This window comes from Mytilus californianus, unplaced genomic scaffold (genome assembly GCF_021869535.1).
Source record: "Mytilus californianus isolate M0D057914Y unplaced genomic scaffold, xbMytCali1.0.p SCAF_5, whole genome shotgun sequence".
Lineage (NCBI taxonomy): Eukaryota > Metazoa > Mollusca > Bivalvia > Mytilida > Mytilidae > Mytilus > Mytilus californianus.
The window spans coordinates 46,524,230-46,581,621 of NW_026262701.1; the positions used below are offsets into that span (position 1 = coordinate 46,524,230).

Below are 57,392 nucleotides of genomic sequence, written 5' to 3' on the forward strand. Positions count from 1 at the left end.
AGCTTTTGTTAATCGAGAAATGCGTTTCCTCGTCGGCTTTATAGATGAATGATATATGGTAGCATGTATATGGAACACCATTTCAATCGTAAAGGTTGATAAATTCATTGTTCTAAAATTTCGTTAAGTTCCAATCAAGAAATAACATGGTAAAAACATAAAATTATTATATATAATATAAAACTTAAAATACATACAAAGTGCATGATATTTTCTAAAGTGTTTTACTATATATATGCATTTAAAATCTTTTTATACTGACACTGCATTATTAAATATTTGATATTGAGTTATCTTCCTTTAACCAAACAAAACCTGTATATCATGATACAAAAGGAATCTATTCCACATAATGATCAAATGGTCGTTTTGAGCGAAATGTAAAAAAAAGTTTTATTTTGCATCTTTTTTTACTTTTATGGCAATTATATAAAATTTATCGCGCAAATACGCGTATAAACTGGAAACATTTTTCATAGTTTGATGCTATTTTAAAATTGTATTTCTAAATCAAATCTTAGTTCTTTCGCTAAATATGTAAATTGTGAAATTTATTGACGACCTGTTCCTACAGTGACCACAAATAAAAAGAAGTATGACCACCTCTCTTGTACTTACTTCCCTCTCTAGGTAAAAAAAATAAGCAATATCCCGAAAAAAAATTGAATTTGAATTTGAATAACATTCAAATGTTATTCAGAGCTAAAAACGGCTTGCTGTAGACAAGTTTACTACAATTGATTGGCAAATCTTTCCATTTTTGTAAACCCAGTTTGTTTTTGAAGCCTACTATTGTTAATCAGCATTAATATTTTGTTTGTCTAAAAGACTATGCATTACTTTTTTCCCGGTAGAATTTCAGTTTTGGTAAAGAATATTCTCATTCACTTTTCGTAGGAAAAAAACTCAAAATCGACCATCTTTAGACATATATGTAATTCGGTTATTAACATTCGACCATATTTAGACATATGTAATTAGGTTATAGTGCAGAAATACGCAATGATTTTATATGAAATTCAAAGTACATACCTGAAACTGTGATACTGTGAATATCAGTATAGAATTCGGAAAGAAAGTACTAAGGACCAAAAGTCAACGAAAAACACACAACACACTGCCACACCTCCACAAAACAGCAGAAAGAACAAGTTCACAACAACACAGAAACTTAAGCGGCACATTTTACAGCTGTCAGAATTAATTTCTTACAATCAAGATGACTAATTATTAACGTATAACTTGAAAAGAATAAACGAATTTCAAGTTCAAGTTAAATACACCAAATAAACTAACTAAAAATAATAAAGAAATAATCAAATTATTATGGGCCTTGGACAAACACCACAAATCGCGACATTTTAGCAAAGGATCACTATATATAATGAGGTACGGTAACACTTTGATTTATTACATATATTTTTTAAGAAATGTTTTTAATTACAATAACCTTGCATGCATCAGCTTTGAGAACTGATCATTCCTAGTTATTCAGAAATTTGCGTCGAACGAAACAAAGTATGTCAATTTTACTATAAATGAAAATATTATTTTTATAAATTTCGTGCGTGCGAGACACTTTTCTGGATTAACCTTCATTAGGAACGCTAGCACTCAAACCTAAATATTTGAAAGCAACGGAATAAAATAAAAATGTATTCTTGGTGGCCAAAAGGATCATAAAGAGAATAGACAAATTCATCAATGGTCAATTTTGCCTAATGGAGTTGGAATCTTAGTTTTTCAATCATTAAAGCATCGACTTCTGGGTTGATGATACTCTCGGGGACTAACAGTCCACCAGCAGTGGTAACTACCCGGAGCTGGTAAATGTTAGTTCTTTCGCTAAATATGTAAATTGTGGAATTTATTGATGACCGGCTCCTACGGTGACCACACATTAAAAATAATTCGTGCTTCAGAAGCGTTTTTCTGGATTTGGATTACTTTCACCAGGAACTCTCAAATCTAAAAAAATGAAAGCCAGGGATAATGAATACATAAAACCGTCATGACAAAAGGGGCCCGAAGCGAATAGTCAAATTTCTCTAAGGGCAATATTGCTTTAAGGAGCTTCATTTTTTAATCATTTCCTTACTTATCAATGAATTCATGTAAAGTATGTTTTAAATCATGTCGTTACCAAAGCCGCGACTTCTGACTGATGATACTCTCCGGAGCTATAAACAATCCATCAGCAGTGGTTTCAATATATACATGTTGTCGTCACCACTTCTAAGGATGAAACAGGTAAAGTTTATTTTTAATATTCTAAGTTATACCGTTTTCTTGTGGTTTCCGATTTATTCATACACGGTAACCTCAATATGTAACCTCTGGTGATATTGTTCAAGGTAAATCAGACGCGGTTTACTTAGATTAAATTATGTAATATGGTTATTTGCTATTTTTACAATATAAATGGTATATTTATTTATTTTTAGAGGGAACAATACAAATCGCAACTAGAAAAACACAACTGTTAATTGTGATTATGAAAACTATTTAGAAATTAAAACAACCCCGCCATATTCTGCATGTGCCTGTCCAAAATCACGAGCTTGTAATTGAGTAGTTATTGTTTATTGCTGTATATCAAATTTGTTTTCGTTTAATGTTTTGTACATTAGTTTTCTCGTTTGAATTGTTTTTGTCATTTCGAGGCCTTTTATAGCTACTATGCATTATGGGTTTTGCTCATTGTTGAAGGCCGTGTGATGTCCTATATGTTAACTACTATGTCATTGGTCTTTGGTGCAGAATTGTCTCATTGATAATTATACCACATATTCTTATCTTTATAAGATCTGTTTTGCAGTGCATGACGTTCGATTACTAATTCAAAACGACGATCCTCCCACAGTGTGGACTGTCTATTTCTTGTATTTGTAAATTTTCGGACGTTCAATCTCATATACATCTGTTTTATTGATTTGTAAACAAATGAGAGGATACTAAGGATGCAATGAAAACATAAGGCTGAAAGTACAGACATCACCATGGCCAAAAAGATTAACGACGAGGAAAAGACAAAGAACAATCCACAAAATACTACAGAGTATAATGATTGAGTAAAATAAATTCCAACTATTTTTCTGGCCCAGACTGGTTCAAATTTAAAACAAATGAATAAAAGGAGACGTGGGTTGATAAATGTCGCGAATTGACAAGATGGATTTTGCAATAAAAAAAATTATCATTTGTAAATTCCTTAGAAGGATATAATACTTGAAGACTACTTGAAATGTTTATGGTGATACACAGCTTGGGTTCGTGTTTCTCAAACTGTTTTTATGCACTGATGCATTATGTTGATAGTTTTTATTAGTTTGTCAGTTCTTCTTCCATAGGAGTTTGAATATCCAAATAGCTTCTGTCTCTGTGTTACACAGGTGCTCCTAGAAAGGAGGAAATAACTCATAGAAGAAAAAGACAATCTAGAACTCTCTGATGATTTAAAACATTTCTTCAGTTGTGCGAGTTTGTAGTATTTTTTTTTCGAGTGTTGCGAGTTCTTTCTCTGTGTGACACGAGACTCCGAGAAAGGATGAATTTACTAAGAGAAGAAGAAAACAACCTAATGATTAAACACATTTCTTCGAGTTTGTTGTAATTTTTTTTTGAGTGGTGCGAGTTTGATATATAAGTGATGCAAGTTGTAAAAGTGGAGTTTTATTTGGTCATTTGGTGCGAGTTGGCCGTGGACCGTGTTGTCGGGCAGTACGTCGACTGAGCATGCGCGAAAGCGTATACGACACGGATCGATAACCGGGTCTCCGAATTAGGATATTTTTTCAAAAATTGGCGTTTTCTGTGGAAAAAAGATTGTTTCAAAGACAAATTTAGGAAGTACAAAACACTACATTTATACGTCATATCACAAATATTTCCGACTTTGTATGGTTTCATAGGAGTTGCGGCTCAATGAAATCGGTCTCTTCCTTTAGAAGTATAGAAGTTTAGGATATCTACGGTTAGTCGACAATAAAAAAAATATGCTCCAGCGGCCTGTCTATCGGAGCTGACCTGGGATCTATCCTAAGACCGATCTAAGAAATAAGCCAGGATAATGTTAGGACCGACTTACAACATGTCCCAGCATGCACATCGAAAAGGAAAATGGAATATTAAAAAAAAAATAAAAAATATCAAAATGCATCGAATTTAACCGTAGTAATAATCATGAGGTTACAAATTATAATTATTATTAGTAGTATTATAAACATGATAATGATATTTATCTAAAAATAGTGCATTCAAACTTTTTGAAACGAAAATATAAAGATGATCTAAGGACATGAACTAATCCTAAGAGCGCTTCGATAAACAGCCCCTGGTATACTGAAGATGGACATTCTATCCGAGATACAATAATTGTATTATTTTTTTTCGTTTATTATCATATCTTATTTACATGTACATTTGTGCTTATATAAATTAGAATATAAATAAGAAGATGTGTATGAGTGACAATGAGACAACTATCCATCTAAGTTATACTTACATACATGTATATTTCATTTTTTATGGATGCTATATAGCCTTTAATCATAAAATATTTGCCACTGGGCGGTAAGCAAACCATTTTCATGATTGGTATCAGATCTTTTCGTTAGATATAATGTTGGTTATTACCAAATATACATAGACGTTTTGTATATCATTTTGTTTATTTTACTTTATTTTATCGAAACAAGAAGGTAACGGCATAATTTTAAGGTTCTATATTACATAAAAATAAGAAGATGTGGTATAATTGCCAATGAGACAACTCTGCACCAGAGACCAAATTACATAGACTAAATATTTAACAACTATAGGACTCCGTACGGCTATGTATAAATGAGAAAATGAAATAAAAGTGTGTTGAAAAAATAAATGAAATGTTTCGACTTAGACGTGTATTAAGGGTTCAGGCAAGACACGATTCTATTTTGGATCTATAATTATTTCTGAAGTCAAAAAACCTAATTTCTTTCCATTCTTTGCCCGAGTTAATTTGTGTCAAATCAGATGGCATTAAATATTTAATTGTCTGATTTAAATATAAACTTTTAGTCATTTTGTATACAACTGAGTTAATCAATTGATCCTAAATTAGTACATATCTTGGAGGCGTTAATTCTAAACATTTATCTATTGATATCTATATCCTATAGAAAATATCTCAGTAGGTATGTATACACTAAGTATAAAAGTGATCCCTATATAAATATCAATGGCTCTTATGAACTAATGGCGTCTTATTTGCTATGAATGATCTTTTATTTCCTGATCCATGAGAGAGGCCTGGCATTTTAGGACGAATGATCGCGTTCATTCATGAGTATCGTTGTATATATGTGTCAGACAGGTAGCCATTTACCTATGTATAAACATATATTTTATTTGTAAGGTGAGAAATAACTTTCTAAGGTTGTCATCAATTGAGGAAACATGCGCTCAAAATATATGTAAGTAATTTTTATGTATGTTCAATGATATGTAGCTATTTGTCATATTTCAGAGTGTTATTATAGCAAAGGTTGACACATTATTTTTTCTTACTATTAGATGTTTTAATTTTTTTCGAGTAGATCTATTATAATTGATAGTGTATAGTTTCTATTTAATAGATAAAACGGTAAATTTTGAACAAAAGTTCATGATTTGTATCACCGAGATTTTGACATGGGGAGAGGGTACCAAATGTAACAGCAATTATGTTCTACATATATTATATCTTACAAAAAGAGTATGCAAGATATTCCATTTTCTTTCAAACTGGGATGGGAATATGACAGTTATTTTCCATTAGTTTGACGTGTTTGAGCTTTTGATTTTGCCATTTGTTGAGGGACTTTCGTTTTGAATTTTCCGTGGGGTTCGGTATTTTTGTTATTTTACGTTTTTGCACCCCTCTGATTACGGCTCTTTTCACATAATTGGGCATTTTTACATGTACATTTTGCATGTTTGATATATTCTTCGTTCTATTAAAAATTGAAGAATATACCAACAGTACATTTAAGGACGATGAAGGGAAGACAAACCGAAAGAAAAAAGAAACTTCAGTCTACATGTACTACAAACAACTAGAGATTGAGCAAATCGAACCCCCACCAAAAACTTGGATAACCTCTGTTATTCACCTATGGTAAGCAGTTCAAAATGCAGATCCAGTCATTCTGTAGCTGCTGACCTTTGTACTTTTGCATTATCTAATAATGATGGAATTAATAAGAATATAAATTTAAAAGTGTTAATCCCTGTTTTGAACGGGCTATGAACGCTGCACAGATAAAAACTGTAAATCAATTCTGTCATAAATATGACAAAAGTTGTTTGCAAACTTTTTAATGCTCATTTGCAACAGGCTTTTATAAATCTTTTGTAGACTCGTTTTCAGTTTAGATGATCGTGATCTGAAAAAAAATTATAAGTAAAAAATCCGTTTATAATGTATTCAAATTTTTCAAAGAATTCAGAGGATTTATACATGTACATGTATGGAAATGCCTTTCATGCAAAATAAATCATAAATAATATTAATTCAATTAAATGCATGTATACGCTTAATATTTATGTATGTGCATATAAAGCAATTAAATTCCTGTTTACTAACGGTCTGAATGCAATATTTTAGTTTATATATTTTCTTTCTTCATAAATCATTATATTATTTCTTTAAATGGCATATATACCGTGTAGGATCAGTGATTTATGAAGTGCCATTTTCCAAATATATGGAAATAAAATAATTTATCGCAGTCAAAATATAAGAAGGAATATCTTAGCGGTGTTTTCTATGAATAATTGAAATAAGTTGTAAATTGAAATAAGGATAAACCAATTCGAAAACATTTCACCGCGGTGTGAGAACGGCACAATACGCGACTGTAGACTATTGTAAAGTTTGATCTTTTCTAATCCCCTAATTCCTCTTTATACCTTTCTTTCCCATTAATCACGCCTCCGTGTTTTGGGGTAATCGAACAGACGTTTTAATCCCATTGATCGGCAAATTGTGGGAATGTATTTATGTATTAAATCGCTTACATAGCGTTTACCAATATGTAATTGTCTACAATTTCGGCTATTAAGTTTGTTTTATGAATGAAAAAGAATGTCCCGTCTTATTGCATGTGACATATGAATGTAAGTAATAACGAATATTGTATCTTTGGTATTTTGTACTTGTACATAAGCCGCCATACGAAGATAATTAATGCAAAGACTGTTTGATCATTTATCAACCAATCCTTAAAGGATATTTACTGTTCTGTCTGGCCTATTTGGTTTGTATGATCCGTATGATGGTTTGACCTTGCACTTATCGTACTAAGAAACAAAAAAAGCAACAAAATTAACAGCTTAAGCTTTGGAATGTATATTATAAGCTTTCACGAAGAAAAGCATATTAAATAGTGGAGGTCTACTTTGATTTGATTTTTAGGGGGGGGGGGGGGGGGGGGGCTAGGAAGAAATTTGGAAAAGGAAGGGCAGGTTTTGAGTAAAAATAGGGCAGGATGAGCAACTTTGCAAAAAAAAAAAGGAAGAATGACAATTTATGTAAAAAAGTCAGGATAAACTAATAAAAAAAAAGGCATGACCGAATGGAGTGAAAAATAAAAAGGCAGGACAGAGATTAGTGCTAAAATGCAGGACAAAATCTTTCATCCTAGACCCCTCCCCCCCATAAAAATCAAATGGTAGCTCCCTTAGATATAATGACAAATGCAGAATGATACATATGTAGTATGCAAATGCAAACTATAACCCATGTCACACTCACTATCAAACATATAAACAATCTAACAGGATAGGGCAGTGAAGTTGTTCATAGTATATAAAGTCCTGCTAACACTACGATTGTGAGTTCGAACCCCGCTTCGGCAAGGTGCGTTGAAATCCGATCTTAAACGTCTTTGATTGCCACTTTTCTTGCTGATGGTCGGTAGTTCGTTCCGGAAACTCCGGCTTCCTCCATCTATAATAACTGTTCGCTATGAAAAAGTCAAGTGTGCTGACAAGTGTTCAAGGCAAAATTCTCTTTAATAGTGGTTACCGAATGCTTTTAAAACCACAGGTCTGGGACTTTTCTTCGTGAATCAATGCAACTGTTTACAAAACATACTATTTATTACTCTACTACCAGGGAGTAAGCATCCTTTAATGTCTAAATTATTGAAGTCTAGTTTTCTTGTGAATAGCAACCTAACAATCGCCTGGTATCCGAATGTAATAGACAGTTTTATGGAAACTCAGTGCACAGAAATTAAAGAAAGATCTACATCAGACTTCTGTTTCTTTAATATTAAAGAAAAAGCACGGATGTTTTTCATCCTTTTTGATTGAGTAATATATGTGGAACAAATATAAGCTATTTATTCAACGGCAACAATGTAATATAAAAACAGTCCCTTTGCTTTTGAAGTTGTTTGAACGTAGAAATCTTAATGTAGCTTAAGGGTTTTCCGTTATTTCCCGAGAAGTCGAAGTTTATCAGCTGACATAACAAATCAAAAACCAAGCTTTTCGATCACCCAAATAATTCAGTCTGTGCCGTAATAAATCTATCCTACTTGTGACATGTGGCCATCGATGATCAGCGGTATATAAAGACTGAATTATTTGGTTTAAATTTTCGAAGTCTTTTTTAATTCATTGTTCATCATTTTTGAAACGTTGTATCCTACAAAGTAGACATTATTTAAGAGACTTATTAATTCACTGTTGAAATAAACACATTAAAACTGAAATATGACAATCTTTATTTCCCTGAAGTATGTTCCTTCCCCGAATAAATTCTGACCGCTCCATTTATCAAACATAAAAGTGAAAAATATGACCGTTAGCATGAATATAAAGTTAAGTGACAATTCATGATATTTCTGTCACATTTACAAAATTCATTTCATAAACAAAACAGAACTTGCTTTAATGAATTGATGTTTACAGCTACTTTCCAAGGACCCGAATCATTGCTATATCTGAAAAATAGACATTTGTTATATATGAGCATCATCAAAATAGGCATAACACAGCATTAATTTATACGAAAAGTAAAAAGTTAAGTGAATGAAGAAAGAATGAAAACAAATTAGTAGGATGAAAGTCAGTTACAAACTTTTAGTTGACATATTTTTTACCTCATTATTTCCCAAACATACACCTTCTACTTTTCAAAATCTCCATGACGGATTTTCAGTGCAAGAGTACCTAATGCATTTCTTATAGATGACATTAAAGTGTGTTTAATCGGATGTTCTATGGATTCTAATGGGTATATAAACATATATGCATAACTTTCATATTAAGTCGGTTGAATGCCTGTTTTGGGGTATTTGGGTTATAAAATTGAGGTTTTCGAGAGTTATTTCGATACCTCTTAATGTGAATTTGTCAATGGGTAGGTTTTGCAGGTAAGTTAAGTAACAAGAGTAAATAACAATTGCTTTTGATTGTTTTTTTGACATTTTCACAAAATATGTTTTCTTCGCAAGTTTTTTTCTCTATTCAATGGATCTTTGCCTTCAGGAGACTTCGCATTATTCAAACCTCCGTGACATGATCGTTTCAAAAATATTTTCACACTTGTCAACAAGCCATCTTCTTGTTTCACGAAGCGTATTTAAATACTGATGAACCAAGTTTACCTCGCGGGTAAACTGCCGGACGGACTACATTAGGCCTAAAAAATTTATAATTGCCTTATCAGATGTAATGAAATAAAACCATCACTTCGGAGATGGTCTTAACGGTTCAATGAAAGCTTTGTCATTCGAGCTTCAACGAGATCTGTTAGTTTAAATCTTTTAATTTCAGTATTTGATTTTGTATTTTTGACCAGATCAGTCTACAAATCGACAACGTTATGATGAAGGAATAAACCAGGAGAAACTAAGTTAATCCTGCACAATATTTGGACGAACGGATTATCTGTCATGATTAAAAGAAAGGATAATTAACATTTGGTAAGACTATTTTCTTTTATCCTTTATTTTTCAAACAAAACCTTTAACCAAATCCATGCAATGCGTTAATTCAGTCATTCATTCATTTCAAATTAAATGCCCTAATTAGATATATGTGTATGTGTAAGACTTCATTGGAAGTCTGTTTATTTCTTCTGCTTCTTTTTTTCAATCCTTATCCTTGACCTACGATATCGTTTAATGCATTAAGAACAAATAATTGCATTATCTGCATTTTTTCGTCTTATTATCTGCCTTTTTCAAGTCAAATCACAAGCAAACCTGTGTGAAGTAAGATGTCGTGGAAATTACACATTTATTTCGTTAATTGACTCTTGCATTCAGGATTATAGCTATCTGGTGTCACATGCTAGAGTTTATTTGGTGCAAAGTTATCGCCAAATGGCATGATGATGAATGAAAATTTACAAAATCTGATTAAAACATGTAAAATATCGTATCAAAATCAAACTTCGTGCCAGTATATATCTATAATTGTATTTTTTGATTTGCACATAATATTTTTTCATTTCTTAAAATACTAATTGCAAGCCATGATTTATTTGCATCATATATATATATGTTGTATATATATATATATATATATATCTAAAACGTGACTTCGAATTATGTTTTACAAACATAAAACGTGATTCTCACATTTCGTAGTGGACGGATGAGGGGAAAATTTGCTGGAATAGTTCCATATGTATTACATTTAAAATCTGCATATAACACAACTGGCATTAAAAGATAAGATATCCTATTATTGTATTATATAATCTGCCAACAGAGGAATGAGCATCAGTATGCATTTTTCGTATTTAGGTTTTGTTTACACACTCAAATTCCAAGTGAAATATTTGTTAAAAGTTGACAGGTAGTTTAAGATGTCTACCTGTGGCGTTAATTTGTCGTATTATGATTGAAAGGAATGTAAGATACAGGTGATATATCAATATACAAAGTACATTAACTTAGGGTGGTCTTTCATTTTCATTTAAATATTCACACAAAATTAATTTTAACTGAGGAATTTTTATTGTCCTTGGGGACGTTTAGCAACAAAAACCTCTTTATAATTGAGATATCTTTTATTAAGAGACACGTCTTTCAGAAAAATGTGGTCACTGCATTATTTTTATTTTTCTCCTCTCTTGTTCGATTGTACATGTTTTCCCGCGAAGGCAACATAAGCGCCGACAGTCTGAAGCCAATGCATTTCAACATGGAGAATGTACCATATAATTAGGTTCAGCATGCGCTCTTTAAAAATACAATTGTTGCATTCTACCTCCATAAATAACAGTTCCTCCAGCCCAAGAAATGCTCAGTTATATGGTACTGTTGGAATATTGAATATTTTTGGAAGAAAAAGAGTATATTATCACTTATGTTTCGAAAAAGGTTACGTTTTGACATCGAAATGTCTTTTTTGTTTTGTCATGTTGTCGCGTTGCTGCCTCGTTGACTTTTCAACACACATTTCATTTCTTCATATACTTCCAGTTAGCACTCAAACCATATTCCCGATGCTTTGCTTAGCTGTAACTGCTATTTAAAAAGCCATTTCTCTCTTTTAAAAACTAAAACCTAATAAATGGCCTACTTCTTTTGTTAAAAAAGCAGACCATTTCCATACAAGTGCTCGTCTTGATTTGGGGTAATTTAGAAGATTGAATTACAGTTTGGTTGTTTCTTTAACATCTTTAATAACAGATCTTAGTGAATGGGCGGGACAAAATGAGTATTAAAGTAATAAACAGTCATTTCAAACTGCAATTTCATCAAAGATTGATTTAAGTTAATTGGACATTTAAATGCCAAATCAAAATGTGCTGATTGAACGGAAATTGTCCTGAAGAAGAAAATAGAAGCCATGCATACAAATAGTAATTCCTGTATAATAAAACGCCTTTTTTCTCTCGAATAATTGAAAATACTTTACTCAATCTCAGCACAGTAGAGTGATATGAAAAATTATCGCTAGAAACTAAGGGCGCATGCACGTGCCGTTGTCAATGAAATTAACAACGTCGTCATAGGTAAAATAGCGATAAACAGATTATCATTGGTCATCTCAACTCGATTGCTTTTCTCACTTTCGCCGTACCGGCTCAAGCGAGAAAATCAATCTCGTTGAGATGACCAACGATAATCTATAATTATATATCTTTCTCCAAATTTTGTAAACATTTTCATTTTGCACTTTACAAATAAAATTATATAATAAATACGTAATGTTTTCCCATATTAATGTCAGGATTATCAAGGTCAACAATGTACGGCCTTCGAGTTTAATTATAAATTAAATTGTAAAAGTTACATTTTTTAACAATCTAATAACACATATCTTTTCGCAAAATTCGCAAAATTCCTCAAAATCAACTTAAGTTAATTTAAATTAAATCAACAGGTGCGAGTACGTGTCCTAATTTAGTGGCATGACGGGTTTTTTTTTCGCAGAAAATTCCAGGACAAACATGCGATCAATAGATAAAAAATCGCTGATGGTCATTACTTGTCAATATAAACATGTTCAGGTAATAATCATCTAATTTGCTGACAGATTATGACGTATTTATCTTTGATCTAAACAGGTGTAAATCTTTTGATTTTAGTGATTATCAACATTTCACCTAATAGGATTTTAAGATTAGGAATATTATTGCAATTCAGTATTTTATAAAGCTTTTGTCACGTCATACTAAGTTATTAAAATATTATTATATAATATATAATACTGTATTACTTTGATCATTCGTGATTTTACTTCCCGTTTTAAATCAATTATTTCGATTGATTTTTTGATGCCGAGCTTTTAATTCAATGACTCTTAACCATAATTTGAAACATATGCTACTCAGTAAATATATACGATAAAATCCCTGTACTTCATTGACTCGCTCTGTGAAAATCCGAAAGTTAATAAAACCTGATAGGATTTGAAAATAAAATTGTCTAAATGATAAACCTCAAGTATTTTACAATTATTTCAAACGTTTCTATATATTTATTAAAGTGTTATTCTACGCTGAATATAATTATTCAAAATTTGACATGTTTTCGAAAAATTTTCATCGGAGGATATATTTGGCCAACATGTATTTATTTGTACAAAATGTATAAGATTGCCAAAACAAAGTTGTACATCCACGAGAATTTGTTTCCACTAGGGCTGTTATTTTGCGAGAATTACTCCAAATTTGTCACAATCCACCCACATTGATGTTTTTTGCCATCTTTAGACATTTAAGAATTTGTGACATCTTCAGAAATATAACATAATGTTGAAATAATCTAAAGTTCGTACATAATACTGTGAATCATTGTTTGGAAGACCGTTTGAAAATTGCCATGTTGTGCAATTATAGATAATTGATCGTTCTTCTTTAATTTGTTTTCAAACTTGAGAGAAACACTCTTTGTTGAAACAGATTGTTTAATAGTTTCGAGTTTTATATACAAAAAAAATTTGGACATGTAGTAAAGTTTGATTATTTGCTGTTCCCAATTCAATTCCGGATCTCCCTAGAACGCTTACAAAATAATGGATGACCTATGCAGGTGACCATGCACGACATGTGCCAGATTCACTTAGGTTTCAGTAATGCTCAGTGGAAATGTTGATATGAGCATTTCTGAATAGACTAATTTATAAATTCCACAAAATCAACTGAAGTTAATTTAAATTGAATCGACAGGTGCGAGTACGTGTCCTATGTTAGTGGCCAGTATAGTATTCATAAATAACAAAGAAGTAATCATTTGGATACACGCCATTAAAAAGATTTTTTATTATTATATTAAGGTGGCTTTGGCATAGCCTTATCGAGAAAAAAAAACAACGTTTAGATATGCAATGGGTGTTTTGTTTTGTCTGCAACCAATATGTACTAGCAAAAAGGTGGATTGGTTCAATTACTTAATTTTATAGCTGAAAGTGCGTCCATGTAACATTGATGCTGCAACTTGTTTCTGAGATAAAATAATATTGGTATCTGTCTTGGCGGCCGATCAGTAAAGGTTAATTCGAAAACCGATCATGAATTTAAAAATGAAAATAATTCACTTTTTGCTGTCATCTATATATATATAATTATCTGTAAATATTGGGATATCTCTTTAAAAACAAGCTACCATATTACGCCTTTATCTAATTTAACATTTGTAAGAATTCTGGTATATCCTTGGAGCCCAACTGATCTCAGATTTGTCTAAATGTTTGTGTATCTAATAGTGGACTTACATTCCACGACACCAAGGTCATCCAGGACTTACCATTTATTACTCTCACTTTGGCAGACATAATCTGGACACCTCAAGCGTTATAAACTGATAAACAACTTAACAATTTTATAACAACTTGGAGTCCGATCAGTTATCAAATGCAAACACGTTGAAATGTAATCGTAACGTAGATATGATTGTTCCCGTGTGTCATTAGAATTTTGTCCCTGGGGTTACACTCAAATGTAAATAGTTGAATGAGCGACATTTTGACAATTTTGATAATAACGACGACTTAGTGCTAATCTATTTCATGTCCACGATGTTTTATGTCCGTATAACGTTTCGCCCACTCACATGTCCAATTGCTATTGGATAGTGGCAACAAGAGCGGAAATGTTCTTTTTTATTGTTCGTATGCCCTTTATAGACAAAGGCGGGTAAATTCTTAATCAAGGCATATATTCAGTTCATCCATGTACTCATCGTTTCAGCTAATTGTTAATTCGTAATTGTATACATGTGGGTTGAAATAATTCTTAATTGCTTTAATATTCACTGCATCTGAAGCACGAGGACAACATTTCTATTGTACCATTGCACAGTGTAGATAAATCTACTTGTGTTGACTTAAACACATAAAATGCATTTTCTCATTTCATCAAGGTTCTCCAAAGTTTGTAATTGGAGAGCTGCCATATATTTTGTATTGAATTCAAAATTAAGTATTCATCTGTCAAATAAAAGATGATCTGAATTAAGATCTTATGCAATCCGGCATCTCTGTTGACATAATATGCAAAACATTGTATTTACCTTGTCTCTTATGTCATTCATTCATTAACAAAATAACTTCTAAAGAACGATAATGAGTATTTTATTCAATTTTGCTTTAAAAAAAAAGCTTTTATTACAAGTGGTTTCGATCCATCATACATAATTTCGAGTTTAAAAATATTTGTGCTACAATTTTAATTTACATTCACAAATTTAAAACATCTGCCCATAAATTTATTTTACTTAAGTGGCCAAATGCTAGTGTATTTATTTTCATTTACACCGTTTCGATGGGAATGAATTGGCATCAACTTGTTTAAACTGAAATTAAATTTCTTGTGTACACTCTCTCGACATTGACTAGAAGTTCAAGGAGTTTGGTGTATTTGACTAGTGGTAATATTCATCTTCTATCTTCAATGGTATCTGTTTCTGAAAATGAAATATAAACAAGCTTATCATATGTATTGCATGATAAACATTTTATTCGTTCATGACAAAATCGCATGTAAAGAAAATTAATTTACTCGCCATACATCTTGCTAAATATCATATTTAATTGAGAATCGTGATATTAATCGTTTTCAGTATACGTGTATTTTGTCAAAATAAGTTTCTTATGGTATATGCATTCGTGTAGACTGTGGTTTAGGAAAATAATCTATTTTGGGTAGCAGTACCAACATAAAGTATACATGTACAATTCACCACGTTGCTTTTTTATTGTTTGAACGTTTCCTAATCTCAGATTACTAATTTTACTAATCGGTTCCGCTTAATTAGTTACACTACATTTGATTCCAACGTCGTTGGATATTTTTGGTCCTCCACGTTTCTCTTGCCCTTTATAGATTTCTTCTAACGACTTTTGTAGTTAGAATTTATGCAACGGTTCATTTCTTCTGTCAGTTACTTTTTCTGACACGTCACTTCTTTCTCATATAGATGAAAAGAAAAATGGTATAGACTGGTAAACTATGAAACATTCATATGTTTTTATTTTTTGCTGAACTAATTAATATATAGTTATCCTTAAACGTAGAACTGTCTGTCTTTTTGTATTTCTACAAAATAAAATTATATCCTGCATGTTGAATAATTTCTGCTTTATTACAACATTGATACTATAATATTGTTGTCACCGATGTTGTCCTTGAATTACCATGTTAAGTTTCTTCCTTAATATCCAACTTATATTCATTTGAGTGTTGTGACACGTCGTATACGTACCAATTGATGTTTTATTTATGGTTACGACAGCTATAATTTGTCAATAGTAATGTCAATACAATCCAATACACAACAGCTGGTAGCAACAATACCGTATACATAAAGTTATAATGCATGTCATCAGGTGCTATATTTAGATTTCTAAAATTCCCCAAAGTTTTCCTATACGATCTTGATACATTTCTTATAATCTATTTTAGGTCAAGTAAGGATTAAGTGTAATTCTAATCCTTCGTAGTCTTACTATGCATGTATAAATATTTTCATTCTTCTTCTTCCTTATAACATGTCATGTATTAATTAATATGAATGAAATAACATGTGGGATATACGTCTGTGGCGCAGCAACCCAACAACACAAACTGGAGGTCAACAAACGGTCTTCAAAATATACAGGTGTCTCTTTACAATGTAAAATGTGAAGCTCTTAATCGCCTCTATTTTGGAAAAGAACAGCGAAAACATTTAAAGAAGATTACCATAAACTTTTTTGCACTAAGTATGCATTACTAAAGACGAAGATTAATCTGTAGAAAATTTCCCCTCCGTCTAAGCGTAGAGGGATACCGAGTCATTCTCTTAATTTACGGCATCATCGTGTAAACCTTGATAGACGGGGCTAACTTAAATAATTTGATATTATTTCAAATGCTCCGCAAGTAATTTTGATAGGTACATAGTGCTTCGATATTTGTGTCATGTCTGTCTGTATCCCGGTTGCATGAGTATTTGTTTGAAATTTACTTTTACGGCATGCAGTTATGAGCAAAGTAGTATGAAATTTCGTCCAAGAATACACTAAAAATATTCTTTTATCAACTATTTTTTTTATAGAATTGGCGATTCAATTTCAAATGTTAAAAAAGCCTGATTTTGATAAGTGGATAGGCTAGCAACGCAGAACTTAAAATATACAAAAATGTTTCAAGACATACATGTCAAAAGACATGACCTACATTCTGTTGTTCAATTTAACACATCAAATTGTGGGCCTACGAATGATGTGTTAAAGAATAATGTGACCTACATTTCACGGTTAAGTGGTCTTTTTAACATTAATTTGTTTAAGGATGTACTTAGGTGAAATTAAAAAAATCTAGAATATAAAATTGATACTATAAGTCAGAAGAGCATTATTTAAGGAACAAAATAAGCTAGAAATATTGATAGGTTATGGAGCTCCTTTTCGAGATATTTAGTTTTTTTTAAAATGGCGGAAATAGGCTGACTCGGACTTACATTATATTTGCATTGGTATTATTTGGGTCTCAAATCAAAAGAAAAGAATCTAGAATCTGCTTGAATTTTGGTAATTGACCTTTATGAGCTTTTGAAGTCTTATATGAAAAGAAAAATTGGTGTTATGGGGCAAAATGTTTTACCCTGTATCGTAGGAAAAAAACCAAGGAGTCCGAACATCTGACAAAAATTCCTGAACCTAACCTAAGTACATCTTTAAAGTTAAGGTAAAAGGTACTCCTATAGCTTTATGTGCGTAGGATATTAATATGCAATTTTTTCCAGGAATATATCAGTATCAGTATGGCATGAAATAACTTGAATTTCATGATTTAGTCATCACTTTTGAATAACTGGTTCAAGTTAAAGTTAAAAATACAAAACATGTTATAGTCCATAAAGGCACGCATATGAAAAATACACATGAATATGTACACCATGATGTTATGAATGTATTTGGATATCATACATTTATTATGCTTTATCCTAATAAAAAAAATTATAAATTCGTGAACGACATCCCTTTTGACTTATCTGAAAACTATCATTTTACAGTTTCCATAATATCATAGTGTAAATTAGATACATTTATACACCATCAAGCTAACGCCCTCGGGGGTATATATAATACGTGTAAAAATAAAACGACTTACTTTCGTGTTTCAATGGTTATGATTTAACTTTTAGTAACAGTTTATGTTAAGGTGTTCTAGCGTGAAGTTCAAGTATGAGTTGTTGACTTGAGACCTTAAAAAATAATCACTGAGTAAACTATAGGTCAAAAGGATGGTGTGAATAATATTCCGTTGTTCATCAGATTTCAGGCTTAAAGTGGTTTCTTGTGATGTCATATGCCATCAAATCGAAATGTATTCATCATTGTATGAATACTTCTTGATGTGAATTAATAAGAGTCATGGACGTCCGGTCAGAATGGGGACGTTAAATCCGATGCCCCGTGTGGAGAGAGTGCCACGCTCTCTGCACGTTAAGAACCCTTGTAACAACTCTTTGAGGGGTCCGTAGTTGGCCTGTTGCAAGGCAAAATTTCTTACCCTATCCAATTTACCCTCATTTTCCAGTGGCAGTCTAAATTTCCCCTACCTTCATCCCGGACGGCCTCTATTAAAGGACCTACCTATTGTATTTTTTGTTAATTTGTTCTTGTCCTGAACATGTATGAAATATTTGCTACTAGACGTTAAGCAACCAACAATCAATCAATCAATATGATTTCTGACAATACTCAGAAAGCTGCCACAAAAAGTCTTATTCACAACCTTGGTACCTTCGCTTCAAATTTATACCAAACTGATAAAGAGGTTAAACTTCTAGGTCATTTCTATAATTGGTAATTGGTTATGCTACTTTTTGATATCTGTTTCGGATTTATAAAATACTTTATAAAGTAGTAATACTATACAGATTTAACTTCCCATCGCTTCTAAGAAACCTTGGTTCACGGATTCGATACCAAACCGGGGCTACCTGTGACTAAATTTGTTTTTGCTTCCTTCTACTTCTCCGCTTATAGTGCAAAGAGGATGTTAACAACTGTTCATATACGTTTTTATTTCAGGGTTTTTCTAATTCGATATTTCATATACAGTATCAATTTCTTTTTAAGTGTTTCAAACTTTATGTCATTTTTTAAAGTTTTATATGAAATTATTTTTTAAGAAGTCTTTCAGTATAAAATCATTAGATATGACACATTGCATTAACAATTTTCTGATTGAATTACACCATGTGCGTTGTTTGATATCTTTGTAACAAATTGAAAAAAACAAATACTCTGTTCGCAATTAAACCTTTATCAAGATTTTTTCTCAATATTTTATCTGCACGTGATCACAAATATATGTTCACCTAAATTTTGAGGTAAACTATTGACAAAACTATTAGCCGTGTAACACAAGTATTTGATTTCTAAAAAAAACTCAGGTAAAAGTACTTGAAATGTAAATAAAGTACACGTTTCTCTTACAATGTCTTTCCGGTATTACCTTTAAAATGGAACTTATCTTCAGATAAGAGTTGCGTCGCTCAATTTCGTTCAAGGTTGGAATATTCCGAAGTCCATAATTCTCTGGATTGGTTCTTTGAACGTACCATCATGGACAAGGATGATAATATCATCAACGAAGTTATTAAATGATTTTATGCCTAAGAGGGTTAATCGTTTTCATCAATCTGTTGCAAATGGGACTGATCATGTGACTGATATCGTCTGCTTTATGCACGCGAGCTTATTGTCATATTTCAATAGAAAATGATATTAAAGTAGCTGGAACGTAGTGACACTGACCGTTTGTTGTCAGCTTCATCAATAATTTCAAAATGAGGAGGGATATCTGCTTTGGGGCTAAGACAAAAACAGAAAATAAATCAACCAAGGTTTGTGCTTATTTTAATTCTTTAGTCAAGAATTTCTCAAAATTGTTGCTTTTTCAAGCATTCATTGAATATAGCAACGTTGTTTTATTTGTAAAACCACGATAATAATCGTCAATAAATACGAGAAGAAAATTACAAATGTTGTTCATATACCTTTCGACAGCTGTTTAGTTTTCATTTAGAATTATATATAATAAAGCATTACTTGGAAACGATTTTCTGTCATATATTATTCGCTTATGAAGCTGGTAAGATACTTCAACTTTCGTTTTCATTTTCAAAGTTGGTCAGTTATTCGACTTTCGGTATGCAATTACGCGAAAACAACGTTTTTGTCTGTCTCGTCGATCATATCAGTTAAAAAGATTTTCGTGATCCTTTAAATTCTCATCTTTTGTATTTGAAACCTCGGTTATCTACAGTCAAAATCATCCTTGAATGAGACGACTCTTTCAAGTGCAACTGTCTGCGTATGGTAACTTTGTTATGCTTGACCTTCGTTCATCTTTCTATATCTAAAGTTGTACTTAGTTATCAGGTGATAGTTTAAAATTTGACCTATAATAATCTGTGTTTAATAAGCACGACTGGACCATTCATTATATTGGTTTTTTTTTGTGAGAATTTTTTAGCAAAATAATTATTTCTTTAAACAGTTTCTGTCTAATGGTTGTGGATTTTCCGTTGCATTTTCACTTTATATTTTTTGTAGAAAATCATTTCGAAGAGTCTATATATAATTCCATTTCATAGAATTACTACAAATTCCTTCCTTTATTTCATTTTCCTTCCTTTGTTAAATACAACTGTCGATCATTTCTAAAAATAACAAACTATTAATACAAATACTTATATATATCTGGGACTATTATACTGAATAAATATTATGTGCCAGTATATATCTAGTATCTAGTTAACCTCTTGAAACAGTACATGTACTAGCTACCGGTAATGCTGAATTGCAATGATAAAAATGTCCGTTCGATGTAAGCGTTTACTTATGAGATATTTGATCATTTTCACAAAAGTAACTTAAGTTAATAAAATGAGAAATTATAGAGTTGAGGCAAAGTTGTATAATTGTACTATAATTTCTCAGACTGACATCCAAACCACGACACACAGGCCTTGAAAATGATTCACGATGTTACTAATAAAACTTTAACTTGGGACTTCCGTTCGACATTCATCATCCAACAACGGACGCAATTACAAAAACTTGATACCTAAACTTTTAACATTGTAAGACGAGCCAGATATAATCACGTCGTTACTCAACCTAAAAATGTTTCTAAATTTGAATTAAATAATACTAAAAATCTTTGTTGTGGTTTTCTGCACTATTTAGTTATTTCAATGAAGATTTGGTTGATTTAGTGCATGGAAAGAATTTGTATAAAGAAGTACACGACATAGTATAAATATTACTGAGGTTTGCATATTATTTACCATGACACTATATTGAAGAAGTTAATAATTTGATCTTTAAAAAGTAAAAAAAAAAAAAAAAAAAAAAAGTCCAAGGAAAATTCAAATCGGAAAATCTCTTATCAAATGGCAAAATCAAAAACCCAAACACATCAAACGAATGGAAAACAACTGTCCTATTCCTGACTTGGTACAGGCATTTCCTTATGTAGAAAATGGTGGATTAAACCTGGTTTTATAGCTAGCGAAACCTCTCACTTGTATGACAGTCGCATAAAATTCCATTATATTGACAACAATGTGTGAAGAAAATAATTTAGTTTCACTGTTACTAGCCTTACTATATCAGTTATACATTCGTATGTGTAACTTTTTTGACGTTTTAACATTTTCCTTATAGTTTTGAAATTTCTTTAAGACGTTATCTTGCTTTTAAATAGTAAAGAGTAATCTAGTACCCACCTTTGTATTCTATTTTTTAAGGGAGCGGGGGTAAACCTCAATGAAACAAAGTCCCAACAGTACAAAAAAGACACTTTCAGCTTTATTATGTAATGGTTGAAAACAATATTGATCATTTGTTGTTCATTATTACTGTTATATTTTCTCTTCATCCGATTCACAGGGCTGCATGTCTTTTTAATATAGTTTATTTTTACCCTTCGTTCCAGCTAATTTCATATAGAAAATTCAATTTGGTGTCTGATGCTGTAATAAATGTTTGTCTCGAAGTTGTTATATCCATAGCTTTAATATAAAGCATTGGAAATAATGGGAAATTATCACGATCTTCATATTAATTCAGTTCGTTGTTTTCTCTTTGATGTTCTTTCAGTAACGGATTAGCGACGTATCTGTCTGCGAGTGATCGTCCTCGGTTGAGGTAGATCAGTGTATTGTGTCTGTTTATTGCTCTTTCAGCTGTAAACTAAGACACAAAATTCAATCATCTGTTATGGCTTATTTCTATTTTTCATTCTTGTTCTTTATTCCCTTTCAGTTTCTACTTAAACATGATATTTAATCTATCCTTGTTCAGCTTTTAGCGAAGTCAGTATTTAATAAAGACATCAGAATTAGTTCACTGGTGCGTTCCGAACATCATTATTCTGCTGTAAACCTTTGATCTGTTTTTAATCATTATGCCTCAGATATTCAGGTCAATTAATTAAAGAATATAACAATGAAAGATGTTTTTGATGACTGCTGGGTTGGTTTTTATAGCAAACGGAGTACGATGATAAAATAGATGTGTCAACTGTCATCACTTATTGATATATTTAGTATAGGCATGCGATGTAATTGCTGATAGGACTGAAGTCTATATAGTCGGTGACAGTGTTGAAATGAAGTACTAAGCCTCTAGCTTTCAGACAACTCGGGATTTTACTCATTAAAACTAGGCACGAAGTATTAATTATATCACATATGAAATTCATCTCTAATAAATCCCATATTTGCTGCCGATCGATTTGTATGTCATTTATAAACGTACAAGATGTGCTTTTTCATTATTCTTTACATACTAGATATGCAATTTTGTTGCATAAAAGAGTCAAAACTGAATACACGTTTGAAATAAATTTCTAAACCGACAGTTAGTCAATCAAATGATTGTTCCCATAAACCGGAAAGATGTTCCCATAAATAAGAAAGTATTATTTCAAGTAAAAATTTGCATATCGTTCCTTTCTTTTTGTTTTATTTGAAAACATTTAATTAGGCCTATATGTGCAGAAGAAATGCTGTTTTCAGTAACTACTTTTGTTACATACATTTCTTCGTTGGTATCTATAATCCAATTAGTTTCCCGCTTTGTGAAGAAAATGCTGTTACTTAAAAAAATTGTCGGTTTAAGACCACAGAACGCAACATTTTCTTTATAATATAATATTGAGTAATAGTTTAGATAATTTGAAGCATTACTTGATATCTTGATCGTATAAAAAGCCTGAAAATACTACAATTCAATGCAACAGTTAATTGTTCATATTATATTCTATATTGAAAAGTGTCACTGCATTTCAAATTTGAAATTGTATTGTACAAGATTGCAGATTGATAGTGATATCGTTTTGCTTATAATGTAAGTGTTAAAATACATTAAGATTTTAGCTATGATAACAGTTTTAAATGTTTATGTTGCCCAATCTTTGGTTTTTCGTGACGTGTCTTATGTCTGATTTTATTTAAAGTTGTATAGTTATTTGGAGGATTTGACGTTGATTGCAGTTCGTTGATAGTTTTTTATTAAATTTCTTGACAACCTTTAAAGCTCGGGATGATTTAGAGCTTCCCATATTATAGCCACCTGTCTTTTGTTGAAGATTGTATGTTGACCTCAAGATGTCTGTATGTCATTTGTATCGCTTAGTTGCTGTCTCAATGACGTATACAACCGCACATATCCAAGGATCTGGATGGGGGGTCCTCCCTTTTTGTATTCTTTAATCTTTTTGGCCATTTTCTCTATTCTTTATACATTTTGCCAATTATTCTATATTCTTTATATTATAGCACCTCATTATTCTCTTTTCTTTATTTTTTCCCCATTTTTCTCTATTCTTTAAATGTTTCCCTCGTTATTCTCTATTCTGTAAACCCCCATCCACACCCTCATATCCTTTTATTCGTGGTAATGGAGAGTTGGTAGATTTGATTTGACCTCTGATGGATAGTTGTCGCGCGCATTTGCAATCATACCACATCTCCTCACTTTTATCAAATAAAAGAGTATGACTGTCTTGTCATGTTTTTCCATGGAATTTTTAAACGCTTATAATTTAACACTACAATTTTAATCAAGTTCCCAATGAAAGTTGTTCTTTGCTTCCGTATATCTGTGTGTTGCTTTCAGACCAACAAGCTTGATTGGTCATAAAGAATATCATCGATTTAATAAACAAGTCTGTCAACATGATTATTTTGATGTATTCTTTGATTAAAAAAGATCAAATACGAGACATTTCAAACTAAATCTTAATACAAATATGGAAAATTGATCACTGAATAGAGTATTCCAAGCCTAATGACCCATCGCAAATCGTCTTAAATATTTTTTAAAAGGCGTACAATCCGGAAGATTTATTTAACCATTTTAAAACGCTATCCACATATTATTGTTATGTGATGGACTGTGTATAGATGTTTTTTTGTTTTATCTGAACTGTTCTTGATGGACCTATCCTGAAATGCTGTGTTGCATTCTGGATACGTCCCTGTTTCAAATGTCATTTCTGCCCTTCAACTTTGTTGTTTGATTTGGCTTTGCAATAGTTTTGATTCGAGCGCCACTGATGAGTCTTATGTAGACGAAACGCGAATATGGCGTAATATCTATACGAAGACGGCAGGTGAATTTCAAAATTGGTTCATTCAACTGAATTATAAATGTACCCTGAGTCCGTATGTTTCTCTGTTTGCACTTCCCATGCAGTTATGTTTTATGTTGTGCTGATAAAATAATTGCGGTTTGACACAGAAATTGTCCTCTTATAAGTAGTACTATCAAAATGTATAGATTGTAAATGAAAAGGTAACACAGTATGTATAAATGCAAAGTGATTGATCGGTGTTTGTTTAACGTCCAATGGCAAGTAGTTCATACATGTTCCGGATGATATGTAGAGAGTGATGCTTATATATTATATATACAGTGCCCCGTTTATGCAACCTATGGAATGATGTGTACATGAGCTGTGTACATGAGCTGTTTCGTAATTATATATAATGACTTGCAACAATTTAATATATATACATAGGTACAATGTTTGTGATCATTTTTTGTTTACAAAGAAAATAAATATTTTTATCTGTAAAATAATTTAGCAATGAAACAAACCGGATCTTGATAAATGTTTAAGAACATACAACGTGTAAGTAAATGTCCGAAAGTGTAATATAGGTCCGTAACAAAACGCCGCCCTACGAATTTCTCTCAGCTGTTTCTTAGTGAAAGAAATAGTCTGGTTTTTTTCATACAAGATAGAAATATGCCTTCTTATAAGATACCACGAGATGTACGTTTAGGGGTTCAGGATTAAAGGGTACTAAACAAATCTAACTTTAAAAAGAAACAATACACAGACATGTTAATATTGAATATATCTGATATTTTGAACACCTTTTGTTGTTTTGAATAATGTTCCATAATATTATATTTAAAACAGATTTGAGTAATAAAACATCATGAGTAGATTAAGAAAAAAGTTTGGTGGAAGTGTACAGTTATTAGAACATAAAGCGATATAATACGATAATTCACTTATGTTATGAATTTATATGGAGAACACTTCATATACCAGCTTTGCCGAAGTACCCTTTAATGCAGTAATCCTATGTCCTAGGGAAAAACGCTTGAAAGTCTAAGACCCATTTCATTAATTATGTTAAGCATTTCGGGTAAGTTTTTTTTCTTTTTCTTTATTTGTCAATTTTACATAATTTTTAGCATAGACTTCTTCAAACAGTACAAATGTTATTTATTATACTTGCAGTCTTGTATTTTTGAAATTGTTTTCATTTTTAATTAAATGGATAGTTCTTAACGTCTATCAGACAATCTTTAAGCCATGTTCAGGACCGAAATATGTCAGTAAAAAGGATATGAATATGCACTCTGATGTGTGCTAGACCGGAAAGCAGAGGAGGATGTAAAACATGCAACAAAGCTCATAATTTAACAGAACGCAGATTACATTTCACGCGACCCGCACGCATTCTAATTTAAACCGACTAGTCTTTGTAAATGCTGTATATGATTGACGAAGAAGCGAAAGTTATTGAATCATTTTTAACCCGGTCGCGATAAATGTTTTCGCATTAGAATTGAAACTTACTGGTCGTTTTTGTTCATGTAAAGGTTCACATCCCGAAAAATGTAAAATACGTTTCAGCATGCAGTTTATTTAATAACTTACAATATTGGAGTAAAGAAATCTTCGTCTGGGATTAAAATCTTTTCTTTTGATCTCTTAAATAGACAAGAGAAAAAACCGGGATCTGTTTGAAAATTGCCTTGAAATGAAATTAATAAGTACGAAAAACAAATTAAATTTGATAAAATGAAAATAAGAAAGATTAAATACAAATATACAACAAATTATCAAAATCACCGGTCCGTCCAGAACTATACAAAATGTAAATTAAAAACACTTGACAATATTTGATATATCTGACAAAAGTTTTCTTATCAAATTGTGCGAAAGTAAACAAAGTTTTTTTAAAAGCACCTGTCTGTGATCGAGCAGATAAGTATGGCACCTAAAGAGGTACTATAAAATAGAATTCATAGGTCGACCGTTCAGAAGATTATCTAAATTACTAAATTACTTATATAAAGCGGTTTAATGCAACTTAATTTTGTCATAAAGGGACATTATGAGAAAACACAAATTGATGTGTTTTAAAAGTGTCGTTGAATCAGACCTTTTTCGTCTGCATTTGATCTGAAACAGTTGTTTTTATCATGCTTGTACATGTTTGCTCTTTGTATGGTATATTTGAGTTTGCATGTTTTAAGTATTCTACATAGAATTTTTCTTTAAACAAGTCCAATAATTTATTCGACGTGTAAACTCAACTTTATCATATTACAGTAGCGTTGTTTTTTCTTTCTTTTGACCTTGCGTTTTATGTAAATTTACCTACTTGTCGCTCTGAAGATTAGCATTTCTTCCGAAGTAGAGCAGTAAAGGAAATGTAAAGAAAATGTCTTTAAATTGTTTGGTAAATATAAATATAATATGTACATTACTTATAAACTATAAATCATCTATACGCGTTTATTCAGGTGTTTAAATATATCACTAAGGTTTTTTAAATTAGATTTAGATCTCCGACTCCTTCCTATTGTGTAGCAAAAACTTTTCTTAAATAAACAATTTTATTGACCAAATTTTATCTTGAAGCGTCGCTCTTTAATTTTTCATGATATCAATATATAATGTTTTAAAGTTTAAAAAACTAAAATACTACCGTATACATATATGAATGTACATAACTTGGTCTTGTATTGAGTTACTTAACCAGCTATAGGAGAGACATGAACCCATTGATATATTCTATTTCAGGACAGAGGTATTGAATTTTAAAACAAATATTGTATTCTTTACAACTGCGAAACAAACTCTAACCATATAGAAAATTGTATCCCTGAGATGGATAACAAAAGAGTTTAAATTATTAACAGTGTACAATTATTGTGGATTAGACTGATGTTCAAACTAGCAGAGCAGAAATAATCGCTCAATCATCTAGAATTAGACAGATTTGTTATGGCGAAATTTCGTGGGTGAAATTGAATACCATTTACAAAGGGTGGCTACATCATTGTTTTGTTGTGAGGCAAGATTGTATCGGATACTGTATGAAGTTGAACATTTAAGTTATGTGTTAGATTTCATTTGAGTTTTCTATCAGATCGGTTTGACTGGTTTGATAGACAGGTATATAATTGGTGAAGCAGATTGGATATTGTTTTACAACTGGAATCGATACGTTCGCAAGTAAAATGGTCTATTACACAGATCTAGCATTAAAATGTGATAATCATCTCGTCAGCTGGAAATTTTCAATTTTGCAATAATTTTACAATCTCATTTTACGTTGTGACATGCGGAACAATTGATACACTTTCTCATGTTTAGTGTGTAGATTCCTGTAGTTACTGAACAAGGAAAGTTTTTTCATGACTGAATTCATAATTTGAATGTTTCTTTTCTTTTTTATGCAAATGCCCGTGACTTTTTTACGAAGCCATTAAAATTTGCCAGATGATGAAATATGTTTGGTAAGCAGGATGCACTATTATGAGCAGCATACTATATTTTCGATTTATGGCTTCTGAAATAAATATTATGTAAGGATTTCTTCTTAAAACAGACAAAGCAAACCTTATTGAGACAGTTTTTATGTTACTGGACTACTGCTATTACGATCGACATTGCCATAAACATGCACCTGCGAACATTCCGTGGTAGCAATAAATTCTTTTGTGTTGTCGTCTGCTGAATTGTATGATCATTATTGTTTTCGAATACAGACACAAAGTCGGATTATGTTTGCTCATCAGGTTTGTATTTCTTAAAGAACTTGCAATGCGCCGTGTTTCCTATAATCATTTGTCATTGTCTTGCAAATACAAGAAGTGCATACGTTGTAATGCTTTAAATTGTTTCCGCGTTTAAATAAACAAACTTTTTTAAATTGAAAACTTAATGTAGAATGTCATCTGACACAATAATGATTTCTTCAAATGTGTATATTTATATTTTACTGATTGTTAAACTTATCTGTTTAAAGTTCAGTTGCAAATATTTCATACATATTCCTTTGGAGATCAAATTAATAATACATTCTAGTAATAGGTTGTACAGTAGGTTGATCGGGGTAAAGTGCAACTGGAAGATGTGTATAGGTTTGATAGGGGTTGACATTTTGCTTCGGTACAGGTAACCTACGAACCCCTCAAGGAGTTGTCGGAACTGTTCGTTAACGTGCATTATTTAATTGAATGATGAATGGTGTGTGCATTAACTTTAGGTAAAGCATTCGGTTTCGTATTCCTTTGTGGATAGCATGAAGACTATTTATGATATTTAAATTGTTCAAATACTTTATCTGCCTTCCAACCTTTCTTTTAACGGAGGAAATGATTTACTCTGGTTTAATCGTTTTTTGAATTCTTTTTCTTTCATGTATCTAGAGATTTAAATATTTTCCTGTCTGGTTGCAAAAACAAAGTCATGCTTTGTTTACTTTTTCAATGTTTGTTTGGTAAAACTTGATGACTTTGCACATACATATCTCCTATAGCATACACACTTAGTTAACTTGATATTCTATACAAACTGATTAATTTAAGTTTTACAGGCATTCGACCCTGAAACCTCGTCAGTAGTTGCCTTATGTCATATCTTATAATGTTTTATTATTTGGAGAATTTGAAGTCGATGGGAGATGTTTGATTGTTTCTGTTCAATTTATTCACAAATTTTATGACTTGGGGGACGATTTAAAGCTTGACATTTTTTATCTATAGACACTTGTTTATTTTTAAAGACTGCATGTTGCATTATATGTGTCGTTTGGTTGCCGTATCATTGACGTATATCTTATATCTTCTATATTTTTTTTCAATTATTTGCAGTCTAAAGATTCCAATCGTAAGCTATTTTTAAATGACAATATTTAAAGATATTTACCATATACATACTCAGTTTTATCAAGCGGATATAAAAGACCTATGGTGCATGTCTTGTTCTATCTACCTTCATGGATAAAGTTTTTGTTATTTTTGCGTTTTGCATTCGCTTGTTTGCTGATTTTTTTTTATAGTATGAGGGAAAAACAAACACAAAATACCTCGTAAATATTTATTTTTTTAAATATAAAAAAAGAGTTTTTTTTTAAGAAATTATTTGAACTTTGTGCTAAATCTTTATCTTATTCAAAATAAAAAAAAAAATACATGCCAATGTTTAAATTGCTAGATACAGTTTTTGACCAAGCATTATATTGATGGTTGAAATTGTATTCATGTTTAGTTAATGATGGATGTGATTTTATAATTGTGTTTATTTCTTGTGTGCAACTTTCATTCTCTTTCCTGTTCGTTTCAAAATATTTGTCCTTATGTACTTTTTCTGCTCTCTCTCTCTCTCTCTCTTTGATTTCAATATTTAAGCATGCACTCCGAAGCGCATGTCAGGATTTACCTTCATCAGGAACACTCAAAGCCGAATATTAGAAAGCCAAAGATGTATAAGAATAGTTGAAGAGCTGGGACTTTTATATTATTAGTATATACTAATCCCAATGAAAAGTTATTATATATGACCAAAAATACTGCGACACATTAATTGTCGAAATGCACAACTGATGTCAAGTTTAAAGCTAAACATGTTTTTTTTTTGTCCTACATAACTCAAAATATTCTGTGCCACCAATCTGTATGTAACCAAATTAAAGTTAACGTTGTTGGTATTAGTTAAAAATTTGCAGCTTGAGGAAATTGAATTGACAAATATGCCTGTGTTTTCACCACAAAATCTACTCAGACAAATACAGACAAACCCGTGCACCTTGAACCGTTTTAAGACATGGCAAGACAGATAAAAAAAATTTAAATGCATTTTATGTTTTAGAAAATTATAAACTTTCAAGGATTTGTATGTGCTCCTTGAGGATGTCTTCCTATCAGAAAAAAGAGCTAATATTGTTTTTCGTCAGAAATTGTTTTTCTCGATTGCAATCTATAAATATTTCAACTGAATGTTCGGATTTTAATCATCTGGGATACGTCTCGATTCGATGCTTTTACTTTACACCTATATTTTATATAGACTTTGGTAATAAAGATATGTACTTTCTCTCCTTTTTCCTTGTATCTTTTTATCGCTGTATATTTTCATACCGATTTCTGCCTATATTACTTTTAAGGCTGATCTCTGAGTTCACAGGTAATTACATTTACACATGAAATAACGAGTTATTTCACATGGTTAGATTTTCCGATCCATTTCTTTGACAAAAAAAGAGTTCAACTGAAGCTTAAAACGTAAAAATCCTCCTATTTATTGATACTTTTTTATGGATACGTATACTTATGCAAAACAGCAAGCGAAAATTTTCTTCCTACATTAAAATGTCTATTAATATATCAATTTATAAAGTATTGTAATGATTGATGTCTAATTTCAATTCTTTTTAGATGAGAGATGGATGGCATGATTCATCAACAAAAGAGAAATTTCAAGGGAATGTGTTAGTTAATACTCTTCTGAAAAAATATCCAGGTCGATTTCAAAGTCGTTGGGCTGCAGTAAAGTTTGCCAGAGGCCTATTTCGTGACGGCATAATAAACAGTGTCGTCAATCTCAAATCTTTCGAGGACTCTGGACAACTTTACACGTGGCTAAATAATGACTGCTCCGCCGAATGGCGTAAAATGACGTCTCACGAAGTACAGACAAATTTCCGAGGATACACTCCGAAAAAGAAAAGCTTCAACGACCAAGAAGATATCGATATAATAAAGAGTGTGAAATCCGCTCTAAGTGGAGCAAAACAAGATACGTCTTTAATCAGTAAATTCTTCAAGGATCTTCAGAAGGATTTTCCTGATTCTAATTCTCCACCGAAGACACAATCATCCGAGCGTAACTGGATTAACCCAAGATTGAGTACTGCGTCAAGTGAAAGTTCGGCCGATACAATCACTCATAGCTACTCGAAATTCAAAGACAAACCTGGAAATAAAGTTAACCATCATATGTATCAAATGGGTTCTAATACACGAAATTATAGTTCTATACCCGAGGAAGATATGCCTGTTCTTGACCGTTCTCATGGTGGGTCTTCTTTAGAGTATGAATTGTCAGGAGGAAATCAATCCAATGGCAGGCGATGGCAAGATGCACAATTTTGCTATTCAGACAATGAAAAACAACTTATAGAAGAAATGAAGAAAATGAAAAGGGATCATAACGAATCCATTCAAGCTTATGAAGAAAGAATAAGTAAACTAATGGCCAAAATGCACGAACTTAAAGGTATTGCTGAAATGTTGGAAAATTCTAGTACCAAGGGATCTCCTTACGGTTTACTTCCAGGTCGAGCACATCTTATAAATATTTTAGGTGAGTTTTTATTTTTGTTTTTTTGGGGAGGGGGGGGGTATCTTATTTAGCTTATTTTATTTGCATTGTATACATCCTTGCCAAGCACATTACATGGTGTGGTACACTAAATTGCTTGCATATCGATTTCTTCCTGAATGGCTATGATATCATATGAAAGATTAGGCAAAAAATCAAAAATTGTCTCCTTTTTGCATTTTTGAGTGTATAAATTTTGAAAAAAACATAGAGCTGGAAAGTGTTCTTAAGGTTTGTGTAGTATCGTCGTATTGAGGATTTTTCCTGACAGAAAACGTATTTTGTTACCTGAAAATTGTTTTTCTTCTATATCGTAATGATAAAACCTATTGTAAAAATACCTCACCCATGTTATCTGCATCTAATCTCCAAATGTAAAATATTTGCTCTGTTGAACATATTATTTTACAATTACATAATATGCTGCTCAAAAGCTCTTCAATATTGAAGGAAATAAAGATATGTACACTAAAATGATACAGACAAATATTTCATTCATTAAATAATTTAGATACAGTATCCATTAATCTTTGATGTAAAAACATGTTTGTACACAGGTCATATATTTTCGACAAATGCACAAGGAATGTTCATAGATCATTTTAACATTATACAAAATAGTAAATGCTAAGGTATAGAATATATACCATTAACCTCACGCGAAGGATAATTGAATCAAATTTACCAAAAGGTCAATTTACATTTCAAAATTTGAAATTAAATGTTGGAAAGTTTTATTGTGAGTGGCCGACGACACACTTTTACGTTCACGAGAAGCAAACTTGGAATATTTTTCTGAGGATGAATACAAACACACTGGAATGGATGCAAGTCGTTATTGATATGGAATAATGATTCCTAATTAGGTAAACACGTTGTTAAATATATATACATGTTCAATGGTTTAGTTTTCTTCACAACAGCTTTACCTCCTCCTGTATTGCTGTTTGTGGGTAGCGGTTTTGTTACTCATAAAATTGGATGTAATTTGGTACTTAAAGGATAGTGAACATGAACAAATATCAATAAATGAGTAATATGAAACCTGTTGTTCAAATTTTTAATATATAATTGATTTTGCATGTATTGATACAAATGAAACATATATCGTATCTTGTAGGGAATAAACAGGACAAGAAACCTCTAGGATCTACTACTGGTGGATTTGTACCTCCTCCATTACCGCCAAGACCAACCAAAGGCAATAAAGTGTATCCAAATAAACCAATTATTCATCCAAAATGTAAAATGAAACATCTGGATTGGTCAAGGATTATTCTAAAAGATGGTAAGTGATATGAATTAAATAAAAACAGTTGTAGATCATTATTACAAAAAGTTGTAAACAATGTTATTCCTTTTTTTATAAAGGTGAAGGACCATATGGTATTTTTCAGCCGACAGCGTTTTAGTTAATCATTCATTTACAAAAATGTATGTTGTGCTCTTTTGTAAAAAAAAATAAAAAAAAAAAAAAATAGCTGACACATATAAGGAGATAAAAACATTCCAACAGACAGGAATACTACAAAATGTGCAGTTTAATTATTAGGGATGTCAAATTAAAATTATTTGGAAAATAAAATGTTGGTCAGGGTCAAATGGTGTTCATATTATCATGATCAAGGAAAGATAATTTAAATACTTCATAAGTTGTATTCAAATAATGAACAATTACTTAACAATGGTATTGCATTGCATTGCGTTCCTGGTATAGAATAAAATTTCTAACCAATTAAACCAGGTTAATAGAAGATGCCCAATTGTCAGTTTGAATCTTACCATTATGTTCTGTGGATATAAATGATATAAAATAGGTCTAACAAAAGACAGGAATGTTAATATGCGCGCTACCTACCATAACTTGAATAGAAATGCTTGGTTGAAAAGTCACGCCATCTAGCATTAATCATGTGTATATAACAATAAATATGTCACATGGAAGACTTTTTTTAAAACGTCGAATTTGTAGTATCCATATGAAATTATGGTTTGTGATAGAAAAGGGATACAGTTTTATCGCCGTATCTGTTCCGGTCCGGTAAGCTTTTTACATTCTGTCGTGATTTACTGCTTTATGTTATTACTTTTTACAAATAATAGCTAAAATATTTTCTCACTTTATATGGTTGATTTTAAAGATAAAAAAAACGATACAGCGTTTCATTATTTAGATTCAATAAGGCAACTGTTTTCTTCGACTATTTTATATTTCAGGTAGATATAAATAAAATCGTCTGTGTAAACGCCATGTATAATTATTTTTTTTCCTCCATTTTTTATGCAAAAAATTGCTTTTATAAAAAAATAAGTTTCAATGTTGTATCATTTACATACATAATAAAATTGACAACTAATAGTTCATGGATCTGTTCTTTCATTGTTTCACGTATTAAGTTTTACAGTAAAAAGTTGAATGTCAGATTTTGATAAATAAATGTGCATAATTCTAATCAAAATTAGAATATATGAACAAAATTCATATTCATTGATATTTTATAGTGTTTCTTTCTATGGTGTAATGTTACACTACTATTTCAGGTTAGGGTGAAGGTTGGCGCCTGTTAAAACGTTTAATTGTTTGCACCTGTCCTAAGCCAGGAACCTGTTTCAGTGGTTGTCGTTTGTTGATGTAGTTCTTAAGTGTTTCTCGTTTCTCGTTTTTTATATAGATTAGACCGTTGGTTTGGTCCGGGTACACAGTTATCGTCCTTTGATTTTCGTTGTCCACGAATATAGTCCCTAGTGTGGACAGTGTGTTACTTGTTGATTTTTTTTATACCCCTTCCAAATTTATTTCTCCATGTTTTATGACTCAAATAGTAAGTAGGGGGGTGAAATGACACTGTAAAAAAATTTGGGTCATGAATTTTAAAGTAAAGTAGTGATTTGGTCCAGCTGAAAAATGTTAAAAATTAGCACTTCGGAAGCTGTCAAAAGATTTGAAGACCCCCTTAACATGAAATTGTCCATATTTTGAGTTAGAGCCGATGAAGTTTTCTATAATTTTGATATAATTTGTCCCAAAAGTAGTACAACACACTGTAAAAATATTATTGAGAAAGCGCAGGTGGGATTTTTTTAATTTTCATTTATTGTCTAAAAGAAATGCACTACGAAATAACTGTGTACTCGGACCTAAGAGGTGAAATCAGGAAATATAGAATCTGTACTTTGGCAACTTCCCTGAATGATTTGATGGTGTCAATTTATCAAATAGCATAAAACTAAAGGATTTAAACTTTTATTTGATAGAATTTCTGCAAAAATGACCAATTTTGGCATTTTATGGTCAAAATAAGCATTTCATAGCTTTTTCAATTTTGATGCATAAGTGGCATTCTGACTTTCTATCTGACAGGTTTTTATGTGTCAATATTTGTGTTTCTATGCTTCAATCCAGTTGTATTACTCATTTGTGAACTCTGAATCTACAGAAAAGAAGATTATCTCAGACAATATGTGCAAAATGTGTTGTATATATGATCCTCGTCTAACGCCCTGTTTGGATCAAGTTAAATGTGAGGAGCTTGGAACATAAAAGTTGAAGTCCATTATAAAGACCTCACTTAATTTGTATAAAAAGCACTTAACAATGTCTGTTGTACCTGTTTTAGTCACATAATATCTTTCTTTTCTTCTGTAGGATAGCAAGTGGTTCAAATATAAGCCTGTTGAGACTAAAATTGCATGCATGTTTTTCACTAAAAAGTGAAAAATCTTTGTATCAGACCATACTGTCTGCAAAAAAAGTTGAATGCAAGAGTCTTTTTGTGCTCAGATTTATTGTATCATGTCATCTGAGTATAGAAATGATAGAAAAGACACAAAATTTTATTTCCTATAGCTTCAATATGCATTTTTAAATGTAAATATGTGATACGGCCTAAATTGACACTAAATTATTTTCAGTCTTACTTGGCCTAAGACCCTTTTAAACTAATGTGATATGTTATTTGTAAGTTTTCTTTCCATTTAAAGTACATTAAATACATATGTAAGGATTATTTATAACCAAAAAGCTTTACAAATTTAAAATTGCTGGAAAATATTACATCTTTATGTAAGGCCCCCCTTCATTGGAAAACCTCCATTTTTAGCCACAGGCTCATATAAATTTGACTTTTTAATAATTATGATAAGTCTGATAAATCAAATGAGTACTCTATTGCTTTTAATACATAATATATTATATATTAAGGCATTTCAAAAGTATTTTTTTGCAATATTTTAATTTTTTAAGCCCCAAATGTTGATAGTTGAAAATTTTCAATTTTAACGTCTAAATTTAACACGCAAAGTTGAATATAGAATTAGTCATATTGTCTATAATATATATCCTATTGCCATGAAACTTTGTAAGCAGTCTTCTAATTTAATAAGCTTTGGTCATACCAAGTTTCATTAAGATTGGTCAACTTTTTCTACCCTATTAGGTCCGGGTACACAGTTATCGTCCTTTGATTTTCGTTGTCCACGAATATAGTCCCTAGTGTGGACAGTGTGTTACTTGTTGATTTTTTTTATACCCCTTCCAAATTTATTTCTCCATGTTTTATGACTCAAATAGTAAGTAGGGGGGTGAAATGACACTGTAAAAAAATTTGGGTCATGAATTTTAAAGTAAAGTAGTGATTTGGTCCAGCTGAAAAATGTTAAAAATTAGCACTTCGGAAGCTGTCAAAAGATTTGAAGACCCCCTTAACATGAAATTGTCCATATTTTGAGTTAGAGCCGATGAAGTTTTCTATAATTTTGATATAATTTGTCCCAAAAGTAGTACAACACACTGTAAAAATATTATTGAGAAAGCGCAGGTGGGATTTTTTTAATTTTCATTTATTGTCTAAAAGAAATGCACTACGAAATAACTGTGTACTCGGACCGTTTTCCTGTTTGAATTGTTTTACACTAGTCATTTTGGGGCCCTTTATAGCTTGCTGTTCGGTGTGAGCACAGGCTCTGTGTTGAAGGCCGTACTTTGACCTATAATTGTTTACTTTTTACACATTGTGACTTGGATGGAGAGTTGTTTCATTGGCACTCACACCACATCTTATTTCTAAAAACTCACCAAAGATACCAGGCTTATGATTTAATGCGCCAGACGCGCGCTTCTTCATAAGCAGGCGCGGATCCAAGTTTTTGAAAGGGGGCGTAATTACATAAAACTGAACAATGTTATTCTAAAAAAAAATATATTTTCCAATCAAAGGGAGGGGCGTACACCCTCTAGCCCCCCTTTGAATCCGTAACTGATAAGACTCTTCTGTGGCGCACGAACTAAATCATTAACGATACCATATAGAAGTGCATGTAATTGCTTTCAATTTTAAACTGACTAAATAAATACATACTGTACGTGAAATATGTCATTTTATTTTTAAAAAGTACAAAAAAATGTAGCTAAATGTTTTAAGTAGTTAATTCCCTGTTATTCCTAGTTTGTAATATTGTATATTATATTTTTAAGTGTACAGGTTTTAGCACAGTGCATGCATGCGTTAACACAGAGGTCGCAACCCAAATATTATTATTGTCCTTGTTCGTATATTTTACAAAATGACAAGATAATTCTATATGATTTGAACAAGCGGTGTAACTTAAAACTTACTATTTACTAAATCACAAAGCTAGAAATATGTTACAAAAACATATGAAAGGTGTATTTTTCTGTAAAATTAAAAGGAGTGTAAGAATATTAACCATTGATGATACCACATATTATGCCTTTAAAGACATTGTAATTTTTAAATATCCATTTGCTTATGTTTTATACAAACAAAAATAGCTTTATGTATTGTTAATGTAAGCCTTGCATGACTCAAACTATTTTTGTTATTAAACTATCTTATGACTTACTTACCGATTTAATGCCTACAGTTTTAGTTACTCATTTGAGGTTTTAGCATTCCAGGAGAATATTTCATAATTGTAATAGGATTGTTTGAGACCCTAGGATATTCATTGGATTTAAGATATTTTATCAATTTCTCTGAGATATTCTGTGATATAAAGCATGTCAATTATGATTTTGGAATTACAGGATCACAAAATTCTCTAACTACGTTATGGCACAACATGGCAGAGCCGAAAATTGACACAGAAGAGCTTGAAAGGTATGTCGTTTACTTATTAAAAAAATACATATTATGCAAGACTTTATTCTCAATACAAGAGGGTATGCATGGGGTTTACAGAATAGAGAATGATAGTTAAAAAATAAAGTAAAAGAATAAAGAATATACATATTTTAAAAAATAATCATTGGTCTATGCATGTGTCAAAGGTTTTCTTGAGGCAAAAATATTCTTATTTAAGGCCTATGAGATAAAGTTAAAAGATTCCTTCATCAAAGAGCAAAACCTATGTAGTCAAAAAGACGTTCTCACTAATTTGATAAAGGTCATAGTAAAAAAAAAATATAACATAAATACCGAATTCACAGGCAAATTCAAAAAGGGGAAGTCCATAAAAACTGACGAAATCCAACGTGAAAAACTGTCATATTCCTTACTTGGTACAGACATTTTTCGAAAAAATGGTGGGTTAAGCCTGTATTGTTTTAGCTAGCTAAACCTCCCACTTGTATGACAGTTGTTAATATTTCCGTTATATTGACAAAATTGGATAAGCAACCCAAACAGACATAATAGGTAAATTTGACAATAATTGGGATCCAGCAGTCAAAACTGTGTAAACATACATAATTTTCATTAGGTTGGATATGCACACACCTGCTTTGCTAGTTAAAAATGTGCCTGTAATTCATTTTTATCACAAAACTAAAATATCATCAAATTATATCCATTCTAGGGATATGTATTTTTTAGAAGGTCTCCAATATTGCCGTTTGAAAATAATAGGAATTCCAAAATTATACCTTTCAAGGTATATTGATTACATCCGATACACTTACAAAATCAAAATGAATGGCGTATTTTAAGTATGCAACCTTCTCTTGGCATGCACAAAAGATCATCCCTGTCTGACCGTCCGTGCATATTAAACACTTTTGTTAGTTTCTAATGTTGCTATTTTTAAAATGCATAAATATAAATTGTTCGGCAAAATTAAGAATGATAAACCAAAAGCATGAATTGATAATAAATGTAAAGAGTTATATATTTAGGTTCATTGAAAAGAAGTGATTTTCTAACATAATTATGTCTATAATCTCTATGTTCCAGGTTATTCCGATGTTTTAGTGGAGTAGGATGCAGCCTGTATGATGATATTGTAAATCGTAGAGGGAAGTCAAAACAACAGGTATGTCTTCGAAAATCAAACAAATTTCATCACAGCAGGGTTTTTCTTACAAAATTAAATATGAATTACATTAAGCTGCAACCATAAGCCTTACATTTCTCAAGATGAATAACAGCAACAGACGATGGTCTTTTGATGGATTAATTTTACATGTACATGACTTTGTATATATGAGATTTGTATATTGTGTATATTGTGTATTTTCGGGTACACATGTATGCATGCCTATGGCTGATTCAATTGAGAAATGAAATAAGTTGTCATGCTATTTTTTCTAGAAATGATCGCATTCTATTTTTGGTATATTCATAATGTCTCTTTGAGTTTACCAGCTGAAAATTTATTTTCAGTATGTGACCATACTTACCGGTGACCAGTCACGGCGTCTAGTCAGTACCATGAGAGTATTGCCGTGCGAGTTACCAACTGTTGTAGATGGTCTGACGGCGATGGATTATCAGGCTGTACAGTCAGATAGGTTAGTTAAACTATATTCATAGATTGTATTTTGAGCCCCTGACAATACACTATATTTGTCCGCTGCCATTTTGATTATTCCTTCGCACATTGTTGACTTTCGTTAAGAAAACGAATTGACTAGTAATTTGAAGCTGATTACAGTACATAGTCCTTTAACATTATCACAAAAGAAGGAGGAGGATCCGAGGGAGGGTACAAGAGTCTGCTTCCTTAAAGAACAAGAAGCTGTTTCTAGAGTATATGTTTTTCTGGATATTTCCAGCCTCCAATCCACTCCAATATAACTGCATTCACAACAGTTAATTTACAAATCATACTAGAAATCATTGTATTAACACATAAACTGCAATTGTTCGGGTTTGTTTTTGCATAAAAAAATCGAAGCTCCACTGCTCTTATATGTAACGTAGCCAAATTGAAATTGATAGAGATAAAACCCTAATCTTTGGCTACTTTTATTTGGCGTATATGAGGGCGTATACATATAATCATTCAGTTAAGTCACGGTGCAGTTTCATATTATTTCTTCAAATTCATTATGGTTTGTTTTTAACATTCCATAATTCGTTTATTTCGGTAAAAGTCAAATTAGGATACACTTGTACAACATTATGGTTAATTATTCAATGTTGCTCTAATCCTTCTTGTTATAAAAGAGTTTCCCACTATTCAAAAAGCTACTATTTCACGTCCTCATAATTTTGAAAAGTTAAGTTTAATTAAACTTCCTCTATTCTAATATTTCTTAAGTTGCACTAGACACTTAGTTATGGAGACGAATACAAAGTGGACGAATAATAAACAACACTTTTACCGAGTAACGAGTTGAACATTGATTTGGTACCTTAAATAAATTTCCCAATGTAGTATTTCAAGTACTCCGAAATCAAAGGTCATCTAAAAGACAACAAGAAGAAAATATTTAGAAAGAAACATACTTCTATTTATCAAACGAAACATTTCGAGATTTTGTAATCCTTTGTTTGGAAGCATTCGAAACGCTTCCCAAAAACCTAATCCTAACGCTTTCAGATTTTTTTTACTGCTTTGTATTTTTTGGCCGTACTTTTTTTTATTAATCTGAACGTAAAAGAAAAGGTGTTTCAGTAGTATATATATAAACGCATTATTCTCATTTTTTTAATCTGTAATCACTTAGTCGATGCCTCTGTTGTTGGATGTTTCGTCCTCGATGGTATTACAAGCCCAATAGTCAGCACTTCTTTGTTGACATAAAATGTTGATAAAATGTTAAAATCATTTGAAAAACTAAGGTTGTTCTACATTCAGGCATAGATCGCATGAGCCAGATTTAGTAAAACTTTTATGGAGTTCTTGCTTTCAATGCTCTGAAAATGCCTATTGTTTCCATGTTAATATCATATAGATAAAACAAAAATAAAATAAATTGCATACGCATTTGATTGTCTTGTGGATCATTTATAATTATAGATTTGTGGAGCTTGTGGAAATTCTTGCTACCTGTAATGAAATAGACACCATCATGTACCACGTGAAAAGAAAAGGAACAGGTATTTGTTCACATATGAAAATAATATTATGAATGAATTGAATCGTTTAATTATTTACCAGTTGAAAAAATGAACGATTTACAAAACATATCTAACACTGAATTATTAATTATGACAGTTGTATTAAATATCATCATGAGAATATTACTATTGAAATATATTAAAAATTCAAATATCATAAATGGTAGTTGAATAATTTATATAGTTTGTATTGCCTTAAATATTGTTTACCAAAAGCCTTATGTTTTGCAGCTAATATTGATCATCCAGAATTTTTCATCAGTGAAATATCAAAATTGGACCACCTTAAAGACAGACTTGATTTCATGAGGTTCAAAAAGAAAGTTCAGTGGCACTTATTTGAAATAGGTATACATTATTCTAAATGTTGGTGGTTTAATTAACATTGTCAAAGATGCTGGACTCTCGTATAACATATTCTTGGTATGAATTTTTCAAAAACATGTCGCCCCACTTAGATACAATTATATACTGTTGACACTCTGAAGAGGTAAAATCTAGAAAATCTGCACTTATTAAAAATGAAAATATAGAACAAACAGTTACGAGGAAAACAGAAAAGTGCTTTTATACCAAAAATTAACATCCAGTATGGATAGATGATTTTATTTGTTGTCTCCAAACTTCTCTATAAGAAAAACGTTTCACTCAGCTAAGAATTAGTAATTATAATCTTCAAATACAGAATATTGAGATATTGAGAAGGGGCAGTTTAATAATGTTCCTAGAAAGACTAGAGTATACAAATTATGTTAGAGAATAGAAAATAACACTCCATTGTTGGTGCTTATATTCAATAACATTTCAAAAAGACGACAATAACTTTCTTTTTCGTTTGAAGACGATTCCTTCATACATGTGTATGCTTATAATTAGCAAGTCTTTTTTGGTATGTTTTGGTGAAGGTCGTATGAAGCGTTCAGACAATTTGCGTATCGAAGTCCGAACTATTTTCATTTTTGTAGTCTAATGGAGATAGCTTTTATTTTTATCAGTCTGGAGAGTGACGACATATTCTTTTTTCTCATGACTACTCAAAATTACGCGAAATTGAAAGACATTCACCTTCATTTTTCAACAGTCTTTTTCGCAATGAAGGATACACGGGCGGGTAATTGCAGACTTTGATTGACATTAAATATGTTGATGAGCAGAATGCTTACCAGTACTCATTTATTTTCCTTGTCAAAATTTTACAAAGAGGAGAAATCAAATTTCTTTGCTTCTTATGACTATAACTTTTGAAAGCCGAAGTGCGTTTCGTCTACATTAGACTCATCAGTGAAGCTCGAATAAAAAAGTTTAAGAGACCAAATAAAGTACGAAGTTGAACAGCATTGAGGACTTAAGGATAATATTTATTGTGTATACAGTGAAGTGAGTTAGATGGTTTTTATTTATAGTGCATACCTAAAAATATCTGAAAAAGTCTGTCTTGGCCACTCCCCTAACGAACTTTGTTTTTGTTAATTTGATGAGCATATTCTTATAGACGTTTGAAACATTATTTCATGTTTAATTTTAGATCAACAACTACGTGAACTTCATACAGCTTGTGATGAAATTTCAAATAGGTAATTATGTCGTTCTGTAAAAAAAAACTACTTTCAGAGACATATAAAACGAAATGAAGAACTAAGATCAAACTTTACTTTAAAGCTTGTTTATGTTTTGTCTATAAAAGATTTACTGTAAAATGATTATTATAAGGTATAATCGAACTTGCTATATCAATGAGAGGTCTATATTATTCTTCAAAAGAAAGACATTTACATATTTTCGTTTTTTTATGAATTTAGATATAATTCTTTATCATATTAAGTTCATTGTTGACATTATGTTAATTGATTTATTCATTTAAGAAATTTTTATTATTCCAGCATGGCTTTGAAGAATTTGATGGAAACATTATTAGCAGTTGGCAACTATGTTAACGGAGGAACAGAAGAAGGACAAGCAGATGGGTTCACTATAGAAACGATGAACAAACTAAAGGAAATACAAGATCAAGTGAGCAAAACTATTAAATTTTGGTTAACTGTTAAATAAAAGGGAAGCAATAAAGACTAAAGGGACAATGAACAGTCATAAGTAAGAAGAAAAACCGGCGATACGGTGGCAAAAAAAAAAGAAAAAAGACGATAATACCTATAAATGAAGCATCACTTCATGACATGATTGTATCTTATACTTGCAACCAAATGCCAATTTGAGCATTTCGAACTGCCAACAGTGCATTATAACGAACCATGCATATGCAATTTTAACGCTGACAATATCTACGTTTGAAGATTGATAATTTAGCATCTTGATTCCTATTGCAAAATGATGTTACATAAAGGCAACAGTAGTATAACGCTATTCGAAATTCATAAATCGATTGAGAAAAAAACAAATCCGGGTTTCAAACTAAAACTGAGGGAAACACATCAAATATAAGAGGAGAACAACGACACAAACAGAAACTCAACACTAAAATGCAACACACACAGAAACGAACTATAATATAACAATGGCCATTTTCCTGGCTTGGTACAGGACATTTTAAGAAAACATTGTGGGTTGAACCTGGTTTTGTGGCTAGCCAAACCTCCCGCACATATAATATAAATAAAAGGACCTATCACTCTTGAAAATTTGGTTTAGTTCTTGTGCGCATCACAACTACATGCATGGTTTGTGTTACATGTAATGCACTGTTGACATTTCTGGTTACTTGTAATGTCATTAAGTAAACTAGAGATAAAGAACTGTACCAAATCTGGCTATGGCTATCTTTGACTATGGGTAAAAAGCATTAGTGTTTCGAATGATTTTAATATTCAAGAACAGTTAATTTACAAAAACGATAGTATCAATAATATACCATGTCAGCACGGAACGGCTGTCATTAAGGTTGTGGTATCTTCGGGGGCGAAACGTTCACTGGCAGACATATTTTATAAACAGCTGTTTGTTTTTTTTCTGTAAAATTTACACTTTATCGGCCTTTTTCGCCTTAGATTCATTTCCTGTATGTAATTTTATTTTCTTGATTACAGGATAATAAAACTAATTTACTGGAGTTTGTTTTGAAAATGTATTGTCAGCTTTATGAGACAGAAGTTGATGTTAGTTGTCCCACTAGATTCAGACTTCCAGAACCATCAAATATGAGACATGCTGCTCAGGTGAGGCAAATTTATTAATTTTCTGACAAGGAAGTATGCGATTATGGTAGATATTTGATAGAGTCAGTTAAAACTTTGTGAAGTCTCTCCTGCGTAAAAATAAGGCGCTGCAGTAGTACTCTATTTGAAAGAAAGAAAAATATCTCTTTTATTAATTGCAATTAAGCTGTCTCAAAGCGAATATGTGACGATCAAATTTGTTTTGAAAAGAATCTCAGCTTGCATTTTATGTCAAAATCTATCGATGATGGAAATCCGTTACTGCAGCCGCCATCAACAAACAAATAGTGTAATGGCTCTGGGATATTTAATTAAAAAGGAGGTCGGGTAGTCAGAAATCCTTCATATTGATGTTTTTTTCCTTCTAACTTTACTACGAAAACGGTCATGTTACTATGATATCCTCTTCTTTATCACTCCACTGACCATTTTGAGGGGTTTTTTTTCGCTGCAGGTTTCGTTTGAAAGTATACAAGAAACTTTACAAAATCTTCATGGTGAATTGAAGATTCATAAAGAAAAAGTAAGTACATTAATATGTTACTGTTATGATTAACATCAAAAACTCTAAAATGTGTTTTCATCTACAAATGGAAGAAATTAAAACTTGATTAGCAAGTTGGAAAATTGAATTATGCCCTCGGCATCTTCAAGAGGCGTTGCAACGATTAGTGATTGACGAATGGCAAATTGTTTAAAGTGTAGAATCCAAACCTCTTCTTCCTTTTATTTTTTAGAGTAAAATTGTTTTTTTACCAATCCAAATTACATTGTAGATATGCTTATATTGATTGTTTTGCTTGTCCTGTCCTGCAGATAAGCTTCTTGTCTTTCAAAATCTGAAATATTTAGAAGTATTGAAATGTTCAAACAAAACTGTAAAAATTGAAAATATGAAATGCATTATGGTACTAAATTAAGTAATATATAAAATATAAAGATTTGGCACACACGTATTTTAGATAATAATGGAATAGACCTGAAGGTTTAATAATTTCGAGGGCGAAATAATTAATAATAAAGAATGAGTATTGCCTAACAAGCCACGATTTTCTTTGTTTCTTTCTTATATTTTTGTGGGGGTGGGGAGCGGTTCTTTGTTATATATTTTTCTTTGATACCTTAAATAATGTCCTTTGTCATTTATATGTTTTCAATAATTGTACTTTTTAAGGTTGCTGAGCAGTTCTCGCAGAACGGAAATACAGAGAATACTTTCCAGATTAAAACAACAATTGATAACTTTCATACTTCAGGTATTACGCTTATACATTACTTGTTTTAATCTGCGAATTCAGCTTCACCATATTTGTATTTATTTTTTGTTCCTCAATATTTAAATCATATATGTATCCTTTTCTCAAGCTGTAGTTATATCATCGTTGTCGATTGTATCATTCTATTGCAATCATATTTTTATTAGTAATCTACAAATAATACAGTAGCAAAACTGAGTATGTAGTAAAAACACATATAATATTTCTGGCAGTAAATTTATTTAACTCATGCACAAAAAATTAAAAATTATAAAAATGGCAATTGTTAGAAGCAACATTTAATCAACCAAATCAAATGTTTCCTAATATACTTAATACCTTTTCTTATATATCTTTTATTATTTGCAAGATTTTATAAGTGTTATGTAATTTCTATATATTATGCCTAGTACAGTATTGTTTAATTTCGGAAACTTCTTTTTGGAAAAACAAAATTCGAATAATTCATTAAATAGATTTAATTCAGTTCTCAACTTTGTTTCTTCAGCTGTTGAAATGTTGACAGAAGAAGAACGATTATTGCACGACACAAAAGATGTCTATCAGAAGACTTCAACATATTTTCTTTATGGTGAAGCACCGGTATGTAGCTATTTAACAGTAACAATAAAATTTTCCCATTCGCTTCTATTTTCCGTTTTTGACTTGTATTTTTTGACACAAAAACAGAAAGATCAGCTATCATTTAATTACAAACAATATGAAAATTCGTTTCATTCTCATGGTTGGAACTAGTATCCAACTAGTGGATGAAAATATATAAAAGATACACAACACAATGGCAAATAGAGAAGAGCTACATTCCATACGACACCATTTCTAAATAACAAAAAACCGGTGGTGAACCCAGGTGCTCCGTATTGTAAGCTATTCTGCTGTATCGTGTGTATACTTAGTGTTTTATGCAACTAGTTGATATCTATAGTGCTTGTTTTTATTCGATCGGTTGACTTCTTCTTCTTGACAACCTCAAATGTGGATCACCAGAAAATCGAAAAACAAAGTAACAAGATGCATGTTTTGTTTTGGATATAACTTCTTTAGAAATATTCAAAGCCATGTCTGTTAACTAAATGATATGTAAATATATGGGGAGTTAAAAAATTAATAAAACGAGCAGTCATTATCGTCAGAGGGGACCTTTATCAAAGAGGATTTTTTGTAAAATAAAATAAAATTTAATAGCTAGGAATTTATGAAAAAATCATGGCAAATGCTGGATCAATGAAGAAGTTATTTAGCTTGGGTACTGACAGTCCTCAAACAGTGATAATAAATCGAACTAAAACTTAGAATTTGCTAACATATATCGTTGCTTAACCTATTTTTAGGATTTTGGTAATGTAGCGTTCACCCCGTTTTCTATGATCATGCATTCAATGCAATTATGTTGAATTGGATGCAACATGATTTAATCATGTAATAGAAACGAAAGGATATGGGGTATCCATTCGTGACACAAAATCAGTATCTGCATTGCAAAAACACAACAAGTTAAGGAATAGCGCTTTTGTTGCAGTTATATGTAGTATGGTTTTGTTCAAAGTTAAAACAAGATGTTATTTGCATGTGTGTATCGCATGTATGTTATATAGTTTTTGGCTGCAAACGGGTGTCAATTCGTTTGGTGCTCATGTAAGTTTGTAACTTGAAAATGTGTTTATATGTTTTCAGAATAAACCACAAAACTTTTTTCAAATATGGGCAATATTTCTGCATGACTGTAAATATTATTGGAAGCTAGCACATCGACGAATTGCTAAAGAAAGATTTGAACTTGAATTCAAATATAAAGGACAAACGGTAAGTTGAATTACCTGCATCAAGAGACATAATAAGTATTACAGTTACGAACAACTGATCTTGTTTAATATACAGAGTTAAGTTGAAAGTTGATATTTATCGACCCTACAATGTAAGCATCAAAGTTATCGGTTTCTGAAGAGAATATGATAGGTTTTTTTTAAATTTCTTTATGGGATATGGTATGGTAAAACGGAACATAAATTAGTCGAAGTGACGTGTTTTTGGTTAACTATTTTAATATATATTTGATGTGAGAAGTTTAGTGATACTAGTTACCATGTATTCTGTAAACAATACTCATTAATATCTCATTATCTGAATTTTGATATTTTAAAGGCTTAAAAGATTTCTTTTTAGTCCCCTACCGACGAAGTCGAAGGGGACTTTAGGTTACCACTCTGTCCGTCTGTCTGTCTGTCTGTCCATCCGTCAGTCTGGCAAATCAGTTCCCCACACTTTTTCTCTACGTGCTTGAAGATATTGATTTGATATTTGGGCTATAGTTTTATCATGACAAGTTACAGATCAAGTTCGAATTTTTTTTCGGTCTGATAATTTTGTCCAGAGTTATGGTCCTTAGAATTAAACAATTCTCTCAAATAATTGGTTTTCCGCATTTGTTTTCGTCATGCTTGAAGATATTGATTTGATAATTGGTATATAGTTTAATTGTGACAAGTTACAGATCAAGTTCGAATATTTTTGCCGGTCTAATGATTTTGTGCAGAGTCATGGTCCTTGAACTTACAAAATTCAATCAAATAATCAGTTTTCCGCCCTTTTGTTGTCATGCTTGAAGATATTGATTTGATAATTGGTATGTAGTTTTTATCATGACAAGTAAAAGATCAAGTTAAATTCACTCAAATAATCAGTTATCCTCCCTTTTTTTAGTACTGGTTGGAGATATTGACCTAATATTTGTTATATAGTTTACATCATGTTAAGATATAGATCATGTTAGCATTTTGTTTCAGTACAATGAATTTTTAACCGGTAGGGGACTATGTATTGCCATGCAATACTCTCGGAATGCGTTATTTGAGGAATAAAAACAATGGCATTATATTACCTCTTTCTGTTGTGTTCCCAAGATGTGCAGTGCCTGCATTCACACAGCGTTACATAGGATATCTTGATCAGTATATCATATACTTTGGATTTTCATCAGTATTGAAGATTGACAAAAAACGATATAGAATGTACGAACAAGACCCTATCGAGATTATTAAAATACTTTTTGCGGATATGGGAGAGCGTAGGCAGCGTATATTTATGATTTCATAACAAAATGATTTATTTGTATTGTAACGGAAACGAATTATATAAATATCTGCTTCATATCTAGAACGTTTCCCACGGATGGAAATGTACGGATAAAGCAACCGGGATGAAAACAATTGCATTTTGTCTACTAAATACTTCTCAGTTGCACATTTATCTACTTAATACTTCTCAGTGGTACTCAAATCAAAATAATTGGAAAGCCAAATCAAAAGGGGAGTTACAGAGCGTTGACAAATTACAAAAAGTAGTGCCAAATCTGGATTAGGCCATGCGTTTCGAATGATTTTGACATTTCATGATGAGTAACTATAAATTAAATATTTGAAGATATATAAGACCGAATAGACAATAACAAAGACAGAGACAAACACTACAATAGCAAAACGCTACAAAAAAGTTAGTAGTATAAACATGTGTTATTGGTATCATTTAAAGACATATTTGAATAAGATTTACATTTTGTTGTAGTCTATGGGAGCTTCGCATGGTTTTGACAACTACAGAGCAAATATGCTGCGGCACCTGACAACCCTCAGGAACACCCACGACCCGAAAGATGGTTCGTTGCATGTGAAACATTTAAACAATTGGATGGGCACAAATGAAGTACCTATCAAACAGGAAAAGTCGGGGTCGTTATATTCGTCTCATCAAATAGACAATAAACAGAAATATACACCGCAAAGAAGTACATCCCCGAAGCCACTTACCTCAGATCCACCGGATTCAGCCAGTGTTCATAAACCTCAACCAATGAAAAATGGATCTACTCCTCCACACTATGAAAATCAAAACGATTTTGAAAAAGTTGTGTATGGTTCAAAACATGAAATTCAAAGTGATGAAAGGAGTGGTAATTCCGAAAAAACAGACAAATCTCAATTTTCTTTTAAATCTTGGTTAAAGAGAGAACCAGGAAAGAGGCACAATAGCGGCGAAAGTAAATCTAGTGGTGAGGACAAACGTTTAGAACAAACCATTGAAGGTGGTAAAAGAACATCAGGGGAGACAACCCTTTCTAAAATCAAACATTCAGTAGTTCAAAAATTTACTAGTTCAACATCAACATCGAAGCAGCGCCATCAACAGTCCGTCCAAAATACATCTCTAACAACAACTGAAAAGGCTTATCAATCACCTCCCTCATATGTGCCATTGAGTTTAAATGTAAATGACATTGACCCGTATGAGACAAGCTTAGGACGGGAAAGTCGGTATGGTACGATGTCATCAGAAATAGATTTGCGACCGAGTGCATTTGATAAAGGGAATGTAAATGATGTCGATCTGCAGGTTAACTCTGCAGAACGCAGGAGCAAGTTTGATGCTTCTAAGTTCACATATAAAGGAGTTAAAACACGACAAGGTTCAGATATTTCTACGGAGTATGCATCATTATATCACACTCCTCCATTTTCATCTCCACCGGTGACTCATATCGACAAAGATGGATATGCATCTCCCATTATTCTAAACTCTACATCGAAAAGCGATATTAACAATAATGATACAAAGCTCCGAGGACAAGGTCGAGATCCAAGAAATCGAGCTCCGTTAGCTCTTGGTAGCAACATAAGTATTTCAGACGCTTATAAAAGATCTGAATCAGAACATACTGAAGCTAAGAGATTGCATTTAGAAAAGAAGGATAAATATACTAACGAATCTGCAGTGTATCCTCACTCATCCAATGTTTCCCGTCCTGGTCATTATCCGAGTGAAACTCCAACAAGTAGAAATTATAACCCATTAGAACATAGTGAAACAAATGTTAAATCAGCTTATCAATTTACCGACTCACGTGTCAATGAAAATTCACATCAATTATCATCAGCTAAAAAACCTTGGGAAATTGCACGTGATCCACCTGCAAAACCTGAAAGGGTGTTGGAAAGATATCCGGGCAGTCAAAATTTGTCAATAAACCCAGACAGTGCACATAGGGAAGTGAGAACGCATCAGCATTTTGGGATGTCTAATGAACAAATACCTCATAATAACGATAGCAGGAAATATATATCTAGAACTGCAATAAACCGTGCTCCGATAACATCACTGATCAAAAGGTTTGAAAAAGACAGCGAACAAGATTTGAATAAAGAAACAAATGAACAGCCTAATAAACAAATAATGTTGTCGACGTCAACACCCATAACACCTCGACGACCAATGACTTTGCACGAGAACGATGATGATCCACCGCCACTGCCGCCACGGTACGACTTCCATTCGTCATCTAATAAACAAGGGTTTGAAACAAACTCTCAGCAGCATTTTACTCCACAATTTTCCGAAACGGCAAAATTGCAAAGAACTCATATGAAACCCATTCATACGCGAGAAAGCACAGGAACAAGCGAACAAGAGGAAGGATATAAGGATAAATTGCGTAGAGCGGCAACAAGTGCGGTTTTTGAACGTTATAAAGCTCAGGGTACTCCTCCGAAACGTCAAGGTGGTGAAACACAGACTCCTCAGTATGGTCGCCAGAGTAGCAATCAGTCCCAATTCAGTCATCAAAGCAGCCTGAATCAAGCTGCAGTTCCGCCGACAATAAGACAAAACCCTCCATTTGGGCGCCATGATGATACAGCATTTTCGAATCCTTCATCACTTTCATATACACCTCAACAGCAAACTCCCCAATCTCAGAACCGAAAAGCTGGACTTGGCCGGTTTGGAAATATTTCAACACATCAAGCATCTAATTCGGACAATAGATCCTCAATCCATTTATAAAATGCATTAGTAAGATTTTCTTACCTCAAAGCAAAAGAGAAATATATTTCTTTAACTTTATATTTTTATATTATATAATATATTAAATCTTATAATAATTATACATTTTACTGATATATTTTATATCTGGTCTTAATATAAACCTGTGCCTCTTTACATCAGATTGTAGTACTGAATTCACTGAATTTGCTTCTTGAGCATAATTAATGAAATATCGACTTCTGGAATATCTGTTTAACAGATGAAGATATATTCCAATTGTCGTAACCACAATCCCGCTCCCTATTCGTCGAATGTGACCTATCAAATAAGACTTATTCCCGAGTTTGTAATTACATAGCAACACGACGGGTGCGACATGTGGAGCAGGAACTGCTTACCCTTCCGGAACACATGAGATCACACCTGGTTTTTTTATTGGGGTTCAAGTTGCTCAGTCATTGGTTTTCTGTGTTGTGTTTTGTATACTGTTATTTGTCTTTTGGGAGTTTTTCGTGTTTTGCCATGGCATTGTCAGTTAGTTTTGACTTTTGAGTTTGTATATCCCTTAGGTATCTTTCGCCTCTCTTTTATAATTGATAATTCTAGATGGTGTTTGACCTGTGTCAAGATTTGCATGAAATAAAGAAAGTATTGTTTAATGCCAGCAAGATAGACGCACAAAAACATGAGCAACACAAGTCAACAAAATTGCATATGTGTAGGACCTATATAATAATATTTTGTTATAACAAACTATGACAAACTAAAATAAAAAAGACAACTTGAATCAAAGTCTGTTTACAGATGAAGGGTGATCGTCCCTTCGTGAATGACAATTCTTTTACTAGTATGTTTTGAGATTCCCCAAAATTCTTTTCAGTATATCCTTTCCTTGATAAAAGAAATATAAAATTGTTGCAGTTCCAGAAGATATAACTCGAGAAAACAGTTTCACAAAAGTACCCACCACAAATTTCCTAGATGCAACTGAATTTGAATAAAAATCACTAAACGTTGTATAAAAACAAAATACTAAAATATATACAACTAGTAAGAAAAGAACAAAAAGATCAGAAACGCTCAATGGATAATGTACAAAGTTCTTACAGCTTCACACATAGTCTGCTTACAGCGAACGGTTTCCTGCAGAAAAGTACTAACATGTGTCTTCCAGAATAAGTACAACATAAAAGAAGCTAATCACAAGGAAAGTATTTTTCACAAGAGAAAATCACTCGGGTCGATTCAGAGTACTAGTAACTTTCAGTATAAAGATACACAATCAACCGTAAGTAGTTGCTCTTCACTTCCAAAAGTCAGTCAAGAAGTAACAAAAGAAAGACGGCATGCGTTTGCGAGACTGATGATGTATTTATTGCTTCAAATATTATTTTGTTACTGCCAACCGAACGTGTTGACAATATTATGCAATATTGAAGTCCATTAAAACACGTGCCTATTAAAATGTTGACCAGTAGGATTGTTTTAGAAGGCTAAAAAATAAATTAACTTCATCTTTGTTTACTTCTTGCTGTCTCTCAATTGTAGTATATTCAAACCGTCATGACTGCGGTTTCTGTGAGTGACTGCCTGTACATCTATAGAGAGATATTGTAATGTTGGCATTCTCCTATTTTAAGGCGTAAGGAAGCTACCATTTGAATTTTATGGGGGCTAAGATGAAAAATTTCGTACTGTATTTTTTTTTTAGTTGTAATCTGTCCTGCCTTTTTATTTTTCTCTCTGTTCGGTCCTGCTGTTTTTTATTAGTTTATCCTGACTTTTTTTACATAAATTGTCAGCCTGCCTTTTTTCGTTTTGCCAAGTTGCTCATCCTGCCTTTTTTTAACTCAAAACTCCTGTCCTGCCTTTTTTTCAAATTTCATCCTAGCCCCCCCTCCCCCTCCCCATAAGAATCATTTGGTAGCTCCCTAACACATCTTGTATGCATTGCTGTTTACGTTTTATACCATTATATTACAATTGATCATCGTTTGTGAAACTATTTCTGCCATATAAATTTAATTAAAAAGATAATAAATCTACAGCATTTTTGTTTTATCGTATAATTTTCTAAAACGCATTCATATGTAATCACTTTGAATATTATGAAGTAATTCCAGCTAAAATATAAACTGGCGGGGACTTGTACACTTCCGTGTTGAATTCAGCACTGATCAATAATTAACTTTACATTCATGTAAATGATTATACATAAACTAAGGACAATCCAGAAGACGTTTTAATTACATTGCACAATTATTGGACTCATTTTGATTAATGTTCATGCGCCGTAACGTGAAACTATTATGCCGAGTTTGATAAAGATCAGATGTATAAGCTAACCTCTTTTGTAGTTATAACATATAAGGCATTTATACAGTTTTTAACCGGATTTGCAAAGGAAATGTCGGTTATTAATTTGGTGATGTACGGCTTGGTGGCCTGGTGGCTGCCAAACAGTGCCCGTGCAATAACTTGAAAACCTTTGACGTTGTTGAGGTGTAGACCTTTAAGCACAATATACGATATCTTATCGGGTGCCACATGTAGAGCAAGATCTGCTTACCCTTCCGGGGCACCTGAGATCATCCTCGGTTTTTGATGGGATTCGTTTTGCGCAGTCTTTAGTTTTCTATGTTAAGTTTTGTATAATGTTATTTGTCTTTTGATCATTTTTCGTTATTTGCCATGGCATTGTCTGTATGTTTTCGACTTGTGAGTTTGAATATCCCTTTGGTATCGCTTCTCTTTTATAAGTGCGTTTTTTATTAAGATTGGTCCTACGTCATATATCTCTAATTTCTTCATAACTCTGAATATCAATTTAAATTACCAATCTATTTTTCTGTATATGACTGTACACAATCGGCCAGCATGTCCGCTGTTGTCCTCCAAAGAAGAATAGTTTGCATTGAAACATCTTGAGGCACAGTAATGGTTAGTATAAACATATTTTGTTGATGAATCCGTCATGTACAAATAATAATACAAAGCTGAGCGAATTCAATCAGACTTTAGGAAGTATGGTCAATGTTATATTAATCCATTATAAAAGTTGCAATTTCCATAACAGTACTGATTAATTAGAAAATTCAATTTTTCATTTACTTATCTTAACTCAAGTATTCCTTATTGAATAATTATGAAACTTAACAAAGTAATTGGATTTTAATCGTCAAAAGCTAGGAAATTTTCATATGCCTGGTGATAAATCAATTTGTTTTCATTAAATCATGAATTTTTATGTCTCCTTCAATTTTGACGATTTTTCAATTAGTCGTTTCAGAGTTATTGGACTTTAATTGTGAACAAAAAAAAATAAACTGTTATCACAGAGATATTTTTTGTAATTTTGATTATGCAAATGTTGAAATTAAAATGGCAATACTTAACAAGTTCGGCTAATATTCAAAGTCAATGAACCATGACTGAGGTACATAGCTAAACCATCTCCATGTAATTGAGATGCGCCAATGCTTATACAACTGCATACCAAATATCATTGACTTATTATAAGTTGTTCCCTTTAAACAAACCTAAACACAAACATTAACTTGTAAAATGTGTAAAAGTTTCAAAGTCAATGAACCATGAAGAGCGGGTGGAGCTATATAATCTCAATGGAAACGATACTAACAAATGCCAATAAATTTGCATACCAAATATCATTGACTTAACATTAGCAGTTCATCTTAAACTAATCTTATCACAAACTAATACATGTAAACTAAGCAAAAGTTTCAAAGTCAATAGGCCATGACTGAGGGGGTGGGTTTAAATATTCTCCATTGAAATGAGATGTGCTAATGCTTATACAACTGAATACCAATTAACATTGGCCTACCACTAATGGTTCCCCTTGAACTGACCTAATCACAAACTAATAAATATTAACTAAGCAAAATTTTCAAAGTCAAAAGACTATTACTAAGGAGGCTGAGCCAAATAATCTCCATGAAAATGAGATGTGCCAATGTTTATACAACTGCATACCAAATATCATTGACCTACCATTAATGGTTCCTCATAAACTGACCTAATCACAAATTAATACATGTAAAATAAGCAAAAGTTAAAAAGTCAATAGACCATGACTGAGGGGGCAGGGCCAAATAATCTCCATGGAAATGAGATGTGCCAATGCTAATACAACTGGTACAGTATACCAAATATCATTGACCTACCACTAATGGTTCCCCATAAACTGACCTAATCACAAACTAATACATGTAAAATAAGCAAAAGTTAAAAAGTCAATAGACCATGACTGAGGGGGCAGGGCCAAATAATCTCCATGGAAATGTGATGTGCCAATGTTAATACAAATGTATACCAAATATGATTGATCTTCAACTTGTGGTTCACCACAAACTAGATCTAATCACAAACTAATACATTGTTGACGCCGCCGCCGTCGTCGTCGTCACCGACGCCGGAAACAGCATACCTATGTCTCGCTTTTTGACTACGTCAAGCGTGACAAAAACGAGCCTATTTTTCATTATGTCCAACGATAACTAATGCATGATTTTTTAATGCCTTATGAAATTTTTGCGCAATGCTAGGTTTCATTGAAAAGAGCACATTTTGATTTTGAAGATTTTCAGAATAGCTGTTGTGTTATGGGAATTAATATCGTCAAAAACTTGAAAATTACGAATATTTATACATGTATATATATATATATATATATATATATATATATATATATATATATATAAGGCTAAAACTCGCGTTTGCTTTCATTGAACGCATCCCATATGTTTTTACTATAAATCACAAAAAATAGTAAGCTCCCAATTTGATTGTAAAATGTTTAGGTCAGTGATTATAGAGTTATTGGAGATCAACCTTAAAATAAACTAGTCATATTTTCATATCTGAAGTATGCTTTGATGAATCGATTCAAATATTTACATACGGATTTTTTCATTCAAAGAAATGATTAAATTTATATACACTGTGACCGCAGTGTCCTAACTAATCTAAAATAGCGGGCCGCGGCTCCTCTGTCCTTGTTGGCCTGCCCTATGCTTTTTTGTCTTCGGAAGGATATAAATAATTTTTAATTCAAAATTGGCATTTTAAATATTGGCGAAAGCTTTTTCACAACCCCTAAAATACCATAAATCCAGCTAAAAACTTCAATTTGTTAATTTTTTATATACATGATCAAGTTTGTCACTTTTCAGACAAGAAATCGCGCTAATGACTTGTGCCCTTCAACTTAAATTTGTGCCCTTTGCCTTTAAATTATGGCTAAAACACTGAATCGTCTCTTCACTCTAATGTGTGAACAGGTGTATTATGCACATTCTGCGCAGCTGTTTATTCTTTACTAAATGTATACATTGCATTTTTTCCATCGTCTCTTTTCGTTTGAGAACTTTCTTTTTTCCGGTCATAGCGTTCTTTTGACTGATGGAAAAAATTCAACATAAAATAAATCAACCAAACACCATATCAAAATGCACGAGTTGTTCACATTTGCAAATATTCTCAAAACAAGTTTTTAATATGATTGCCAGGTCAAAGACAAAACTATTTCTTGATATTCAACCAAGGTTCACTGCTGAGAATGTCAGCAATGTCAAAAAATGTTTAACGTTAGTTGGTGCTTACAAGGAAATATCTGACGCAAGGGTACTTTATGGTAAAGTTGAAGTGATCTTTCGAAAGTATTACGGATGTGATCATGATCTGTCACCGTTATAGAACATCTTTTTCATAAATGAGTGTACCACATGTAATAGCCACAACCCCGTCTTCTTTAACTCGTTTGTAACTTCACTAATTACTTGCCATGAGTAACTCGGCGGATGTCACTGGAAGTGCTATGAATGATGACCGTCCCGGAGCAACTCAGTTCATCTTCGGTTTTTCGTTGGGTTCGCGTGTTTGTGTAGTGTTT

The 57,392-nt window shown here is 32.0% G+C and overlaps 1 protein-coding gene and 1 long non-coding RNA gene across 5 annotated transcripts; one reads left to right on the forward strand and one right to left on the reverse strand.

The window, feature by feature from the left end:
• Nucleotides 1-5,317: 5,317 nt before the first annotated feature.
• On the forward strand, nt 5,318-51,599 carry LOC127702336 (formin-J-like). Of its 4 annotated transcripts, none has more exons than XM_052206471.1 (17): nt 5,318-5,453; nt 9,833-9,956; nt 30,970-31,897; nt 33,036-33,203; nt 37,962-38,034; nt 39,106-39,184; nt 39,535-39,662; nt 41,117-41,196; nt 41,449-41,565; nt 42,743-42,791; nt 43,098-43,227; nt 44,259-44,387; nt 44,842-44,910; nt 45,562-45,643; nt 46,152-46,246; nt 47,339-47,467; nt 49,226-51,599. In XM_052206471.1, the coding sequence occupies exons 3-17, from the start codon at nt 30,970-30,972 to the stop codon at nt 51,494-51,496; spliced, it is 4,527 nt and encodes a 1,508-aa protein (XP_052062431.1). In that variant the 5' UTR covers nt 5,318-5,453; nt 9,833-9,956; the 3' UTR covers nt 51,497-51,599. The 4 variants fall into 4 exon arrangements, with proteins under 4 accessions (XP_052062431.1, XP_052062432.1, XP_052062429.1 ...); XM_052206472.1 differs by having other exon boundaries at nt 5,336-5,453; nt 9,808-9,956; XM_052206469.1 differs by lacking the exons at nt 5,318-5,453; nt 9,833-9,956 and adding an exon at nt 19,703-19,829.
• On the reverse strand, nt 15,047-19,586 carry LOC127702338 (uncharacterized). The gene is made up of 2 exons (XR_007982378.1): nt 19,439-19,586; nt 15,047-15,395 (listed from the first exon to the last, which is right to left on the reverse strand). It is a non-coding gene; the product is annotated as an uncharacterized LOC127702338 (long non-coding RNA).
• Nucleotides 51,600-57,392: the final 5,793 nt, after the last annotated feature.

Coding starts and splice junctions, on each gene's coding strand:
- LOC127702336 (XM_052206469.1), top strand. CDS start 19,773: ATGAGGAGGGATATCTGCTTTGGGGCTAAGACAAAAACAGAAAATAAA. Junction 19,830..30,969: donor CAGAAAATAAATCAACCAAG/GTTTGTGCTTAT, acceptor AATTCTTTTTAG/ATGAGAGATGGATGGCATGA. Junction 38,035..39,105: donor GACACAGAAGAGCTTGAAAG/GTATGTCGTTTA, acceptor TCTATGTTCCAG/GTTATTCCGATGTTTTAGTG.